Source organism: Ursus maritimus, unplaced genomic scaffold (genome assembly GCF_017311325.1).
Source record: "Ursus maritimus isolate PB19 unplaced genomic scaffold, ASM1731132v1 scaffold_19, whole genome shotgun sequence".
Taxonomy (NCBI): Eukaryota; Metazoa; Chordata; class Mammalia; order Carnivora; family Ursidae; genus Ursus; species Ursus maritimus.
The window spans coordinates 42416734-42468551 of NW_024424341.1; the positions used below are offsets into that span (position 1 = coordinate 42416734).

General features: G+C 43.5%; 1 protein-coding gene and 1 long non-coding RNA gene across 13 annotated transcripts; both read right to left on the minus strand.

Annotated features, from left to right (window-relative positions):
- Positions 1-3319: 3319 nt before the first annotated feature.
- On the minus strand, positions 3320-10408 carry LOC103677244. Of its 11 annotated transcripts, XR_005835705.1 has the most exons (7): positions 10185-10408; positions 9834-9870; positions 8747-8874; positions 7617-7927; positions 6314-6779; positions 6049-6189; positions 5300-5319 (listed from the first exon to the last, which is right to left on the minus strand). It is a non-coding gene; the product is annotated as an uncharacterized LOC103677244 (long non-coding RNA). The 11 variants fall into 11 exon arrangements; XR_005835708.1 differs by lacking the exon at positions 9834-9870 and having other exon boundaries at positions 8747-8857; positions 10185-10404; XR_005835706.1 differs by lacking the exon at positions 9834-9870 and having other exon boundaries at positions 10185-10404.
- Positions 10409-21067: 10659 nt separating this feature from the next.
- LOC103677245 (zinc finger protein 418-like) lies at positions 21068-44027 on the minus strand. Of its 2 annotated transcripts, none has more exons than XM_040633786.1 (3): positions 43827-44027; positions 40767-40893; positions 21068-25855 (listed from the first exon to the last, which is right to left on the minus strand). In XM_040633786.1, exons 1-3 carry the CDS (start codon positions 43857-43859, stop codon positions 23052-23054), a joined length of 2964 nt encoding a protein of 987 aa, XP_040489720.1. In that variant the 5' UTR covers positions 43860-44027; the 3' UTR covers positions 21068-23051. The 2 variants fall into 2 exon arrangements, with proteins under 2 accessions (XP_040489720.1, XP_008704722.1); XM_008706500.2 differs by lacking the exon at positions 43827-44027 and adding an exon at positions 42691-43593.
- Positions 44028-51818: the final 7791 nt, after the last annotated feature.

Consider the following 51818-nt stretch of genomic DNA (forward strand, 5'->3'; position numbering starts at 1 on the left):
TCACTGCTTATTCTTAGCTCCTCATAATTATTCAGAACCTTTAAGATAATTCTAGATTCTAGAAACTGATCAGTGACTAATTATCATCCACGTGTATTTTAAATCTGAGTTTTAGGATATTAGCACATGATTCTAGAAGGAAGATGGGGGAGGGTCCTACTCACATACATGCAGATCCTCAATGCATAGCCATGCCACCTGTTCTGTCCAACAGTGGAACCTTGGATGTTATCCGGATGAGAGGGGAAGTACCAGGTTTAGAACCCAACAGACTGGGATTCAGAGAGAAATACCCCAACATGGAGCACAGCACACCAGGCCATTCCTGTAACTGCTGTTTCTGATTGTGTTTTCTTTGTGAATCCATTCTGCTCCCAAAACTGGTATCAATTCTTTTACATCAGGGCACACAGACACTTTGTTGGCTTAGCGTAGTAAACCTTTATCAGAATTCTGTGTTGATTATTCTTTTAAGTCCCTTTCAATTGTGTTAGAAAATGTACTTTAGTTCAGTTTCTGTCATGTGGTTTCGGCAGTCCTTTTTCTCAATCCTGAAGACTTTTACTCTCCCATCTGTCTTAGAATCTGGGTTTTCATCAGTCTAGATTGTAGCTTCACTATAGCTTGCCCCCGATTTTTCTAATGAACAATGGCTCATTCTCTATACCTTGAGGAAACAATTGACTTAAATATCCTTTTCACCAGAAAACATCTCACGTTTTCCACATTCAAAAAAAATCATGTCTCTCTAGGGGCGCCTGGGTGGCACAGCGGTTAAGCATCTGCCTTCGGCTCAGGGCGTGATCCCGGCGATCCGGGATCGAGCCCCACATCAGGCTCTTCCGCTATGAGCCTGCTTCTTCCTCTCCCACTCCCCCTGCTTGTGTTCCCTCTCTCGCTGGCTGTCTCTATCTCTGTCAAATAAATAAATAAAATCTAAAANAAAAAAAAAAAAAAAAAAAACAAACCAAGACTGTACTTCCGTAGGAAAAAAGTCTGTGAACTGCAAAAGAAGAAAAATCTTCCCTCCCCTTTTTTTTTTTTCCCCAAAGATTTTATTTATTTATTTGACAGAGAGAGACAGCCAGCGAGAGAGGGAACACAAGCAGGAGGAGTGGGAGAGGGGAGAGGAAGAAGCAGGCTCCCAGAGGAAGAGCCTGACATGGGGCTCGATCCCAGAACTCCGGGATCACGCCCTGAGCCGAAGGCAGACGCTTAACGACTGAGCCACCCAGGCGCCCCTCCCTCCCCTCTTAAACGGAGAAAATACGAATTTAAGGAAGAGACTGAGTTACTTCAGGTAGCAAAGGTTGTAAGTGATTTTATCAGTTTCAAAATTCAAATGTTTTCCTAAGATGTTTTTCCCTAACTTAAGATTAGCTTTCATCTAATCTCATCCTGTATCTTGACCCCTTTGCTCTTTCCATTCCTCTTACTTACAAATATCTTTTAAACTTTTAAATTATATTTCTGGTCTGAGTGACTGGATTCCAGGGATGAGGCAACTGATGTTTGCTATGAGTTCATCTGTTTTCAAGTGGTCATATATTATACATTTAAAATTTTGTAGGAAACTTAAGTGTTTGAGAGAAGAAATACCATTTCAAATGAAACAAAACAAAACAATCTAACACCTAAGGGACATGGAATTCTGTCTTGGTAGAATGTGCATATGCAAGAACACACAAATGTCCTCTGCGATGCGGAAAGCTGTCTTCCCAACTTTTGAAAAATATGTGATATGGGTTTGGTTTTCTCCATATAACTAGGATTTCAACAGCTCTCACCTAGAGCACAAGGGCAATGTGTCAGTCACTGTGGCTGATGGATGGGCCTCAAAACACCAAACCTTCCTGCTTTACAGTCTTCTTACGCAGAGCTCTGTGCTTGTTCACGGGAGTCTCTTGTGATCCTTTTATTTCTGTGGTATCAGCTGTACGGCCTCCACTTTTCATATAATTTTAATTGAATCCTTTCTCTTTTTTACACTAATCTAGCGAGTTAATCTAGCTGGTTTTGTCAATTTTGTTTTTCTTTAAAAAAAAAATTCTTGGTTTCACTGATCATTTCCATTGTTTTTCGAGTATCTATTTCTGTTCTAATCATTATCATTTATTTTCTTCAGCTAACTCTGGGCTTAATTTATTGTTTTTCTAGTCCCTGGAAGTGTAAAGGTTGCTTATGTGAGATCTTTTATCTTAATGTAGATATATATATCTATAACCTTTCCTTATAACTGCTTTCCCTGCATCCTATAAGTTTTGGTATATTGTATTTTCATCTTCATTTGTTCCAAGATAATTTTTTATTTACCTTTTAAGATTTTATTTATTTATTTGTCAGAGAGAGAGAGAGAGCACAAGTAGGGGGAACGACAGGCAGAGGCAGAGGGAGAATCAGGCTCCGCACCAAGCAAGGAGCCTGATGTGGGACTCGATCCCAGGACTCTGGGATGATGACCTGAGCCGAAGGCAGATGCTTAACCGACTGAGCCACCCAGGCGTCCCTTTTCTTCCCCTTTTGATTTCTTCTTTGACCCACTGGTTGTTCAGGAGTATGTTGTTTAATTTCCTTTTATTTGTGAGTTTTCCCATTTTTCTCTTGTTTATTTCTACTTTAATACCACTGTGGTCAGAAAAGATACTAGATATTATTTCCATCTTCTTAAATTTGTTAAGACTTGTTTTATGGCACATGATCTTTCTTTGTTTTTTTCACTATCTTATCTGCCAAAATTCATTTTTAAAAAGCAGGTAAAAGATAACCAACATTCTATCAAAGAAGACAAACATCTGGCAAATAAACAAATGAAAAAATGCTAAACATCAGGGAAACGCACCTAAAACCACAGCTGAGATAAAATTGCTAAATATTCATTAAAAGGGTCAAAATTTTAAAAGATTAACTGTATCTACTACTGGCAAGGATATGGAAGAAGTGGAACTCTTATACACTGCTAGTAGAAAGAACCATTTTAGATCACAGCTTGACATTTCTTAAAAAGTTAATACATTCACTCAGCCTGTGATTCCAGCATCGTTCCCGTAAGTATTAACACAAGAGAAATGAAACATAGCCACAAAAAGAATTGTATTAAAATGTCTGTAGTAATCTTATTTTAACAACCAATATTGGAAAGCAGTCAATATCCATAAACAGATGAATGAATATACAAATAGTTGGGGGCACCTGGGTGGCTCAGTCGTTCAGCATCTGCCTTCGGCTCAGGGCGTGATCCCGGCGTTCTGGGATAGAGCCCTGCATCAGGCCCCTCCACTGGGAGCCTGCTTCTTCCTCTCCTTCTCCCCCTGCTTGTGTTCCCTCTCTCGCTGGCTGTCTCTCTCTCCGTCAAATAAATAAATAAAATCTTAAAGAAAAAAAAAACAAATAGTGGTAATTCATAGAAAATCATACTTCTCAGCGATATAAAAATAATGAACTATTCATGTAAGTTTCATTGCCAAATCTGAAAATAAACATTCTGCAGAGGGCACCCATGGGAGAAAAAAAAAAGGGTAAACTATTATTTTAATCATATAAAATTCTAGGCAATGCAAACTAATCTGTTATAAAGGAAAGTAGATCAATGGTTGCCTGAAGGACAGAGAGAGACATCATTAAGGTGCTGAACATAAATATGGGAGTGATAGATAGGTCCATTTTCATGATTGTGATGAGTTTCCTGGGTTAAATGAATTTCAACTTATTGAGCTGTAAAGTTTAAATATGTACGGTTTATTGCATGTCATCTATGCCTTATCACAGCTTTAGAAACATGGTTCGAAATAAAATCTGGATTTCCTACTGGTTTGTAAAATCCCCCTATACTGACTCCACCATCTCTCCTCATGCCCCAGGAGGGGATGCCTAGCCTCAGTGATACAAATACAGGTAAACAACGAAAGCCATTTCCACTTGATTCAAAAGGAACGCAGGCTGCAGGACAAAGGCCACAATCACAGACCAAGACATCTGCTTCTTCTCCACATCGCCTTGAGACAGAGCGCCCAAAAAGCAACAAGTCATAAAAACTTTACCTTTTTTCTTCTGACAGGCCAGCAGCTACAGAAGATACACCCTTCTGGAAATCCTGACAACTTCTGTGCCTGCTCATCCTTCACAGCCATAGTGACTAAACCTTGTGGACACCCTTTTAAAAGAGGCCCATCCCAACCAGTTTGTTGTAGTGTCCTCACTCCCTATAAATCCAGTGGGTTTTTTTTGTTTGTTTGTTTTTAACAATTATGATTCCCCCTGTGATCTTTCAACCAGTGGCACCACCCTAAAGAATTCTGGACACCAGAGCACATGGCCCCTTTGCAGGACCCGAGGAACAGATTTCCCTTACCAGTGCTGAGCACAATGCAACATCCCCTGTGAATAAGAGAACAATTCTCACAAACACCAGAGGTTGTCACAACTGTCTCCTCCTCAGGTTGACCTCTGAACCTACAAAATACCATCCAAGCTACAAATAAGGACCATAAAGCCCTGCAGTCTTTCCTGGGAGGCTGTGGGCAGCAATGCAAACTAGGCCAAAATGAGAGAGCTATATACAGTCTGCCATAATATTGTCCTACCTGAGGCACACAAAGTTTGGTTCCAACAAAAGCTAGTCATACCTTCACGCTACAAGAACTCAGTTGTTCTCAGCAGAACAACTCAAATAGTTGTTTTTAAACTGCCAGGTACACAGTGAATAGAACCCCCAAGATTAAAGGTTGCCTTAAATAAGGCCTTCATTATCACACAAACCAGAACAATGGAAGGCAAGCTGTTCCCAGGTTTGTGATTTGGAGGCTGGAAAATTCCATCACAAGAGTCATGTGAGACTAGTAACACCCCTGAAAAAGGAAGTCTATGTTTTCATATCATGAGCACTGACCTCTGGGCCCAAAAAGGGTTAGGTCCATGGCCTAACTCATCAGAGAGAAAGAAATGAGAAAAGAATGGTCAGGCTTTTTCACACATCCTTTCACAAATAGGAGAACAGGGAAGTTTTACTTCCCTAAATACAACGTAGTCAGTGAATGAGACACACCCGGGGCACCTTCCAAGGGGTAGAAGTAGAAAAGCATATGCAACAGAACGGAGGAACATAAATCTGGCAATGGCCCGGGCGTTTTAAAAATATACCTCTCTGGGCGCCTGGGTGGCTCAATTGGCTAAGTGACTGCCTTCGGCTCAGGTCATGATCCCAGGGTCCTGGAACTGAGCCCTCCGTGGGGCTCTCTGCTCTGCAGGGAGCCTGCTTCTCCTTCTCCCTCTGCCTGCCACTCCCCCTGCTTGTGCTCTCTCTGTCAAATAAATAAATAAAATCTTTTTTAAAAATACATATATTATTTATATATATGTATTATATATACACACCTCTCAGATACCTCAAATTTAGTGGCTGTTCTGATGTAGGAGATTAAATTCAGGTAGATAGCACCCTTATAAGGGATCACCTGCTGTGTTAGAAGGACTACAGAACTAGCACACTCCCCACACATCGATGTTAATTCCCTAAATTTCCTATGTGAATTTTCTGATATTCAGTGAGCCAGGTCCTCCACCTGAGCAGTCATTCATAAGGCCTTAATCCAGTGTGAACTTTCCAACACTGCAGGAGCAACAGAGCGTCATTTAAAGGGTTTCCCACATTCCCCATACTCAAAAGGCCTTGATTCAGTGTGAAACCTCAGGCAATGAAAGAGATCTGTAAGTAAACAAGTTCCCACATTCCCTGCATACATACGGCCTTTCCCCAGCGTGAACTGTGTGGTGCTGAATGAGGATGGCCTTGTTGCTAAATAATTTACCACATTCCACACACTCATTAAGGCCCTTTTCCAGTGTGAACTCTCCAGTGGTGATTGAGGCGGTACCTTTTGCTAAAAGACCTCCCACACGCACTATATATGTAACATCTTGTTCTAGAGAGGTCTCTCTCGTGTTGTATAAATGTGTACTTGTTCTCACAAGTTTTCATGCATCCTCCCCATTTATAATACATTTTTATATTATGTAAGGCCACTACACGCTTGGTACTGCTCGCGGACTTACTTGGAGAGATCCTGAGCTGATCAAGAAGTCCTTCAAAACCTCCCTGCAGGTAAAGGGCTTCCTTGACACACAGAACCTGCAGCTCTTCACAAACGAGGCTCTGCTTCTGAAGTGTTTCTCTCCAATGTACTGCTTCTGGGGCTATGGAAGGTTTGCAGTAAAACATAATCATTTTCCACATGCCCCACAGGTGTATGGTTTCTGCCTGGTATGCATTCCCTGGTGCAGCCAAGTGCAAAATCTCTCTCAAGACTAGGCTACATACCTCACAGGAGTGGGCCTTCTGGGCAGACGCACCTGTCTAGGAGTCCTGTCTAGGAGTCCTGACCTGTGACACTCCTACGGAAATGCTCTGCTCCAAAGGTGCCTCCTCATTATCTACTCCACACCAATAACCTGAAAGAAATAAAATGCTGGAGGAGTCCATGTTGACACTGGCTGGAGGGGACCACCCATACACAAGACTGTGTGACAAACTCAGGACAAGTCCATGTGATTGTCTGCAGAACCAGAATTGGTTCAGGTTGAGGACAGAGTGCCTTGGTCCAGGGAAATAAAGAGCATAAAACGGGGAAAGTCTCAAATGGTGAAGGACACAACTACGATGTGTGACGTGTGGAGGACAGAAGGGTCTATAACCTGTTTTTCTGCAAATAACTTCCAGCCAGCTCGTTTCCTGGTGACACATGACCACTATGTGGAAGGGTATGTTCAGGACCAAGAAAATCCACCTGCAACAGAGTTGCTCGTGTTCAAGGATTATTTGAAGATATATGCGCACCTCATGATAAAATATGCAAAGGTCAATGCTGGGAAGCACTGCAGATGGAGCAGTGAGAAAAGCAGGTAAGACGTGGAGCCCAGAGAGGCAGGGACTGGTCCCGCGCAGGATGTAAAGGTAGAAGTGACATGTAGAGTTGACAAGTAGGCAAAGTGTCAAGACTGGTGAAGAAACAGCAGAAATGAGGTGTGTCCACTGGCACCAAAATAGTAACCAAACAGAAAAGATTTCTGCTACAATTTAAACACAGCCCTGATTTATGCCCTCCCCCAGGGGCCAATCCTCCCGATCGGGATCCTACTGAGCTCATATTGCTGTGGCTGGATGAACAGCCATCTGTGAACCACTTAAAGGCTCTCCAACCTACTCCCAAAATGAACAAATACATGTCACCTGCATGATGCAATTACTTAGGCGAAGACCTTACAGAACAGCGGACAGTACTGAGCCAGAACAACTCAGTACGTGATAGCCCATGGCGGTGGGGTGGGGGGAGACGGACACAGGATGGACCAATTACAGAAAACTAAAGAGGAGAGTCTTGCAAGAAAAGACCATGGCCCCCGTAACCGTACCCATGTCGGTGTTAGCAATTCCTGGCACAGGCAGTCATAAAGAAATGTCAGCTCGAGGAAAGAAGTAGCAACTGGTATTGTCAGGTGCCTTAGATCCAGACAAAGTCACCAGACCAGGGAGAGGGCAAGCAAAGGAATCAATTACAATGACCACTTGATGCCTGACTCTGTGTCGGGGCTGCTCAGGGAGAGGGCACACACCTCAGACTTACCAGCCACAGCACGTGCTTACGGAATTGGAGAAACAAGCAGTGTCCATGGTTCTGGTATGAGAAGGACGGACCAGCCTCTGGGGAAAAAGGAAAGAACAGAGAACATCTAAGGGTACAGTGAACAACCAGGGGCTGTGAGAGGCAAGTTTTACAAGACTAAGAGGTGGGGTAATAATCTGGTTTCCCAAAGGATGATGTGAAGGGCTTACGTGAATAACTCCATGGGCCAGTAGAGAACTGAAACCCATTTCAAAGGCATAAGCAGGAACTTCTCTGGTCATCTTGATGAAAAGGGAGACAAGGCTAGGAGACTATGCAAGAGTGGGGAGGAGAATGTGCACTCAGACCATGTCAGGCACTTTGAGTTTCAACAGATGTCAAGACAGCACATAATAATGGGCCTTAATTTTAGGCCATGAAATACAACTTAGCAGAAAACATCCAGAGTTGCTTGGCAAATTCAAACAGGACTCAATACTAACCCAGAGCTCCCATGGTTCCTGCTAGAGCTGAAAACACCTAATCCTTCTACGAAGACCTCCCTACCTGGCTCTTCCATGCCTGAGACCAAGCCAAACAGAACCACTTCTGGATCTCAGAAACCCATGGCCCTCTTCCATTTCTGTGCTGTACTTGCTGTCCCCTCAGCAATGACAACCTCTTCTGTCCACCTAACCCTCATTCAAAGCCCAGTCCATTTACCACACATCCATTCCTACTGATTCTCAAAGATGACCGTATTTGCCCCTAACCATACCCACCAGGCTGAATGAAACACCCCAGATCCCACCAAAGTCCTCTCAAATCATTGCAAACCCACAGAGATGTGAATAACCAAGAGCTTTGGCCTGAGTGCTATCTAGCCTCAATTACCCCTTGTCTCTGCATCTCTCTCACATCCATTCTTATCCTGGAAGCCTGGGCCACCTGCTAGACTAGTCTGTCTGATACACCCTAACTTTCAGGACACATACCTCCCTCACCAGCATTTATAAATTCCAATACCATCATTCAGGTACCCAACCGAGACCCAGTGCTCAGCCCTTACCCTCTACTTCCTGGCCTATGAACAGCTTCACACCAATTAACAAGAAGCTTAGACCTCCTAAATGTAATCACAGGTTACTTACTTAGGTCCACACAGTAAATGCCACATTTTGAATGTCTCCAATATGAACGGCTCTTTTGATTTCCCGACTTGGGTTTCCAGCTGCCAATCCGATGCCTCCACTCAGCGATCTCTGAAATACCTCAGAATCTAAACGTGGCCAAAACAAAGCTTCTGATATCCCCCAGTGAATATTATTCCTACTACCAACTTCCTCCTCTCAGTTGGACCTTCCACCCCTACAGCTGCAAAGATCAAACACCCTGAGATTATCCCTGATACCTCTGTTTCTCTCCCTCACCACCCATATTAGAAAATCTAGTTTCCCGTTTTTAAAACATGCATCCCAGGATGCCTGGGTGGCTCAGTTGGTGAAGCATCTGCCTTCAGCTCAGGTCATGATCCCAGTGTTCTGGGATCGAGTCACACACTGGGCTCCTTGCTCAGCGGAGAGCCTGCTTCTCCCTCTGCCTGCCACTCCCCCTGCTTGTGCACGCTCTCTGTCCCTCTCTCTGACAAATAAATAAATAAAATCTTTAAAAAACAAAAACAAAACAAAACAAAAAATACATGCATCCCATGGTTGCATCCAGAAATGCAACTACCCTAACCCACAGTCCTGGTCAATTAACCCTCACCTAGTCTATGTTAGTAGCCTCTGCCCTGATTTCCCTTGTCCCTCCCTCATTCCCATGGTCTGTTTCCCACTTTATAGTAAGGAGACTATTTCAACTTTTCGAACATTCTCTCTCTCCTGTGACCCAAACCTCCCATTACCTCCAGAATAGACACGCAATTTTTCAGGCAGTTATTCCTGTCCTGACACCTGTCCCCCTGCTCTTTGTTTATATCATAAAAGGAGATCTGTGGTTCCTGAACACCCCCAGCTTGGCTTTACTTTCATGTATTTGCAGATCCTGGTACCCGCTCCTGGGTTAACCCTAAACACTCATTTATGTTGGCTGACAGGAACGCGAACACCTTCATATAACCCCTGACATCGACTTAGGACTCTGAAAACAACACATAAGAATCCCAGGACACCACAATCCAGAGAACATCTGAGCGGATGTCAGGGCCAGTAAAGGACTAGGACACCTTCTACGTACCTGTGCTGGTTCCATAAGTACTTCTGCAGTCCTGGGACTCCGGGGGAAAAGGCAGGCTTTTAAAGAATGCGACCATGGGAGGTTGCTCATGTCTCTCTGTACCCTTCCCTGGCCCTGGAGCCAAGAGACCCTCAGTGGGTCTCAGTGCTCAGTGTTGCCTTTTACCAGCTATGTGACCCTGAACAAAGACTCAACCTCCCAGTGCCTCAGTGCACTGATCTCCCTCTCCCAATCTGCTCTTCTTTAGAACTCCTTGGGGAAGTCTTGAAACCCTAATGAAGATCGTGTCCCTCCTTGGGCCCAAAGTCCCCCCGGCGTCTAGAGTCCTCACCTGAAGGTACCACACCTCACCTTGGCTAACCAGTCCGGGCGTGACTCCACCTCACGCTCTCTGTCGCCTGAGGGCAGAATCCTCCTGTCTCAGGCCCGCTCCAGCCTCTGCCCCAGCCGGCCCCTCAGCCCGGAGCCCGCTCCCGCAGCCAGCACGCCGGCGCTCACACACGGGCCCCCGCCCGCCGGCGCCTCCCTATCCCGGACACCGGGGCCTGGGCCGCAGGGACGCGAGCAGGCGCCCCGCCTCGGGCCTTTCGGGTCTGCGTGGGGGGACGGCGGGGAGGGCGGGGGACGAGTGTTTATCTGAGCCGGGTCCCTTGGCGCGGCCGCCGCCATCGGATTCGGTGCGCGGAGCGGACACCCGGGCCGGCGGCTCCTGTCCCGTCCCCCGCGCGGGGCAGCCCGGGCGGCGTCGCCAGCCGCGGACCCAAATCTCTGCAGTGAGGACGACTCTTCACGCTTACTCCGCTCTGTCACATATGCCTCAGCTCTGCGGAAAGGATCCCCCAGAACTGCAAAACACGCCGGCCCAGAGCAGGAGGCCGGAAGTCCCGCCCCAGCGCGATGCGCACGCACATAGGTGCCTCGTCCTGAGGCGTCTTCGGCTCCTCTGAACGCACGATCTTCTGGGTAATGTAGTCCTAGAGCTCTGGAGGTGGCCGGAAAGGGGGTTCTCCACACTTGATAAACCAGAGTGCGGAGCATTGGCTACGCGGTACTAGGAAGGAAGCTGGAAAATGGTACTCCTACCTCAAGGGAGGAAGAGGTTTTGCCCATGTCAAAGAGGGAGAAAAGACATTGTTTCAGACTCCATAAAATCAACCTACTCCAAGAGGATAAAAATCTTATTTGAGATGCTCCCAGATCGACTTAACATAAATGGCCTAATCATCCCATAATCAGTCATAAAATAAGTCCTTGAATCGTTGGAAACGTTATGTAATTGCTCTTCAAGTGCCGTGGCCTCAAGCGCTACTCAGTGTTTCATTACGTTTGGTCAGGAAGAATAGAAAAGATTCCAGAGGGCCATGAGTGGGAACAAAGAAGAGGAATGTTAGACTGCCCTGATGCTCGCGGACAGGTAGGAGCTCTGCATCTGAATCCCACAGAAAATTTCCCCCTTGCCTATATCATCGGAGATTGTGTCCTACACACTAAAAAACACTTTTTATCCACATTTTTTACTCCATATACTAAGATATACTCAATTTCTTTTAGCAATCTGAGAAGCAGCTCAATCTGAGAACAACTTAACTAATGCTATCTTTTTTTGTTTGTTAATAGACTATTTTTTATAGCGTTTTAGGATCACAGCAAATGAGCAAAAGGTACAGAGATTTCCCCAACATCTCTGATGTCCCCCCATTCAATGCTCCCCCATTACCAGATTACCTCCACCAGAGTGGTAATTTGTTATAATTTATGAATCTTCACTGACATATCATTATCATCCAAAGCCCATAGTTGTATAAGAATTCATTCATGGTGTTGTACCGTATATGGATTTGGACAAATGTATAATGACAAGTATTCACCATTATAATAACATATAGAGAAGTTTCGCTGATCTAAAAATCCTCTGTGCTCCACCTGTTCATCCCTCCCTGTAGTACAAGGGCCTGACAATAAGCTTTTGATTTCCAAGACATCAATTTCAAAGACATCCATCTGGAAAAAAGCATATTGCCAGCTATGTAACACAGCTACTAGTAAAATGACTAGTGTAAAGCCCCAGGTAGCCTAAATAACCAAGTGACCCTGTTTTTCCCTTTGTGCCCCAATTCCCACTCTTATATTTTCAATTCTCCAATAGAGAGGGAACCTGTGAAACCCTAGGCAGCCCACTCATGACCATAATCAAAGCAGAGCCCCGGGTTCACACTCCCTCCCTCCCTCCCTCTAGTGGTGACCTCCTTGTGTGGTCCTTGGATGCGCCTTGTATCCTTCACTACCTGTGAGTGATGAACCTTGGTTTTTCAAAGTTCTTGATGGTTTTCCCTGAGGTGTGTCCTGCAATCATAATAAAAATCATGAGGGACATCCAGCCCCAACATTAGCTCCAGGGAAATATCTATGAAGGCTCGCCACAAGTAGTACTGAACCCCAGGCATTCTTAGCTCGTTGCATCATTATTGATAGGCTGAGACCAACCCAAAAACCTCTCTTACCCTAACTATTGCTATTCTGTAAAGGTCAAGGTAGAAAGGGAGCATCTGGGGCGCCTGGGTGGCACAGCGGTTAAGCCTCTGCCTTCAGCTCAGGGCGTGATCCCGGCATTCTGGGATCGAGCCCCACATCAGGCTCTTCCGCTATGAGCCTGCTTCTTCCTCTCCCACTCCCCCTGCTTGTGTTCCCTCTCGCTGGCTGTCTCTATCTCTGTCAAATAAATAAATAAAATCTTTAAAAAAAAAAAAAAAGAAAGGGAGCATCTGAACTCTGAGATGAGGCATCTGAAGCCCATGATCGCCTCTCTTTGCTGCAAAGTGATTACCAGAAATACAGAAATGCTCTGCTCAAAAGGTGCCTCCTCATTTTCTGCTATGGGGTCCATCATGTCCCTCAGAGGGGAATTTCATAGTTGGTTGATACTTGTTATGTTCAATAAACATTCTAGGTGAGAGTCTTACTGCCACATTTGAATAACAAGGTTTGAGAAATACGACCTAGATGTCATTTAGGTTCTCATTTCTTTTAGTCAGGTCTAATAAAAGGTTTCAAGTCTTCGAGCAATTATCACTTTGCCCAGAACAGGGAGGCAGTTGTGTGTGTGTTGGGGGGGGGGGGTATGTGTGAGCGCCGGTGTGCTAGCTGCTGGCGTTCAGGAGCGGGTTCCAGGCTGAAGGGCCAGGGGGTGCCGATGCATGGAGGGGGTCTGAGGTGGGAGGGTTTGGGAATCTGGGGTCCACATTCAGCCTGCAGGGAACAGAGCTCTGTGGCTGAATTAAGTCTGGAATAGTAGACGAAGGAGTGACACAATCTATGTTTATGTTTTAAAAGTTTCTTCAGAGGGGGGCGCCTGGGTGGCTCAGTCATTAAGCGTCTGCCTTCGGCTCAGGGCGTGATCCCGGCGTTCTGGGATTGAGCCCCGCATCAGTCTCCTCCGCTGGGAGCCTGCTTCTTCCTCTCCCACTCCCCCTGCTTGTGCTCCCTATCTCGCTGGCTGTCTCTCTCTCTCTCTGTCAAATAAATAAATAAAATCTTAAAAAAAAAAAAGTTTCTTCAGAGGAAACTTCAAAAGAAGAACAGACTAGAGAGGAATGATCAGAACATAGAGGCGAGGCCCAGGGCATTTGCATCTTTTCTCAAAGTCATACAACATCATTGCTAAGAGGTGACACTGAACACTGAGGCACAGAAGATTGAAGCTAGCCTGAAGTCACCTTATCCCAGGGCCAGGCAAGAGTACAGTGAGGCATGAGCCCATCAAACCCTCCCTCTGACACATTCCTCCAAGACTTGCCTCTTCCCACAGGTTCCCATGACTGTAGATGCACTAATGGAGCCTACACAGGTAAGTGGTGGGTGTTCCAGTCCCTCACTGGCCCCAAAGCCACCATTGTGTTCTGTCAGTTGTGGTTTCCCAAGAGTCTTAAGTGCCATTCCCCCAGTCCTAGGGTTGGGAACTGGAAAAACTCAACCCCAGGGTCCTAAGTCGTTACCACAGGTTATATGGGCTTCTGGTAATCAGCGTAAACAGGCATGGGAAATTATCGCAGAAATTGGCTCGAGGATGTGTAAAATGCTTTTAAGTACAACTGAGTGTTCAGAAACCACAAGTCTCTCTTCAAGTGGAAAATAATAGGTCAGGAGTCAGACTGGAACACCTGGATGACACTCGGGTGTTTATTCTGGAGATAAAAGGAAGCGGTTACCAAGGTCTCAGCAGGCTACATCTGGCTGTAGAATGGAGAACAGACCACAGGGTTGAGGGAGGAGGAAGCAAGATGGCAGTCGAGGCTACTGCTCTAGTTCAGGTGAGGGTTAATTGAACAGAGTCATGGTTTAAGAGATGTGGTTGGAATGTGGATGCATGTCCTAGTAAGAGGTAACTAGATTTTCTAATGTGGAAAGTGGAGTGAGGGATGAACCCAGGATTTCCGCAGCAGCTCTAGAGATGGAGGTTATTAGGTTATCTCTGCCCCGCCGTCACCCCACCCAGACCCGAAAGGCCTGAGCACGTCACGTCCATGCAGTCCAGGGAGGCGCTGGTGGGCGGGGGCCCGTGTGTGAGCGCCGGCGTGCTGGCTGCGGGAGCGGGCTTGGGGCTAAGGGGTCAGCTGGGGCAGAGGCTGGAGGGGGGTCCTGAGACAGTAGGATTCTGCCCTCAGATGACAGAGAGTGTGAGGCGGAGTCACGCCTGGAATGACCGGCGGAGGTGCGGTACCTTGGTTCCTAGAGCCCTGGGACCAATGGGAAGATCGTGAACAGGAAGATACAAGTCCAGCCTTTCCAAGCTGCTGAGAGGGAGAACACTGGTCCATAACCCCGCTGACATGTTCTCAGGGTTGTGGTTTCCTATTAGTCTAAATTCCATTTTCCCAGTCCTTGAGTTTGGAGAACATGGAGAAACCCAAAACCCAGGGTGTGAAGTGCACGTCGGGTTTTGTATGTATCATCTCTTGCAACCAGTGTAAACAGGTGTGGAGGGTTCTATCAGGAACTGGTACCAAGATATATAAAAGCTCTGGTAAAACTGAGTTGGGGGTGGTCAGGAAACCACCAGCCTGTCTTTTGTGTGTGAACAAAAAGCAGGTGCACACAACTAATGAATCATCGAGCCTTACATCGGAAACCGGGGATGTACTGTATGGTGACTAACATAATATAATAAAAAAATCATTAAAAAAAAAAAAAAGCAGCTGCGAAGAAGTCACAACTGGAATGGCTACCAGAGAAGCTGTGTGTCTATTCTGGAAGTCATAAGAGATACAGGTCAGAGGATGGATACGATATGTCTGGAATATTCAGTGCTCTAAGACTAGGGACATACTTATGAATTATACTTAGAACAAATGAACAACTCAAAGTTAACATTTCTATAGCTGAGAATCTTTTTAAAATCATATGAAATATTAACAAGATAATTATGTAAATGCAATAAAAGTAAAAAAAAATTCATGGTAATCCTGTATGAAGCTTTCTCCTACTTAAACATTTAGAGAAAATATCTAAATGAAATAAAAATTTGAAAAACAAATTAATGCCAACAAATGTGACAAGAATTGAAAGAAATCCAAAAACGTATCAGGAATTGTGAAAAGCAGACCTAAATAAAAATAGATACAAGACATTTTATACAGAAAGATTAGATATTATAAATACAGCTACTACAAAAAAGACAATTCGTGTATTTCAAACAAAAATGCTAATATTCCTGAGGTTATTAATTCAAATTCAGAGCCCAAAAATAAACCCACACTTATCAATCTATGACAAAGGAGGCCGTGGGGAAAAAGTCTCTTCAATCAATGGGATTGGAAGAAGTGGACAGCTACATGGCAAAAAAATGAAACTGAAACACTTTCTTATACCATTCAGAAACAATAAACTGAAAATGGATTAAATACCTAAATATAAGACCTGAAACCATGAAATTCAAAGGAAAACAGGCAGTAATGGCATGGATATCAATCTTAGCAATATTTTTCTGAATCTGTCTCCTCAGACAAGGGAAAAATAAACAAATGGGACTAAATCAAACTAAAAACCTTTTGCATGGCAAAGCAAGCCATCAACAAAACAAAAAGGCAAAGATACTTGCTAATGATGTATCCAATTAGGGATTAATATCCAACATATATAAAGAACTCACACACCTCAGCACCAAAAACCTGTAAACAATCCAGTTAAAACTTGGCAGAAGGGGCGCCTGGGTGGCACAGCGGTTAAGCGTCTGCCTTCGGCTCAGGGCGTGATCCCAGCGTTATGGGATCGAGCCCCACATCAGGCTCCTCTGCTATGAGCCTGCTTCTTCCTCTCCCACTCCCCCTGCTTGTGTTCCCTCTCTCGCTGGCTGTCTCTATCTCTGTCGAATAAATAAAATCTTAAAAAAAAAAAAAAAAAAAACTTGGCAGAAGACCTGAATGGACATTTTTCCACAGAGGACATACAGATATCCAATAGACACATCAAAGAATGCTCAATATGACTAATCATCAAGGAAATGCAAATCAAAACCAGAATGAGATATCACCAGTAAGAACAGCTAGGATCAAAAAGACAAGAAATAGGGGCACCTGGGTGTCTCAGTCGGTTAGGCAGCTGCCTTCAGCTCAGGTCATGATCCCGGGTCCTGGGATCGAGCCCTACGTTGGGATCCCTGCTCAGTGGAGAGCCTCCTTCTCCCTCTCCCTCTGCCTGCTGCTCCCCCTACTTGTGCTGTCAAATAAATAAATAAAATCTTTAAAATAAAATTATTTTTAAAAAGACAAGAAATAAGTGTTGACAAGGATATGGAGAAAAGGGAACCCTCATTCACTGTTAGTGGGAATGGAAATTGGTGAAGCTACTCTGGAAAGCAATGCTGTTGAAGTTCCTCAAAAAACTAAAAATAGACTGATACACTCCAATAGCTACAACTCTGCATATTTACCTGAAAAAAACAAAACACTAATTCAAAAAGATATATGCACCCCTTTATTTATTGCATTATTTACAACAGACAAGATATGGAACCAAAGTGTCCATCGATAGATGAATGGATAAAGATGTGATACATATACACAATGCACTATTACTCAGCCATTAAAAAAAAAAAAAAAGAAAATCTTTCCATTCATGACAACATGGATGGACCTAGAGGGCATTATGCTAAGTCAAATACGTCAGACGGAGAAAGATACTGTATGACTTCACGTACATGTGGAATCTAAAAAACAAAACAAAGAGAAATTGACTCATAGAAAACTAGTGATTGCCAGGGAGGAAGGGGTAGGGAATGGGCAAAATAGGTGAAGGGGATTAATTAGTACAAACTTCCCATTATAAAATAAGGAAGTCACAGAGATGAAAAGTACAGAATAGGGAATAGAGTCAATAATATTTTAATGACTTTGGTGACAGGTTGTAACTACACATGTGAGCATTTCATGATGTATGTGTCAAATCACTATGTTGTACACCTGAAATATATTACATGTCAACTATACCTCAATTAAAAATTTTTTTAAAAAGAAGAAATGTTTTCTAAAGTGTAATAAATGTAAGTTTATTGAGAAATCTTAGATTTATATCTAACAACTTATTCTGGAAAGGAAGCCAGAATGGGTTAGTGGTACAGAGTAGACAGCCTGGGAATACCCCTGACAAGTGTATATTGGTAAACTTTTATAAACATATATGTATTAAATTTGATTATCAACTTGTAGAGAAAATAGATAATGGAATAAAATATTAAGATGGATTCCAAATGAAAAAGAAAAAAAATCTCAATTTATATCTCAGGTCAAACAGAAAATTAACTGCATCAAGCCTAACATGAAAACAAAAGCTGGGGTGCCTGGGTGGCTCAGTCGTTAAGCATCTGCCTTCAGCTCAGGGCATGATCCGAGTCCTGGGATTGAGCCCCACATCAGGCTCCTCCGCTGGGAGCCTGCTTCTTCCTCTCCCACTCCCCCTGCTTGTGTTCTTCTCTCTCTGTGTCAAATAAAAAAATAAAATCTTAAAAAAGAAGAAGAAGAAGAAGAAGAAGAAGAAGAAGAAGACGAAGACGAAGAAGAAGAAGAAAAGAAAAGAAAACAAAAAGCCTAAGATTATTTAAAAGAAAAAAAAAGATTTTTCTTCTTCCAAGATCAGACAAGCTCGGGCAAGTTCAGGGTGGTATGGCCATAGACAAAAGATAAATATATATTTTTTAACAAACCTACACTTGAAATGTGCAAGTCATTACAAAACAAGACCCCAATTTAAAACCACAAAATATGCTTTTCACTTTTTTAAAATAAAAATATATGCAAAATACAAAGACAACTAAAAAATTTAATCACAAAAATAACATATAATGTAAAAAAGAACTATAATATTTTCAGTACCCATACAAGCCATAAAATATTAGGAAAAGTTTTAAAACAGACAATTTTTGTGAAAATTATCCAGTATATGGAGATACACACACACAACTATACAATAAATTATGAAAATTTCATCTTGATTTCAAAATTTACATTTAACACATTTAAAACTAAAGTGGACTGAAATTTTTTAATGTGTCAAAAACATTCTAATTGTAGAAAATTTATATAGCTATATATTTATTACTTTATCATTTCTACTTTATATCAGCAACATTTCACTGAATTTAAATGTACTTGGAAGCTTTCCAGTGCACTCTAACAAAATTCATTAAAATGTTGTTTTTCCAAGTGGTCATCTGTTGTGTACATATTAAACAGTTCAAGTTTTAAATAAGTAAAACTTGCATTGAATTTTTAGGAAAGAAAAAAAATGACTCTTAATGAACCAAAACATAGCTATGTGAAAAGAATCTCTGGTGTGTGGAATAACATACTTTAATAGTATTGGTCATTTTGCATTTAAGCATCATAAGTCAAATCTGTCTAAAGAGGGCCTGAAGAGAATTAATCTGGCAGTTAGAGCAAGTAGAGGTCCATAAGAAGAGCTCTCTCAGTACATATGAAAAAGAATCAGGGCACCTGGGTGGCTCAGTCGGCTAAGCATCATGTCATTCTGATCATCATCTCAGGAACCTGGAATCAATCCCTGCATGGGACTCTCTGCTCAGCAGGGAGTCTGCTTGTCCCTCTCCTCCTCCCCCCACTGGGGCACTCTCTCTCAATTAAAAAAAAAAAAGAAAGAAAATGAATCAAAGTATTTCTGAAATAATCCACCAATTGGTGAACATGCTCTTGGTCTTAGTGATTCAGAAGAGAAAATAAGCTAGGTCAAACATACATGGATTGGACAAAATTCCACAGTAAATATATTGATTTATGTGGCACTCTATAGAATGAGCAAAACTAGGATATTATTAATGCAATATAAATGCCAATAATAGAGAGCTAAGCACAGGAAGAACTGTGAAAAAGTTATAGAAATATTTATATTAAAAACTTGATAGAAAAACATTATATACAAGCTCAAAATCCCATGGAATTCTGTCATGTAAGTGCTCAGTGTTCTGTTACTTTTATTGATGCTCCCAGGGGCCAAGGTAAACACCATCATCACTTCTATGTCATAGTCAGCAAACTGAGGTTCAAGGGGCTCTGGGGAGTTGCCCAGATATTCCCAGGAATCCACACTGAGAACTCAGTACAGTGCAGACCCTCCTCCCTGCAGGTGGGTTTTGGGGACTGACCTAGTTCAGGGGCTCCTGAGAAGCTCGATTCCTGACACACCTAGGGGCACAGTGGTCTGGTGGAAACAGGGAGAGCTAGAGGTGCCTGGCTCTAGGTTGTTCCCCATAGGTAGAGCTATACAGGAATTGACAGCTCAACTCTTCACAATTTCCAATGGACCAGGCGATAGGGCAGTTCCTAATCCCCATTTTACATAGGATGAAACTGAGGCCCTGGATGGGGGCATTTGCCTGTGGGTCCTTACAATGGCCAGGAACCCAGGAATTAAACTTAGGGACCCTGGACCAGGGCTTGGTTAGTCTAATTATGACCTCCACATCACCCCCCAGCCAGGCTTTGGGACTCGAAGCCCAGCCTGTACTAATGCAACCTTGTCCCCCATCTGCTCCAACCCACCAACCCCAATGGCGATAAGGCAGGAAAATGCGTAACCACTGCAAAGCAAGGCTTTATCAGATTCTTCAATGACTGCACTTAAGGAGAATGTGATGGAAAGGGGCACCTGGGTGGCTCAGTTGGTTGAGTGTCTGCCTTTGGCTTGGGTCATGATCCCAGGATCCTGGGATTGAGCCTCAAGACTCCTTGCTCAGCTGGGAGTCTGCTTCTCCCTCTCCCTCTGCCACCCTCATCCCCCACTAGCTCTCGGTCTCTCCAAATAAATAAATAAATAAATAAATAAATAAATAAATAAAAATATTTTAAAAAAGAATGTGATGGGGCATGTGGGTGGCTCAGTCAGTTAAGCGGCTGCCTTTGGCTCAGGTCATGAACCTGGGGTCCTGGGACGGAGCCCCATATTGGGCATCCTGCTCAGCAGGGAGTCTGCTTCTCTTTCTCTGTCTCCCTCGGCCCCTCCCCACTGCTCATTCACTCTCTCGAATAAATAAATAAAATCTTTAAAAAAAAATTTAAAAAGAATGTGATGGAGAACATGTTAATAATGCAGAAAAAATTTAAAAGGGTACAGCTATTCATTTCATTGTGAATAGCGTATGCATGGGAACACACACTTGTTTCACTGTCCTGTTACAGGAAAATAGCCAAAGCTCAAAGAATAAGAAAAAGATATGAACAGGCATTTTACCAGAGATGTAGATAGCAAATGAGCATTGGAAAAAATGCGCATCATGAATCCTTACAGAAATGCAATTAAAATGAGAGAACACTAGGGGCGCCTGGATGGCACAGCGGTTAAGCGTCTGCCTTCGGCTCAGGGCGTGATCCCGGCGTTATGGGATCGAGCCCCACATCAGGCTCCTCCACTATGAGCCTGCTTCTTCCTCTCCCACTCCCCCTGCTTGTGTTCCCTCTCTCCCTGGCTGTCTGTCTCTCTGTCACATAAATAAATAAAATCTTTAAAAAAAAAAATGAGAGAACACTAAAAACTTATTAAAAGGGCTAAAATTAAAATGATTGCCCAAACCAAGTACTCAGAATGTGGACAAAATGGAACTCTCATACACTGCTGGGAAGATGCAAAAGGTATAATCAAAAGTAAAACATTTACATACCCCGTGACCCAGACATCATACTCTAAGTTACCAACAGAAGATCAAGGAAACATACATTCACATAAAGAACACAAATGTTTATAATAGCTTTATCTTCAATAGTCAAAATCTAGAAAAAACCCAAATCCTCATACACAGATAAACGGATAAACCAGTATATCCAAAAATATTACTCTGCAAAAAACACACACAAAAAAAACACCCACTACTCATATAGTATCACTAATGAATCTCAAAGTAATTGTGACACATAAAGAAAAACAACAAAATACTCAATTCCAAACATAAATTCAAAAAATTCAAAGGTATCCATCCATCTATTGTTAAGAGAAAGTAAATCAGAGGTTACCTGGAGAGGTGGGAGGGGCAAGAGAGATTACAAAAGGACATGAGGTAAACATAATGTGACAGGTATGGTCATTATCCAGACCATGATGATGGTTTCAGAAGTTTGTAACTATGTCAAACTTACCAAATTATACTGTAAATATATGCAGGTTAGTACATATATAAACTATACCACAATAAAGCTTTAAAAATGGCTCAAGATAAAATATCTATGTCCCACTCTTTTTGGAAAATAGGTTTGACAACCCCACACTGACTCCATTTCTCTTTCTCATGCCTGTGGGGATATTACCTCAGTGGCAGCAAATGTGGACAACAATGAAGAATATTTCCATATAATGAATGGGAATGCTTCCTGGGTCACAAGTGCCATATCTCAGGAATACAGATCCCCCTTTATCTTTTTTCCCACCTCTGTGGTAGTGGCTTTGAGGCAAACAGCACTGAGAGGAAACCACAGAACTTTTGATTATTTTAGTTTTTATTTTTTTCTCTGACAACGACTTTACCCACACAAGATAAATATGCCTGGAGGTCCTGAGATTTGTATACACACTGATTCTGCAAAGTCACTGTCACAGAAATTTGTCTGGATCCATTTTTAGAAGAGGCACATTGCATCTAGTTGGCTGCAGTCTCCTCCACTTCCTATTAAGCCAGTGTTTCTGTACCAATTATGGTTTCCCTTGCCCACTGTGGTCTTATAACCAGTAACCCTAGCCCAATAAGACTGTGGACATCAGGGCACATGGCTGTTTGTAAAGCTGGGAAAGATAACCCCTCAACAGTGCTGACATCCCCTGTGGTATCTCCTTTGAGTAAGGGGAAAAAAAATTCATGCTCTTTTCAGAAGCATCTGAGGGTTTCACACCTGCCCCCTCCTTGGGGTCATCACTGAGACTCCTAAAACACAAAGCATCGAGATCTCAAATGAAAACCAGAAAGCCCTGGACTTTTTCAGAGGTCGTGGGGCAGCAATGCAAATTTGGTCAAAACTGGCAAGCTATTTGCTGCCATCCTCCCCCCCCTCCTCAAGCATGGGCAATCTGAGACTCCTAAAAAGTTCACCCAGCGACGCTTGTTGAGCCCATATCCATACATAAACTACCCCACAAAGTACAGCATCCAAGATGAAAGAGGACTTAAAGAGTAAGGCCTTGATCATCACATAAGCCAAAGCAATGTGTGGCAGACAATCACTGTTTGGGACTTGGAAGCTGGAAAAACTCATCACAAGTGTCACATGAGACTAACACGTCTCTGAAAAAGGTAGTCATTCTCTGTAAGCTGCCAGCCAAACTCATAAACCCTGGGTCATCAGTGATTCAGGTCCATACCCAAGGTAGTTAAGGAGATGGGGAAACTGACCCTAAGGGCTCAGGTTACTCCTAACTTGTTCTAACTCGTGAGAGAACAAAGGTCAGCTTCCCTGAATACGCCGTGGAGGTGACTGCTGCACACTTTGCGGACCTGCCAGGCAGGAGAGGTGAAAGGCTTTGGTCACAAAATCTAGCAGTGGGCTAAATCTAGAAAGCCCTGGACAGTTTAGAAAGTGCAACATATTTACACAAGCCTACTACATTACTGAAACTTACAAGGGATCTCCCACTGTGCATGTTTAGATGTCTGAGATTCAGTTCAGAGATGGCTCCTCAGAGTTCCCTCCGGTGTTGTTACAGTGAATAGGAAATCGCACATTCCCTGCACACCTAAGGCCTTTCTCTACTGTGAACTCTTTGATGTTGAGAGAGGGTAGACTTTCGTGTAAAAAACTTCCCACATTCACTGCACTCGTAAGGCCTTTCTCCAGTATGACCTCTCCGGTGTTGACTGAACTGGGAACTATCCCTGAAGGATTTTCCACACTCACTGCACTCGTAAGGTCTTTCTCCAGTGTGAACTCTCTGATGATAACGTAGTTTAGAGCTAGAGATAAAAGATTTCCCACACTCGCTACACCCATATGGTCTATCTCCTGCATGAACTCTCTGATGGTAACGAAGGGTGGAACTGGACGTAAATGATTTCCCACATTCACTGCATTCATAAGGCCTTTTACCTGCATGAACTCTCTGATGATAAGAGAGGGTAGCACTACTGGTAAAAGATTTTCCACATTCACTGCACACGTAAGGTCTTTCTCCTGTGTGAACTCTCTGGTGTCGAATCAGTATTGAGCTATTGGTAAAAGATTTCCCACATTCACTGCACTGATAAGGCTTTTCTCCCCTATGAACTCTATGGTGATAACCAAGGCCAGAGACAGATGTAAAAGATTTCCCACAGGCACTACACTCATAAGACCGTTCGCTATTATGAATTCTCTGGTGTATTGACAGGGAAGATTTTTGGCTAAAAGTCTTTCCACATTCATTGCACTCATAAGGCCTTTCTCCCGTGTGAGTTCTCCGGTGTTTATTGAATTGTGATCTATCCTTAAAGGATTTCCCACATTCAGTGCACTCATAAGGCCTTTCTCCACTGTGAACTCTGTGATGATAACGAAGGCTGGCACTAAAGGTAAAAGATTTCCCACACTCACTGCACTTGTAAGGCCGTTCTCCGGTGTGAACTCTCTGATGATAGCGGAGAGTGGAACTGGAGGTAAAAGATTTACCACATTCGTTGCATTCATAAGGCCTTTTACCTTCGTGAACTCTTTGATGGTAACAGAGTGTGGAGCTACAGGTAAAAGATTTCCCACATTCACTGCACACGTATGGTTTTTCTCCCGTGTGAACTCTCTGGTGCTGAATGAGTGTCCACCTATTGTTAAAAGATTTCCCACATTCACTACACTTGTAAGGCCTTTCTCCGGTGTGAACTCTCTGGTGTAAAATGAGGTTATTTCTTCGGATAAAGGATTTCCCACATTCACTACACTCATAAGGCCTTTCTCCAGAATGAACTCTATGATGATAATGGAGGTCTGACCTAGAAATAAAAGATTTCCCACATTCATTACACTCATAAGGCCTTTCCCCAGTATGAACTCTCTGGTGATAACGGAGGGCAGAACTAGTGGTAAAAGATCTCCCGCATTCACTACATTCGTAAGGTCTTTCTCCAAGGTGACCTCGATGATGATACTGGAGTGTGGAGCTACAGGTAAAAGATTTCCCACATTTACTACAAACATAAGGCTTTTCTCCTGTGTGAATTCTCCGGTGTCGAATGAGTGTCCACCTATTGTTAAAAGATTTTCCACATTCACTACACTCGTAAGGCCTTTCTCCAGTGTGAACCCTGTGGTGGTAACGCAGGCTGGAGCTAAAGGTGAAAGATTTCCCACATTCACTACACGCATAAGGCCTTTCACCTGAGTGAACTCTTAGGTGTATAATGAGGTTATTTCTTCGAGTAAAGGACTTGCCACATTCACTACACTCGTAAGGCCTTTCTCCAGTGTGAACTCTGTGATGATAACGGAGAGCAGTACGAGTGATAAAAGATTTCCCACATTCACTGCACTCATAAGGCCTTTCTCCAGAATGAACTCTTTGATGATAACGGAGGTCAGATCTAGAGATAAAAGATTTCCCACATTCACTGCATTCATAAGGCCTCTCCCCTGTGTGAGATCTCTGATGATAACTGAGGGCAGAGATAGAGGTGAAAGATTTTGCACAGTCACTACACTTATAAGGCCTTTCACCAGTTTGAACTCTACATGGAATCAACACTGAGCTATGGCTAAAAGATTCTGCACATTCACTGCACACGTAACTGTTTTCTCCATTGTGCCATCTCTGGGGATAAATGAGGACAGATTTGTGGCTTAAGGATTTCCCACATCTGCTGCACTTGTATTGCCTGGACCCAGTGTGAGTCTTTCCATGTTGACTGAGGGTTGAGCTCTGCCTAAGGGATTTTTCACATTCACCAAACTCATGATGTCTCTTTCCAGTATGGAATCTCTGGTGTATAGCAAATGAAGATTTGTACCTGAATGTTTTCCCACATTCACTGCACACAAAACAGTGGTCCTGAACAAGCGTGTGTTTGGGACTGAAGGCTTTCTTGCATTCTCCCCAGGTATGATGACTTTTTCTGCTTTGTAAAGTTGCCCTGCACTGGGTGATCGTGTGTGGTTTCTCCCCAGTGTGAGTGGCCTCTTGCTGCAGCTGTCTTGAGCCAGACAGGAAGTTCTTCTCAACCTCTCCACAGGTAGAGGGCTTTCCTGAACTATGGATTCTGCAGCTCTTCACAAAAGATGCCTTGTCCACACTGCATCTAAACGGTTTCTCTCCCACGTGCTGCTCCTGCTGCTGTTGAAACTTTGCACTGCAATAAAATCGTTTCCCACATGCCCCACACCTCAACAGTTTCTGGCTGCTTCCTTTTCCCTGGTGCTCAGCCAAATGGAAAATGTCTCTCAAGACTGGACCACACATCTCACAGGGGTGGGTCTTCCGGGAAGACACAGCTGCCGTGGGCGTCCCGGTCTGTGACGCACCTACAGAAGTGCTCTGTGCAAAGGGTGCCTCTGCATCCTCTGCTCCACAGCAGCAACCTGAAGGCAAAGAAACGCTGGTGAAATTCGTGTTCACTATCGCGAGGGGCTGAGCCCATCACATATATGCATCCATCTCATCTAGGCAGGAGTGTATGACATGCTTTTTTGGACACGCAGTTGGAATTCAGTTGAAGGAGCAGCCACTATGCATTATTTGACCCCTAAGGTCACAGAATGGTGGAGACCCCACCAGGGAAGGATACAAAGACAGGCTATGAGACAAGAAACAGAGCCAAGAACTACAACTCATTTCTCTGCCAACAGTCTTTGGCAGGACCTTTGCTACTGCTGATGTGAGGCTGGGTAAAAGCATGCATCCAAGCCCATTAAAATCCAACAGCAACAGATTAGCTGCTGTTCAGTGTCAATTCAGGGATACACGAACATCTTGTGGCCAATGCTGGAATACACAAACAGTGAGAGAAATGGGTGAGATGTGGAGTCCAGAGAGGTAGAAATTATCCCTGTGCTGGAAGTCATAGTAGAAATGATGAGAGAACTGACAAACTGGCAAAATGACAAAATGGAGACAAAAAGGTAGAAATGAAGTGTGGCCACTGGAAATGGCATGAAAGTGTGGGTGAATAAAGACAGGTTCACCATGGGGGGCCTGGTGTGATATGAACACTCCAGCCACTGACCAGGCCCAGGCCCCTATGAGTCCACTCTGCCATGTCTGCAGTCCTGCCCATCCTGTGATACACAAAGGATTCTTCCCTGAAAGCCCTGAGCAACTACATGGGACATGGACGATACAAGTCCTAAGGGAAAAACAGGACAAATGAATACCCAGCACTGTCCCGGGCTATTCAGCACAAAAGACAGCAAGGTGAGTGACGTCAGCATAAGAGCAGAGGAAATCAGCCTTTGCCTTTGGCAGGCTTAAGAGTCAATTAAGATATTACAGAACACAGGGGCACCTGGGTGCCTCAGTTGGTTGAGCATCTGCCTCTGGCTCAGGTCATGATCCCAGGGTCCTGGGATTGAGCCCTGCATCAGGCTCCCTGCTCAGCAGAGAGCCTGCTTCTCCCTCTCCTCCTACCACTCCCCCTGCTTGTGTGTTTGCTCTCTCTCTCTCTCAAATAACTAAAATCATAGGAAAAAAAATACTACAGTGACACAATGGAGCATACAAAAAGGAGAATAACCACACAGAAAGGATCGATGGGGCAGGGCACCTGGGTGGCACAGCGGTTAAGAGTCTGCTTTCGGCTCAGGGTGTGATCCCGGCGTTATGGGATCGAGCCCCACATCGGGCTCCTCCGCTATGAGCCTGCTTCTTCCTCTCCCACTCCCCCTGCTTGTGTTCCCTCTCTCGCTGGCTGTCTCTATCTCTGTCAAATAAATAAATAAAATCTTAAAAAAAAAAAAAAAAAAAGAAAGAAAGAAAAGAAAGAAAGAAAGGATAGATGGGGAACTGGCTTAGTGAAGACAGCTGGATATAGACAGAAAATAAGAAGGGGAGAGCTTTGTCAGCCAAAGGGCTGATGCCACTGCATTCCCCTACTCTGTAGGGGACCTCAGCAGCCTCTGCTGCAGAGAACGTCAACAAATCCTGCAACAGCGGCAGAACATCACACATCACACAGCAGAGGTATCCAAGTGTTTGTAGGCATGGACCCCATATGCCTGCTCTGCAAAAGACCCCGGCAGCTTTTGCACTAAGGTAATCAATAGCTATCACCATGGGGGAACTGCCAGAGAATAATACACTGAGTTAACCCCTCCACCCAAAAACGAGCTCACACCAACCCTGCATATACCCTGGACCTCAACCCTGCAACTGCTCCATGGTTGCCTATATTCCATAACCTAACTCCATGGCTGTCACCTGAGTGCCCAGGTCTCAGGCACGAGAGCCATGGCCCTTGTGGGCTAGTCAGCTCCACCAATCCCAGAGACACTGAGTGTACCCATGCTCCAATCACAAGCTCCATCAATAGTCAGTATACAACTGCATCTTACACAGCAAGTCAACACTGCAGCAGGCTATTCAGAAACTGGGACCCTAAAACTACTATTAATCCAGGTCTATTCACACTCTTAGAACCAAGACACATACCCACTCCACTGGTGCCTGCACATAAGACACCAATGCTACCACCACCACAAAGAACCCAAGAGCTGGACTTGGCATCAAGGGAACCCACAGCCAAAACATTTCCTGTGGGAGAAAGAGATCAGGAGGTTCCCAGTAGCATTCTCTACTACTGTGGACACACACCGCCCTGGCTACTGAGGACTCCTACAGTCTTTGATGACACTGATCTCATCAGAGCTGCATAGACACTAAGCCTCTTGATCAAGCTGTAGTTGGAACTGCCACACCCCACCAACCTGGTGCACTCACATCCACACACAGGTAAAGATCTTCCCCACCAAAACCTTTCTGTAAAGTCTGGAAGAAGGGACTACTGCATGAAATGTATAGACATCAATGCAAGGCTACAAGAAACACAAAAATTCAAGGAAACGGAACACCCCAAAGGAAAACAGTAATTGATCAGTCACCCCAAAGAAATGCAGATCTAGGAACTGTCAAAGATTTCAAAATAATTGTTTTAAGAGAGCTCAATGAGCTACAAGAAAACAGACAATTCAATGAAATAAGAACAATTATAAACAATATAAGATTTTTTTGACAGATAAGAAAACATAAAAAAGGACCAAAAAAATTATGGTTAATATACTGTACACCTGAAACAAATAGAAGAACACTGTATGTTAATTGTACTGGAAAAAAGTTATGGTAAAGAATATGATGAATGAAAAGAAAAATGGAGGGGCATCTGGTTGGCTCAGTCAGTTAAACATCTGACTCTTGATTTTGGCTAAGATCATGATGCCAGGGTTGTGAGATCCAGCCCCATGTCAGGTTCTGCACTCAGCATGGAGTCTGCCTGAGATCCTCTCCCTCACTCTGCCGCCAACTTGAATGAATGAATGAATGAAAGGAAGAAAGGAAGAAAAAAGAAAGGAAAAGGAAAGAAAAAGAAAAGGAAAAAGAAATGAAAAATGCAATGGAGAGCATCAACAGCCAGCCTCATCAATCCAAATCTGAATCGGAAACTGAATATATGTCTTTTTTTTTTTTTTTTTTTTTTTTTTTTTTAGTAGTGCTCTGCACATTTTTTTTCAAAGATTTTATTTGAGAGAAAGAGAGGGGGAGAGAGCACAAGCAGGGGGTGGAGCAGACAGAAAAGGAGAAGCAGGGAGCCTGATGCAAAGCTCGATCCCAGGGATCCTGATCTGAGCCAAAGGAAGATGATTAACCGATTAACCAACTGAGCCACCTAGGCGCCCCTGAAGATATGTCTTTTGAAATCATTCAGTTCAATTAGAAAAAAGACAACTAAAAAGAGTGAATAAAGAAAGTCTATGTGGGTATAGGACATTATGAAAACAGAATAATATTTGCATTATGGGGGCCCTGAAGAAGACAGGCAGGGACAGAAATCTTATTTAAACAATAATGGATTAAAAAATAATGGACTAAAACTTCCCAGATCTGTGGAAAGACATGGACATCTGGGTACATAATGCTCATAAGTCCCCCAAAAGACTCAAACCAAAGAGGACTTCAACAAGACCCTTTTGAAGAACATGGGTTTGTGCGGATTCATTCATAAGCAGACTTTTTCCAATAAATCCAGTAAAATACCACAAGCGTATTTACTCTTCCTTATGATTCTAACATTTTTTCTCTACCTTACTTTAATGTAAGAATACAGTATACATATAACATACAAAACATGGGTTGACTTTATGGTATTAATAAGGCTTTGGTGGAGAACAGGCTATTAGCAGCTAAGTTTTGGGGACGGTCAAAAGTTATATATGGTTTTTTGGCTGCATGGGGGTTGGCACCCCTAACCCTCATGTTGTTCAAAGGTCAACTATATGATAAAATTCAAAATGTAATGACAGAGACTTTGAAAACCGTGAGAAAAACTCATACAGGGGAACTCCCCTCCCCCTCATATGGCTATGAGCATTTTTCTCAGCTGTAACACTAAATACTAGGAGAAAGTAGGATGATGTGTTCTAAATACGCAACAAAGAAACTTCAAACTAAAAATACTTTACCAGCAAAGCTGTCCTTCAGAAATGAAGGAGAAAGATTTTCCCAAACAGAAGCTGAGGGAGTTCATCACCACTTGACCTACCCTACAAAAGATGCTAAACACAGTTCTTCAAACTGAAATGAAAGTATGCTAATGTGTAACATGAAAATACAGAACACACTGATAAATGCAACTGTACAGTCATATTCAAAATATAGGAGTCCATCTTTATCTATTTCACTTTCTATGGTTTGTTACCCATGGTCAACTACAGTCCAAAAGCAAATGATCCTTCTGTGCTTTAACAGATTGTCAGAAGGTCAATAGTAGCCTAATGCTATGTCACAAAGCCTACCTCATTCACCTCACTTCACCTCATCATTTAGGCCTTGTATCATTTCACACCATCACAAGAAGGGTGAGTGTGGTATAATCAGATATTTTGAGAGAAACAGAACACATTTACACAACTTTCATATTATTTTATTTATTGTTGTTAATCTCTTACTGTACCTAATTTATAAATTAAACTTTATCACAGGTATGTAAGTATAAGAAAAAACTTAGTATATATAGGGTTCCGTACTATCTGAAGTTTCAGGCACCCACTGGGAGTCTTCGAACATATCCTTCCCTGGATAACAGGGGACTACTGTAATCTAATACTTCAATAGTGTGATAATCACTCAACACCAGTATGCAGGACAAAACACCAGAGTATTAAAAATAACTATATCTACAATGATTTGTGAATGGTTACAAAATATAAAAAGATGTGGGGCACCTGGGTGGCTCAGTCAGATAGCATCTGCCTTTGGCTCAGGTCATGGTCTAGGGGGTCCTGGGATCAAGCCGCCCCATAAATGGTGACATTAAAAACATAAAATGTGAAGGAGGTGAGTAAAAGAGTTTTTTTGTTTGCTTGTTTTAAAGAGTTTATTTATTTATTGGACAGAGAGAGACACGGTGAGAGAGGGAACACCAGCAGGGGGAGTGGGAGAGGTAGACACAGGCTTCCCACCAAGCAGGGAGCCTGAGGTGGGGCTCAATCCCAGGACTCCGGGATCATGACCTGAGCCGAAGGCAGACACTTAACGACTGAGCCACCCAGGCGCCCCAGTAAAAGAGTTTTTATATGCAATTAAAGTTATCAGTTTCAACTAGAACGTTGTAAGATGATTTAAATAAGCCTCAGGGTAACCACAACACAAAAACCTACAGTAGAGACAAAAGATAAAGGAATGAAAGCATAACACCATTGGAAATCCTCATATCACAAAGGAAGACAGCAAGAGAGGAAAAAAGGTACTACAAAACACTAAGATGATAATTAACAAGATCGCAAAAGAGATACCATGGCTGAAATCAAAACAAAAGGTTGAAAGTAAAGGAACTGAAAGATATTCCACACAAATGGAAACCAAAACAGAATATGGGTAGCTATACTCATAGCTGATACAACAGACTTTAAGTCAACAGCTGTCTCTTTGTCAAGAGACAAAGAAGGTCATTATATAATGATAAAGGAATGAATTCATCAAGAAGATGTAAAAATTGTAGGTTTGTAAGCATCACACATCAGAGCATCTAAGTATTAAGCACATTTAACTAGCTCTGAAAGCAGAAAAGACAGCAATTAAATATTAATATCAATATCCCCCTTTCAACAATGGGTGGATATACAGACAAAATATTAGTAAGGATGTATCCGAATTGAACATTATGGTCCCAATGCATCCGACAGACATATATAGAATATTCCATCCCACTACAGCAGCATACACATTCTCAAGTGCACACAGAATATTCTCTGGGATAAATCATATGTTATGTCAAACAAGTCTTAACAAATTTCAGAAGACTGAAATTCTATCAAGTACCTTTTCATAACACAATGAATAAAACTAGAAATCAATAACATGAGGACAGGGTGCCTGGCTGGCTTAGTCAGTGGAGCCTGCGAATCTTGGTCTCAGGGTTGTGAGTCTGACCCCCTCCAATGGGTGTGGAGATTACTTAAAAAATATTTTTTTAAAAAATAAAATCTTAAAAAAAAAAAAAAAGCATGAGGAAGCTTAATAATTCAAATATGTGGTCATTAAACAACACATGCCTATCCAATCAATTGGCCAAAGGAAAAATCAAAAGCAAAATAAGAAAATATCTTGAGAAAAACGAAAATGGAAAACAAAACATATGGAATGTGAAAAAGCAGTTCTAAGAAAAAAGCTTAGAGCGATAAATGCCAGCACTAAAAAAATAAATAAATAAAAATCTCAAATAAACAGCCTAACTTTACACCTTAAGGAACTAGAAAAAGAACAAACTAAGACCAAAGTTAGTGAAACAAAGAAAAATACAAAGATCAGAACAGAAATAAAATAGAAACCAGAAAAACAATAAAAAGAGCTGCTTTTCTGAAAAGATAAAGTTGAAAAACCTTTAGCTAGACTAACTTAGAATAAAGGCAAGACTCAAATTAATTCAGAAAAGGGGAGAAATTACAAGGATCATAAAAGACTACTATGAACTATTATACACCAACAAATTAGAAAACCTAAAATAAATTCCTAGAAACACACAACCTACCAACACGGAATCATTTAAAAAAATTTTTTTTGAGTTTATTTATTTGACAGAGAGAGAGCAGGACAGGCAGAGGGAACGGAAGAGGGAGAAATAGGCCCCTCACTGAGCAGGGAGCCAGATGTGGTGCTTGATCCCAAGACCCTGGGATCATGACCTGAGTTGAAGGCAGAAGCTTAATCAACTGAGCCACCCAGGCACCCCCCAACACTGAATCAGAATAGAAAATCCAAATAGACAAGGAAATTGAATCAGTAATCAAAAATCTCCCAACAAAGAAAAGGAAATGACCAGATGGATTCATGATGATTTCTATCTGCATTTTAAGGATTAAACTCTCAAGTTCTTCCAAAAATCTGAAAGGGAAGAAAGAAACGTTTTCAAACTCATTTTAGAAGGCTAATATTAGGACACCAAAGCCAGGGAAAGACATTACAAGAAAACAAAATTACAAGTAAACATCCCTAATGAACATAGATGTAAAAAAGCTCAACAAAGTACTAGGAAACCAACTGCAACAGCATATGAAAAGAATCATAAATATGATTAAGTGAGATTTATCCCTGGGATACAAAGGTGGTCCCTCATAAGTAAATCAATAAATGTGCCATATCTTATTAACAGAACGAAGGCAACTCATATGACCATCTGACTAGATGTGGAAAAAACATTTGACAAAATTCAGAATCCTTTCACAATAAAAACTCCCCCAAAATTAGGTACAGAAGATATGCACCACAATACCACAAAGGCCATATATAAGCCCATAGCTAAGAATACGTTCAACAGTGAAAGGATAAAAACTTTTCCTCTACCATCAGTAACAAGACAAGGATGCCTATGCTCGTAACTGCTATTCAAAGTAGTACTGGAAGTCCTATCCAGAGCAATCAGAAAAGAAAGAAAACTGTCTGTTTGCAGATGACATGGATTTTATATAAAGAAAACCCTAAGAAGTCCCCCAAAAAACTCAAATTGAACAAACTCAGTAAATTTGCAGGATATAAAATCTACATACAAAAATCAGATGTGCCTATTACTAACAATGAAATATCTCAATAAGAAATTAAGAAACCAATCCCATTTGAAAGAACATTAAAAAATATAATACTTAGAAATAAATTTAGGGGGCGCCTGGGTGGCACAGCGGTTAAGCGTCTGCCTTTGGCTCAGGGCGTGATCCCGGCGTTACGGGATCGAGCCCCACATCAGGCTCCTCTGCTATGAGCCTGCTTCTTCCTCTCCCACTCCCCCTGCTTGTGTTCCCTCTCTTGCTGGCTGTCTCTCTCTCTCTGTCGAATAAATAAATAAAATCTTTAAAAAAAAAAAAAAAAAGAAAGAAAGAAATTTAGCCAAGGAGATGAAAGATGTGTACAATGAAAAAGACACCAATGAAAGAAACTGAAGACACAAATAAATGGAAAGATATTCCATGTTTGTGGACTGTAAGAATTATTATTAAAATGTTCCTACTACATAAAGCAACCTAAAATTCAATGCAAGATGTACCAAAATTCTAATGGCATTTTTACCAGAAACAGAAAAAGAATCCTAAAATTGCCCCACAAATGACCTCAAATAGCCAAAGAAACCTTGATCATGAAGATCAAAATTAGAGGGACCACACCTTGTGAATTCAAACTGTAGTACAAACACTATGGTACTGGAATAAAAACAAACATGCAAACCCATGAAATATGATAGAAAGCCCAGAATAAACCCACACAGATATAGTCAACTACTCTTTGACAAGGGTGCCAAGAACACACATGGGAAAAGGACAGTCTCTTCAATAAATGGTGCTGGGAAAGCTGGATATGCACATGCCAAACAAAACAAAACAAAACAGAAACCAGGACCCTACCTTACACCACTCACAAAAATTACCTCGAAATGGATTAAAGACTTCAATGTAGACATGAAAATGTAAAACAATAGAGAAAAGCTCCTTGACACTGGTCTTAACAATGAGTTTTCAGATAGGAAACAAAAACCAAAGGCAACAAAGGCAAAAATAAAGTCCAGCTACATCAAACTAAAAATCTTCTGCATAGCAAAGGAAACAATCAACAAAATATAAAGGGAGAAAATATTTGCAAATGCTTTATCTCATAATGGTTAACATCTAAAATACATAAGGTAGTCATACAACTGACTAACAAAGAAACAACTGGATTAATATATTGGCAAAGAACCTGAATAGACATTTTATTAAAGAAAATCTACAAACAGCCAACAGGTATATGAAAAAATGATCTTTCCCACTAGTCATCAGGAAAATGCACATCAAAACCACAATGATGTATCACCCCACGCTTGATAAGATCGTTACCTTCAAAAAGAGCAGAGATAAGTGTTGGTGAGGGTGAAGGTAGAAGGAACCCTCGTACGCTGTGGTTGGAAGGTTTAGGAAAAAAAAAAAAAAGCCAAAACATAGAAACAGAGAGTATAGGCATATCTATTTATTTTTTAGTTTTAAGGCATTTTGTTTTATGATGCTTCACAAATACTGTGTTTCTTACAAAGTGAAGGTCTGTGGCAACGCTGCAATGAACAAGTTTATTGGCACCATCTTTCCAATAGCATTTGTTTACTTCATGTCTGTATCAAATTTTGGTGGTTCTTGCAATATTTCAAATGCTTCCAGTATTACCGTATTTGTTATGGTGATCTGTGATCAGAGACCTTTGTTACTACTGTAATTGTTCTGGAGCGCCACGAACCATGCCCATGTGACATTTAACATAATCAATAAACGATAAATGTTGTGTCTCTTCTAACTGTTCCATGACCAGTCATTGACCTATCTCTCTCTCTTGGGCCACTCTATTTCCTGAGACACAACAGCGTTGAAATCACACCAATTCATAACTCTACAATAGCTTCCAGGTGTTCAAGTGAAAAGAAGAGTGACACATCTTTCACTCTAAATTAAAAGCTAGAAATGATTACACTTAGCGAGAAAGGTATGTCGAAAGCCAAGACAGGCCAAAAGCTAGCTAAGCCTCTTGAGCCCAACAGCTGGCCAAGTGTAGCCAAGTTGTGAAGGCAAAAAAATCACAAGTCTGTGAAGGAAATTCAAAGTGCTACTCCAGTGAACACACAAATGATAAGAAAGCAAAACAGCCTTACTACGGTTACAGAGAAAGTTTTAGTGGTCTGCACAGAAAATCAAAGTGGCCACAACATTCCGTTAAGCCAAAACCTAATCGAGAGCAAGGTCCTGTCTCCGATTCTACGAAGGCTGAGAGGGGTGAGGAATCGGCAGAAGACAAGTTCAAAGTCAGCAGAGGTTGGTTCCTGAGATTAAAGGAAAGCAGCCATCTCCAGACCATCAAAATACAAAGTGCTGATGCAGAAGCTGCAGCAAGTGATCCAGAAGATCTAGCTAAGACCATTCATGAAGGTGGCTACACGAAACAACACATTTTCAATGCAGACAAATCAGCCTTCTATTGGAAGATCCCATCTAGCACTTTCAGAGCTAGAGACGTCATGCCTGGCTTCAAAGGATAGGGGAACTCTCTCGTTAGGGGCCAGTGCTCATTAATCATTCTGAAAATCCAAGGACCGTTAAGAATTATGCTGAATCTACTCTGCCTGAAAGACTGGATGACAGCACCCTGTTTATAATATGGTTTACCGGCTATTTTAAGCACATTGCTGAGACGTACTGCTCAGAAAAAAAGATTTCTTTCAAAATATTACTACTCATTGACAAAGCAGCTGGTCACCCAAGAGCTCTGATGGAGATGTACATTAATGTTTTCATGCTTGCTAACACAACATCCATTCTGTAGCCCATGCAGCCTAAGTAATTTTGACTTTTTTTTTTTTTTAAAGACTTATTTGAGAGAGTGCACATGCGCACAGGAGCAGGAGGAGTAGGAGGAGAAAGAATCTCAAGCAGACTCCCAGGTGAGCTTGGAGCCCGACGTGGGCCTTGATCTCACGACCCTGAGATCACAACCTGAGCCAAAACCAAGAGTCAGACACTTAACCAACTGCACCATCCAGGCACCCCAATTTTGACTTTCAAGCCTTATTATTTAAGAAATACAATTTGTTGAGAATGAGCCTTGTGTCAGCTACACACTCAGCATAGAGTCGGCTAGTAAAACCCTCTCCCTCTGCTCCCCCCACCCTTCACACACACATGCACTCTCCCTCTCTCTCAAATAAATAAATAAATCTTGAAAGAAAGAAAGAAAGAAAGAAAGAAAGAAAGAAAGAAAGAAAGAAAGAGAAAGAAAGAAATACAATTTGTAAGGTGAGGGCTGCCAGAATGGTTTTTCTGATGGATCTGGGCAAAGTAAATCGAAACTTTCTGGAAAGGATTCATCATTCCAGCTGCCATTCATGGGTGGCATGGGTAGCATATCAACAGGAGTTTGGATGTTGATGTCAACCCTCATGGATGACTTTGAAGGGGTCAAGACTTCCATGGAGAAAGTAACTGCAGATGTAACAGAAATGGCAAGAGAACTAGAATTAGAAGTGGAGCCTCCAGGGGCGCCTGGTGGCTCAGTTGGTTGAGCATCTGACTCTTGATTTCGGCTCAGGTCATGGTCTCAGGGTCCTGGGATCAAGCCTGGCACTCAGCATGGAATCTGCTTGTCCCTCTCCCCCTGTTCCTCCTCCCACTCTCTTGCTCGCTCTTTCTCAAATAAAATCTTAAAAAAAAAAAAAAAAAGGAGCCTGAAGATATGATTGAATTGCTGCAAGTTCATGATAAAAAAATTTTTTTAAAGATGTAATGTATTTATTGACAGAGAGACAGCCAGTGAGAAAGGGAACACAAGCAGGGGGAGTGGGAGAGGAAGAAGCAGGCTTCCCGCTGCGCAAGGAGCCCGATGTAGGGCTCGATCCCAGGACCCTGGGATCACGCCCTGAGCCAAAGGCAGACGCCCAGCAACTGAGTCACCCATGCCCCCTCATGATAAAATTTGAATGGATATAAGACTGATGAATCACGGATCTGTACCCCTGAAACAAATAATACATTACATGTTAATTAATTGAATATAAGTGTTAAAAAATTAAAATTAAAAAAAATTTTTGAATGGATGAGAAGTTGCCTCGTATCGATGAGCAAAGAAAGTTTATTCAGATGGAATCTAAAATTTAAAAACACGTTTTAAAAAACACTGTATTTCATTATACTAGAATTAAAATTATTTAAAAAATTCAAAAAAAAGAGACGGAATCTACTCCTGATGAAAATGCTGTAAAGACTGTGGAAATGACAACAAAGAATTCAGAATATTACATAAACTTAGCTGATAAACAGCAACAGGATTTGAGAGGACTGACTGCAATTCTGAAAGAAGTTCTACTGTGCGTAAAATGCTGTAAAACAGCATCACATGCTACATAGAAATAGCTTATGAAAGGAAGAGTCAATCAACGCAGCAAGCTTCACTGTTGTCTTATTTTAAGAAATTGCCACAGCTCCCCTAACCTTGCAAGCTACCACCCTGACCAGTCAGCAGCTATCAATATCAAGGCAAGACCCTTCACCAGCAAAAAAATACTTGCTGAAATTTCAGATGATGGTAGCATTTTTCAGCAGTAAAATATTTTTAAATGTACATTTTTTTTGTGGGGCGTGCATAATGCTCTGGCACGCTTAGTAGACTATAGTATAAACAGGAGCACCTGGTGGCTTAGTCAGCTAAGAGTCCAACTCTTGGGGCGCCTGGGTGGCCCAGTCATTAAGCATCAGCCTTTGGCTCAGGGCATGATCCCGGGGTCCTGGGATCGAGTCCCCCATCGGGCTCCATGCTCCGCTGGGAGCCTGCTTCTTCCTCTCCCACTCCCCCTGCTTGTGTTCCCTCTCTCGCTGGCTGTCTCTCTCTCAAATAAATAAATAAAATCTTAAAAAAAAAAAAAAAAAAAGGCCTTGGTAAGATTGCCTCCTCTTCTGATACAAACTTCTCATTACCTCCAGGGTAGACACCCAAGTTTGCAGTTCTGACTCCTATTGCCCCTGCTCCTTGTTTCCACCTGAAAGAAAGACTTGTCATTTCCTGAACATTCCATTATTACCTCTAAGAATCTGCACATCCTGGGGGCACCTGGGTGGCTCAGTCAATTAAGTGTCTGCCTTCAGCTCAGGTCATGATCCCAGGGCCCTGGGATCGAGCCCCGCGTCATCTGGCTCCTGCTCAGAGGGGAGCCTACTTCTGAACCGTCTCCTCCCAGTTCCTGCTCTCTCTCAAATAAATAAATAAATAATCTTTAAAAACAAAAACAAAAAAGGGGCACCTGGGTGGCTCAGTCGTTAAGCGTCTGCCTTCTGCTCAGGGCGTGATCCCAGGGTCCTGGGATGGAGCCCCGCATTGGGCTCCCTGCTCTGCTGGGAGCCTGCTTCTTCCTCTCCCACTCCCCCTGCTTGTGTTCCCTCTCTCGCTGGCTGTCTCTCTGTCAAATAAATAAATAAAATCTTTAAAATAAAAAAAAAGAGTCCAACTCTTGATTTCATCTCAGGTCATGATCTCGGGGTTGTGAGACCGAGCCCCTGTCAGGCCCTGTGCTGAGTATGAAGCCTGCTTAAGATTCTCCCTCTCCGGGGCGCCTGGGTAGCGCAGTCGTTAAAGCATCTGCCTTCGGCTCAGGGCGTGATCCCGGCATTCCGGGATCGAGTCCCACATCAGGCTCCTCCGCTATGAGCCTGCTTCTTCCTCTCCCACTCCCCCCGCTGTGTTCCCCCTCCCCCTGGCTTTCTCTCTTTCACAAAAAAAAAAAAAATCTTAAAAAAAAAAAAAAAAAAAAAGATTCTCCCTCTCCTTCTGCCCCTCCCTGCCCACTTGTGCGCTCCCTAAAACCAAACAAGAAAAGACTATAGTGTAATAAACATAACTTATATGTACTGGGATAATGAAAAATTCATTTGACTTGCTTTATTGTGATGTTTGCTGTATTGTGGTGGTCGGGAACCAAACCCAAAATATCTCTGAGGTACGCCTGTAGAATGCAAGGAGCTGGGGTGTGGGGGGAAATGGGAAGATGGGCAAAAGGTACAAATGTTCAGTTATAAGATGAAAAAGTTTGGGTGCCTGGGTGGCTCAGTCAGTTAAGCATATGCCTTCAGCTCAGGTCACAATCCCAGGGTTCTGGGATTGAGCTCCGCATTGGGCCCCGTGCTCATTGGGGAATCTGTTTCTCCCTCCCCTGCCATGCCACTCATGCTCTCTCTCTCCCCCTCACTCTCTCTGAAATAAATAAAATATTTTTTAAAAAGATTAAAAAGTTCTGAATATGTAACATACAGCATGGTGACCACAGTTAATAATGATGTTGTATATGTGAAATTTACTGAGAGTAGATGTAAGCATTTCTACAAAAAAATAATGTAATTTTATGATGTGGTAGATATTTAATGAACTTCAGTTGTGGAAATTATATTACAATACATGCATGTATCAAATCATCACACTGTGCACTTATTTTTTTTTAACATATATGTATTTTTAAGATTTTATAGATTTATTTGAGAGAGCGAGCACAAGTGGGGGGATGAAAGTGGGACAAGCAGACGCTGTGCTGAGTGTGGAGCCAGATGCAGGGCTTAATCCCACAACCCTGAGATCATGACCTGAGCTGAAACCAAGACTCAGATGTTCAACTGACTGAGTCACCCAGGCACCCCTGGTGCACTTTTACAATTTTGTATCTCCAGAAGGCTGGGGGGAAAAAAAGAAAATGCCCACCTAAACTACAAACGTTGCAGGAATGTGTTGAAAAGTAGCCTATGTCTCAAGTAAGTAGTGACTATGACAATGCCTGCAAACCTGGCACAAGCAGACACAAGGAAATGTCAGCTAAAAGAGATCAAAAACTGGAAAACAGTCTGGCTCAGTCAGCAGAACATGCAATTCTTGATCTCAGGGTTGAGGGTTCAAGCCCCAAGGGTATAGAGCTTACTTTAAAAAGAAACCAACCAACCCTAGGATACAGAAGTGACAAGGATCTGACACATTGACCCAAACAAAGGACAAGCATGGCGAAATTCATTAAGCTCACTGAAAACCTACTAACCTTGACTCCTTTCCTAAGAGGGTTCAGTATAGCAGGTACTGAGGCTGCAGGGGAGAGAAGAGGGCAGTGCAAATAAACCAGCCCTATCAACACAGCAATTACCCAGAAAGCTGAGAAGCAAGCAGTGCCCATGGCCCACATGTGAGAGACACTGAGAAATGGTGGGTGGGGAGGGTATAAAGCCTAGTTCAGGCCACTGGGGAGGGTGAGGGCCTTACCCAGTGAGGATATAAGTGTAAAGGTCTCCAGCATCACATCGTGGTACAGGCATCTCTGAGCCTCATCAAGGAGCCTCCACTCCTCCCAGGAGAAGTACACAGCAATGTCCTCAAAGGTCACACTATCCTGTTATGATGGGGACAGATGAAACCATGAACATTCTCTGGGGTCCCACAACCCATCTCCCCACACATCTATCCCACACTCATCTTCCTTCAGAGCTCCCCACTTCAGAAATGCCAGGCCTACGTGCCACTAATGCCCACCCTATCTTTAGGTTCTCTTTATTCATTGTGTTCTGCCCTCAGCAACATCAGGAAGGAGGAACAGAGATGTCATCCAAATTCCTCCTGACCTGTAGGGTCCATACTGTCGATTTCCCCAGGGTCTCTATTTCGAGACTCCCAAGACACAATAATATGTGGGCTCATGCTTTACCCTTCAGCTCCAACACCTTGAGGCCCTTAGTTCACATTTCTTCTTGTTGTGCACACCGTTCTTTAAACTGTACCTCTCTCACATCTTCAGTCCCCACAGCTGCACTCCCACAGCTCTACTTTGGCCAAACCCCTGAATTCTGCTTTGAAGGCCTCCTCTGTATCTCTGATCCTTGCTTCAATACTAGCCACCCAGAGGCACACATGGATTACAGATGCCCATGACCCATTCCACTTCTGTACCGGACTTGCTGTACCATCGCAGTCAGAACTCCCACCCTCCACTCAATCTTCCCTAAAACCCCAATTCTTATAGTCTCCCTGCCAGGCATAATGACTTTCACAAACGACTACCATTTACCCCAGATCTTATCCACCAACAAGACCTAACTAAACGCTCAGACCCCATGAAAACTCACCACAAAATTCTGGTAAATTCATACAGTAGTGAATTAGCAGGAGCCCTGCCTTCGGTTTCATCTTGCCTCAATAACTCCTTTGCCTCTGAAACCATCTTGCACCCACACATCCCATGGAAGCTTTAGCCACCTCCCAGATCATCCTCTCCCCCACACCATTTGCACTATCACTTCTCTCCCTCCCCTGTGTTTCTCATTCTTAGGTTCTCAACCAGGTGCTAAGCAAGAGACCCACTTCTCAGCATACACCCCAGTCTAACCTGTAAATAGCATTACCACTATAACCTACATTACACTTAAATGTGATCCACAGTTCCATCCTGGTCCTCACAATAGCCCCCACTTTTGAAAGTCTGCCCCAGACCTATCCACCATCAAGACTGAACACCACAGACCCCACCAAAGCTCACCACAAAATCCCAGTGAAACTACAGTAGTGAATAAGCAGGAGCCTGGTCTGTGTCATCTTGTCTCAATTACTCCTATGCCTCCATAGCCATCTCATGTCCACTCATCCCATGGAAGCCTTGATCACCTGCCAAACCATTCTCTCTTCCATACGGTTACCATGATCACTTCCCACCTGCATTTGTGTGCCCAGCAACACTAATCAGGTGCACAGCAAGACAATCATTCCTCATCATGCAGCCTCCTCTATCTGGCCAGCAAAGGGATTGTCATGATGACCAGCATTCCCCAATCTAAATGTAATCCACAGCTCCATCCTGGTCCACACAATAGTCACCACTTTTGGATGTCTTCATCTAAAACCTCCGCCCAAGATATCCAGACCTGTGAATCCGGAAATCCATTTGCTGTCTCCATTCACAATTCTCTGGAACATCTCAGACTCTTAACAGGACCAAACAAAACTCCTCATAGTCCCAAAGAAAATTAACCTACCATCAATCATCCCATCCCAGTTGATGGAACTTCCATCCCTTCAGCTGCGAGGACCAAAAACCACTGGGGTTATCCTGGACTCTTTCCTTTCTCTCTCTCAACTACAACATCAAAAAATCTACCCCTCTTTAAAAAAAAAGGACAGAGTCCAACTTTTCACCCACCTCTATGGCCACCACTTTGGTCCATCAATCTGGATTATAGCAGCTGCCTCCTCCTAGGCTCCCTGCCTCCTCCGTTACCCCCAGAGTCTGTTATCTTTTCTGCAAACAGATGGATCCTATTAAGACTTTGGTAAGACCACCCCTCCCTTATCCAAACCTCTCATTACCTACATAACAGATGCCCAAATTCTCAACAGCCACATTTGAGGCCTGATTCTTGACCCTCAGCTCTTGGAAGCAGGGAGAATGCAAACAGGTTCAAGCATTTGCACACTTTGGTATTTATTTCTGGGATAACTTCTCACACCTGATTATATTGGCTGACAGCAACAGGAACACTGCATGTAACCCTTGGGCTGCACTCAGGACCCTGGGCTTGGGGTAGCCTCAAGGTGCCCATATCCAGCAGCTAGAAAAACAGCAAGGGAAGAGCCTCAAAATACCACAGTCCTGGACACCATACTGGCGATGTCAAGACCAGTAAGGGACTGAGGCAGCCTCTCCTTACTTGAATAGGTTCTCTACGTGCTTTCACAACCTTCAGAACTTGCGGCTGAGGGGAGGAAACCAGACTGAGCTCGACGAGATCAGGCCTTCCCTGCATCCCGCCCAGCCCTTGAACCAAGTGACCTCAGGCTACCTAACCTCTGTGCCTCAATCCTCAGTGCTTCTCCTACCAGCTCAGTGACCTCCGACAAGAACTCCACTCCCGGTATTCCCTTGTCTCCATCACCCCCACTCCAACCTGTTCTCCCTCGAGCAACTTTTGGAAAGTTGTTAACCCCCTAACACTGACTGTGTTCCTCTTCTGCTCACGACCGTCCAGTGCCCTAGGAACGAAGGTACCGCACCTCGGCCCGCTATTCCGGGCGTGACTCCGCCTCACGCTCTGTTCCCTGAGGGCAGAATCCTCCCGTCTCAGGCCCCCTCCAGCCTCTGCCCCAGCCGGCCCCTCGGCCCGGAGCCCGTCCCGCAGCCAGCACGCCGGCGTTCACACACGGGCCCCCGCCCGCCGGCGCCTCCCTGTCCCGGACACCCGGGCCTGGGCCGCAGGGACGCGAGCAGGCGCCCCGCGCTCGGGCCTTTCGGGTCTGGGTGGAGGAACGGCGGGGAGGGCCCGGGGGACGAGCGTTTACCTGAGCCGGGTCCCTGGGCGCGGCCGCCGCCATCGGACTCTGTGGGCGGAGCGGACACCCGGCCGGCAGTCCCCGTCCCGGCCCCGCCGCGGGGCAGCCCGGGCGGCGTCGCCAGCCGCGGACCCGCCTCTCTGCCGTGGGGACAACGACTTCTGCGCCTTGACAGTTCCGTCACTTCAGTCCCGCCCCGGCACACCCGAGAGCAGCAAAATGGCCGCCACGAGGAGGAGGCCGGAAGTCCCACCCCTACGCGATGTGTTCCCGCGGAAATGCTTCCATTGGCGCAACTCCGCGCACGATTTTCTGGGTAATGTAGTTGGCAATCCTCTCGTGGCGGAGGCAAGGGTTTTTCTCCAGCCTGACCAATCAGAGCATTGGCCATGCGGCTCCTCAAGGGATGCTGGAAGCCTAGAGTCGAGGAGGGAGAGGATTTGCTCCTTATGAACTGCAGTGAAGAGGCATAATTTCATATTCCGTAAACGTCAACCGGCTCCCAGAGGCTAATACTGATACCGAAATGCTCCGAAATCCACTGATCTAAATGGTCATATCATTCCACAGAGTCATTCGCACAGAAAATAAGCAGAAGGCACTTCGTTATTTCTTTTGAAATGTATGTAGCCTGATGCATTTGTCAATTTTGTGAAATCTCTTATGACTGGCTAGGAGGAAGGGAAAAAAACTTTATACAGGGCCGTGGCTGGGAATAAAGAAGAAAGATGTTAGGCCGCCCTTAAGCCAGTGAACAAGTAGGATCTCTGTCTCTGCCTCCCACAGAAAATCTGTGCCTTGCCTGTAGGGTCAGTGATTTTTGCCCCACCCATTTTTATCTATATAATAGTTCTTACTCAATATTCTAAGATACACTTGATGAGGGAGAAGGCAAGCAGAGGACAAAGGAGAGGCTGACACCCCACAACCCCCCCCCCACCATGGGATATATGTGACATTTCCTCAGGCACTCCTGGTTGCCCTAAAGCAAAGGAAAGGAAAGGAAAAACAAAGAGTTAACTTACATAGATCACAATCCTACAAGTCAGGAGTCTCCCTCAGTTTACAAAAGTCTTAGCAATTTACATTTCTGTCAATGGCCTAGCTTCCTGAAGGAAATGTAGATAAAATTAAATGTCCTTATAACCTGCAGCCCACTGACAGATAATTGAAGCAGGCAGAGTGTAATGTTCCTCTAGGAAGGTCCCAATTATCTTCATGTTAATGCCTTGCTGGAGGGAAAAACAACCTTAACTTTACCAATGGCAAGGCCTTTGGTATCCTCTGAGTCTTCTTTAACATGTGAAAATCCTTTTGAAACCTCTCTTTTCCTTACCTCCTCCAACCCCGTAGTATATAATCAGCCACCCCTCACAACCCCAGTGCAGCAGCTCTTTCTGCCCACAGGTCCTGCCCCCATGCTTTAATAAAACCACCATTTTGCACCAAAGACGTCTCAAAAATTCTTTCTTGGTCGTCAGCTCCAGACCTCACCCCACTGAACCTCACCTATATTCCCAAACCCCATCACACTCAATTCTATTGAGAAAACTGACATCTATTTCAAACGGAGACCAACCTAAATACTATTTGGGTCACTGGCTACAACTTTCACGGTTGCAGAATGATGCAGAAAGTCTGAACCTCCTGATAAAGGGGCATCTCAATCCCATGTTCTCATGTCCTTGCTGGTAAGAGATGATCATTTATCAGTGATTGCAGGTACAATTCTGCATGGAGAATTAAGATTTTTAGGGCACCTGGGTGGCTCAGTTGGTTAAGCGTCTGCGTTGGCCATTGATGAGGTTGTGGGATGTCGGTGAGGTGAGGTCTGGAGCCGACGATCAAGAAGGATGAGATGTCTTTGGTGCAAGAAGGTGGTTTTTTAAAGCATAGGGGCCGGAGCCGTGGGCAGAAAGAGCTGCACTGGGTTCATGAGGAGTGGCCCATTATATACCCTCAAATTGGGAGGGGGTTAGGGATAGCATAAGTCTCTAAGGAATTTTGGAAGCAAGGGTTTCCAGGACCTTGAGGGGGCTAGCTATTGTTGAGAAAAGGTCATTTATTACCGTCTAATAAATCTTTAGTCATGAGATCCTTCAGATGTATACCGGTGGGCCATATGCTTGGGGGATGATTGCCAACACGTATCTTTTTGGGGGGGTGGTTAGAGATAAAGGAAGTTTCCAAAGGAACTTTTATATGTTAAAGTAGACTTACCGGATCCTGGGGGGTGGGGCGGCTCAGGCTAGGATTGCCTTTTGCCCTTAACAAAGTATTAACATCGAGGCAGCTGAGTCCCTACAGGAATGTCACTCTGCCTGTTTCAAGGACTTGTCAATGCGCTGTAGGTAGTAAGGAAATTTAATTGTGTCTACCTACATTCCCTTCTGGAAGCTAGGTTATTGATAGCTTTGTTCTTCTAAAGTGCTAAAATATTTGTAAAACTGAGGGAGACTCCTGTCCTGCAGGATGGTGATCTCCGTGAGTTAACTACTTGTTTTTTTCCTTTAGCCAGGACATCCCATGTTGTGGGGTGGGGGGTGGGGTGTCAGCTTTTGCTTTGTCCTCACCTTGCCTTCAGTTCCCTCATCAGCCATCAGAGCCCACCTCGGGCTCCCTGCTCAGCTCCCTGCTTCTCCCTCTGCTTCTCCCCCCAGCTCATGCTCTCTCGCTCGCTCTTGCTCTCTCACTCACTTTCTCACTCTCAAATAAATAAAATCTTAAAAAAAAAAAGAACACAGGTGGTAATAGGAAAGAAAATTACTAAATTATCTAATAAATAGTCCCACAGGACTGCCCCCTCACTTTAGATGCCAATTGCAAGTTCAGGTTCTTACTTGCGCTCCTGACAAACAGGCTATAAATCAGAAGTTCCCAAGAATCCCTCCTTGTGATGAGGGAACGGAAGGCAAGCTGAGGACAAAGCAGAAGCTGACACCCTGCAACCCCCTCCCCCTGGGATGTATACCCCATTCCTCAGGCACTCCTGGCTGCCCTAAAGGACAAAGAAACAGTTAACCTATAGATACCACAATCCTGCAAGACTTGAGTCTCCCTCAGTTTACAAATGTCTTAGCAGTCTACAAGAACAAAGCAATCAGTAACCTAGCTTCCAGAAGGGAATGTAGGTAGACACAATTAAATTTCCTTACTACCTACAGCCCACTGACAAGTCCTGGAAACAGGCACGGTGACATTCCTCTAGGAACTCAGCTACCTCGATGTTAATACTGTGCTAAGGGCCAAAGGCAGTCCTAGCCTGACCCCCTCCCCTCCCCCAAGATCCTGTAAGTCTACTTTAACGTATAAAAATTCCTTTGGAAACTTCCTTTATCTCTAATGCCCCCCCCCAAAATACGTGTTGGCAATCATCCCCCAAGCATGTGGCCCACAGATATACATCTGAAGGGTCTCATGACTCAGGTTTTATTAGACGGTAATAAATGACCCTTTCCCAACAACAGTTAGCCCCCTCAAGGTCCTGGAAACCTTGCTTCCAAAATTCCTTAGAGACTTATGCTATCCCTAACCCCTTCCCAACTTGAGGGTATATAATGGGCCACTCCTCACAACCCCGGTGCAGCTCTTTCTGCCCACAGGTCCTGTCCCCGTGCTTTAATAAACCACCATTTTGCACCAAAGACGCCTCAAGAATTCTTTTTTGGTCATCGGCTCTGGACTCCACCCCACTGAACCTCACCTATATTCCACAACCTCATCACTTGGGTTGGATTAATTTGCCAGAGCAGCTCACAGAACTCTCAGAACATTTACTGACTAGAATACCAGTTTATTATAAAAGGATATAACCCAGGAAGAGATGCACAGGGCAAGGTATGTGGGAAGGGAAATGGAGCTTCTATGCTCCCTCTAAGTGTGCCATTCTCCTCACATCTCCATGTGGGATGTTCGCCAACCTGGAACCTGAACCCCATCCTTTTGGATCTTTATGGAAGCTTCAATACATAGGTTTGGCTTTGGTGCCCACCACAATGTCCCAAGAGGACAGCATCATTCCAGCCCTGCCCTGCCCTGTGAATCTCTCCCCAAGATTGTCCCAACATGTGGGGCCAGAACTGCTCTGGTACCAAATGTGGGGCATCAGCCTCTAGAAGGAGAAGTGTGGACTTGACTTTGAGCCAGCTTAAAGGACACTGCTTCTGGACTTGAAAGCTGGGATTCAGGGGCTGGTGGCACCTGTGTGCACCTGACCTCTGACATGATAGTGAGGGTCTCCACTTTCATGAAGAGAGGTAACAAGAGAGCTTAATACAAAGCTTCAGATCAACCCTTGTCCAAGGAGGGCCCCCTAGAAGGACTCAGCCACTTGTATTTTATATAGTTTTATGGTTTATCAGTAGTAGCGTAGGTCAGACGCTGTTACTCTGAAGCTATACCCTGCAAACACATGTGCAGGAAATAGAGTGGATCCTGAGAGTTTTAAAGCCTGACTCTCATCACCAGGCTTCTTGTTTGGACTTGGCAAATCAGAGTTAAGTTTTGGTTTCTAATCGAAGTGGAAACAAAATAGGAACCTCCAAACTAAATCCCTCCAATTTTTAAAAAAGCTGATTTACACTTTTGTAGCATTTTTAGAATTGTATCAAATGTGTCCCCTTAACTATCCCTCTTTATATTTTGACCTTGTTATTTACATATTTGGTGAAGAGAACACATTAAATGAGAGCTGTTAGTCGGCTAGGACCACCATAACAATGTGACAAAATACAGTAGACTGATTGGCTTAAACAACAGAGATTTACATTCTCACAGTTCTGGATGCTGGATGTTGAAGACGAAGGTGTCAACGGGTTTGGTGATACATGGTCTGTCTCCTTGGCTTGTGGATGGCCACCTTCTAACTGTGTACTTACAGGGCCTTTTCCTCCTAGTGAGCATAGTGTCGGTGTCTATTCCTCCTAAAAGGAAGCCAGTTCTAATAGAGTAGGACCCCACCCTAATGACCTCATTTAACCTTAATTACCTTTTTTAAAAAAAGATTTTATTTATTTATTTATTTGTTTGTTTGTTTATTTGACAGAGAGAGGGGGAACACAAGCAGGAGGAGTGGGAGAAGCAGGCTTCCCGCTGAGCAGGCAGCCCAACACAGGGCTGGATCCGAGGGTCCTGGGATCATGACCTGAACCCAAGGCAGACCCTTAATGCCTGAGCCACCCAGGTGCCCCCCTTAATTACCTCTTTAAAAGCCCTAGCTCTTAATATAGTCACTTGGGGGTTAGGGCTTTAACATAGGAAAAGGATTATATTAATGTTTTAGTGGTAACAAAAGGCAAAGGAGTTACTTAAGTTAGATGATAAACAGGCAAAGACCATTCAGCTATTTGAAAGTATCTTCCAGGGGGCGCCTGGGTGGCACAGCGGTTAAGCGCCTGCCTTCGGCTCAAGGCGTGATCCCGGCGTTGTGGGATCGAGTCCCACATCAGGCTCCTCCGCTATGAGCCTGCTTCTTCCTCTCCCACTCCCCGTGCTTGTGTTCCCTCTCTCGCTGGCTGTCTCTCTCTGTCAAATAAATAAATAAAATCTTAAAAAAAAAAATGAAAGTATCTTCTAGATGCCAATGGCTCACAATAACTTTTTTTTTTTAAGATTTTATTTATTTATTTGACACAGAGACAGCCAGTGAGAGAGACAGCCGGTGAGAGAGAGACAAGCAGGGGGAGTGGGAGAGGAAGAAGCAGGCTCCCAGCAGAGGAGCCTGATGTGGGGCTCGATCCCAGATCACCGGGATCACGCCCTGAGCCGAAGGCAGACGCTTAACCGCTGTGCCACCCAGGCGCCCCCCACAATAACTTCTAAAAGTGACTTTTATTGAAATATAATTTCCAAAAGGTGCATTTAGTGATCTTTACTTATAGTATTTAACTGTAAATGCATTATTTCTAAGAACTGCTTAAAACAAAAAGATTTCTATTAAGAGAAATATTAAAAGGTGAAGTGTAGAGTTTAATAAAATACTTTTATTTCCATTGAAGCTTAGTACTTTGTATCATGAGCAGTGCTGATTATTTATCCAGCCTGATTAAACCCTCAGAGACACATCATCTGGCCTAAGAAGAGTTCTGATCATTTTGGTCTTTGAGATGTCCTCAGATACATCTCATAAAACACTTGCACCTACGTTTTGGGCTTCTTTTCTCACCACTCTCCCCATCATACATTACACTACAAAAGCAATGATTTTTCTTCAGGTCTTTGAATTCCACATGTACCTCTCCAACTTCTAGTATTTCCAAGTTTTTTTCTCTCCAATTAAAACATTTTCCCCACTATACTTTGTAAATTGAAATCTATATATCAGTGTCTGCATAAATTTCAAATCAGAAGTGGTTTTCTGGGGGCGCCTGGGTGGCTCAGTCGTTAAGCGTCTGCCTTCAGCTCAGGGCGTGATCCCGGGGTCCTGGGATCGAGTCCCACATCGGGCTCCTCCGCTATGAGCCTGCTTCTTCCTCTCCCACTCCCCCTGCTTGTGTTCCCTCTCTCGCTGGCTGTCTCTCTGTCTGTCAGATAAATAAATAAAATCTTAAAAAAAAAAAAAAAAAGAAGTGGTTTTCTACGCTAAACTCCTAAATCCTGAACATTCTGTGAAAGAGTTTCAATTTAAAAGGGAACTGGAAGATATGAAATGGAGAATCTCACATACGCACTCTCAGAAGAATGGAACTTAAGAACTGAGACTGGTTTCTTGTAAATGTTCGATTTACAGAAGACTGATCACCTGACCAACTAACATCCCCCAAGAATCTTTTTCCATCCTCGAGACAATGAACTTGGAACTGCTTGGACTCTGGCCGCACTACTCTGTCTTTGCACTGCATGCCCATTAGTACAACCTGCTAAAAACCCCCAATGGACTTGCCTATATCTTGCTACATTTTGTGTGTCTGAATTTTAATTTCTCTGCTATTTCTGAATAAATTCCATTTGCAGTAATTCAGGCTTGTTCCGGTTTACCTCCTTATTTAGCATGATGGTTCCCTATATTATGCTATCCAAAATTTCCTGAATATCTCTATTCAATTTTAGAAAATTATTTAAAAATAATATGGGAAGCCGGGTGGCTCAGTTGGTGAAACATCTGCCTTTGGCTCAGGTCATGGTTCCAGAGTCCTAGGATCGAGGCTCGCATTGGGCTCCTTGTTCAGCAGGGAGCCTGCTTCTCCCTCTGCCTGCTGTTCCCACTGCTTGTGCACTCTCTCTCTGACAAATCAATAAATAAAATCTTTTTTAAAAATAAAAATAATTATCAAGAGGTGCCTGGGTGGCTCAGTCGTTTACGTGTCCGGCTGTTGGTCATGATCTCGGGGTTGTCAGATCAAGACCGGTGTCAGGCTTCACACTGAGTCTAGAGCCTGCTTAAGATTCTCTCTCTTCCTCTCCCTCTGTCCCTTCCTGCTGCTGTTCTCTCTCTCTCTAAAATAAATAATTAAATTATCAATGTTCACATTTTCTATACACTATAAGCAATCTGAAGCAGAGTTATTATATTATTATTCAATTTTGAATCAAAATGTCCTGGAAGATTAAATGGTATAAAATGAGAGCCTACAAATATATAACATTGACTAAATAAATGATAGGATGTTCTAGAGGGGACTTATAGCCCAGAAACTACATTTAGAACATTTGTTTTTTTGCCCAGCAGGCAAAACGAAACAGAGACCTGGGTGTCACTGCTAAAGCATGAAGGCATGATGTCAGGGAGCCTGAAGAAACCAGTGCAGAGGTGCTCATCAGACCATGGTGTGGCTTTATAATCAGGGTTATGTAAAAATATAAAATAGAAGACAGAGTAAAAGGAGTCAAGCATCCACCACAATGAGAATTGTGCTCAGGGCTCTGGCCTCATGGGAAGATTTGGGGGAAAGGCTATTGCTGGGAATGTGATGGCCTTGCTGCCTGTGCCACTGCAGGTCAGAGGTCACAGAGCCATTCGGCAGGCCGTGAAGTTGGGATACATGTTAATGAAGACCAATATGA

Excerpts from the sequence above, each read along its gene's own strand:
- LOC103677245 (XM_040633786.1), bottom strand. The coding sequence starts at position 43,859 with ATGGCGGCGGCCGCGCCCAGGGACCCGGCTCAG. Across the intron at positions 40,894-43,826 it reads CGCCCAGGGACCCGGCTCAG|GATAGTGTGACCTTTGAGGA; the intron begins GTAAACGCTCGT and ends CCATCATAACAG. Across the intron at positions 25,856-40,766 it reads TACACTTATATCCTCACTGG|GTTGCTGCTGTGGAGCAGAG; the intron begins GTAAGGCCCTCA and ends CTTTGCCTTCAG.